Raw genomic sequence first — 56,164 nt, 5'->3', positions numbered from 1 at the left:
TTAATATATTTGAACTTTAGTTTGACATTCAAACCTTCTTGCAGCTGAACCACCTCCGCTCCCTGTTTTGATCATATATGGTCTGGCAATACTACCTTTTCTTACCCGTTTGTGAGTAATTATGGCTGGACATTCACACCTACTTGCAGCCGAACATAACCTCTCTCGCTTTTGATGATGTATGGACCGGCATTTTTACCTTTTCTAACACATTTTTCAGCAATTATGGTCGGAGATTCACACCTACTCACAGCCGAACAACTCCGCTCCCGCATTTGATGATGTATAGTCGGGCATTCTCACCCTTTCTCATCAGCTTTTTGCAAATTATGATCTGACATTCACACCTACTTGCAGTCGAACAGCTCTGCTCCCGCTTTTGATTATGTTTGGTTGGATATTCGAACCTTTTCTTAACTTCTTTTTACATATTTTGGTTGGACGTTCACACCTTCTTGTAGCTGAACACTTCCACTCCTGCTTTTCATGATGTATGGTTGGGCATTCACACCTTCTTTTTGCCCATTTTTCAGGAATTATGGGTGGACATTCACACCTTGCAGCTGAACACCTCCTATCCCACTTATGATCATGTGCGGTTTGATTTTCGAAAAGTTTCTTTCATGTTTTCTAGCAATTATTGATGGACATGTAGACCTTCTTGCAGCTGAACACCTCCGCTCCCGCTTTTGATCATACATTGTCAGGCATTCGCACTTTGTCTTACCCACTTTTTACAAACTTTAGTCGAACAGTCACACCTTTTTGCAGCCGAACACCATCTCTACCGCTTTTGATGATGTATGGTCCAGCATTCTTACTTTTTCTAACACATTCTTCAGCAATTATGGTCGGACATTCACACCTACTCAGAGCCGAACACCTCCGCTCCCGCATTTGATGGTCTATAGTCGGGCATTCTACAGCGGAAAAGACTCATTCTTATGTTTGGTTAGATATTCGAACCTTTTCTTAACTGCTTTTTACAAACTTTGGTCGGACGTTCACAATATCTTGCAGCCGAACACCTCCGCTTCCGCTTTTGATGGTGTATATTCGGGCATACGAACCTTTTCTTACCCGCTTTTTACAAACCAAGGTCGGACTTTCACACCTTCTCTTAGCTGAACAACTCCGCTCCCTCTTTTGATTGTGTACAGTCGGGTAATTTAACCTTTTCTTACCCGCTTTTTACCATCTATGGTCGGACATTCACACCGTCTTACAGCGGAACACCTCAGCTCCCTCTTTTGATGATGTATGGTTAGGCATTCGCACCTTTTCTTACCCATTTTTCAGTAATTATGGGTAGACATTCACACCTTCTTGCAGCTGAACACCTCCTCTCCTGCTTATGATCATGTGCAGTTTGATATTCGAAAATTTTCTTTCATGTTTTCTAGCAATTATTGATGGACATTCAGACCGTCTTGAAGCTGAACACCTCCGCTCCCACTTTTGATGGTGTATAGTCGGGCTTTCGAGCCTTTTCTTCCCCGGTTTTTACAAATTATGGTTGGACATTCAAGACCTTCTTGCAGCCGAAAACCTCCACTCCCTCTTTTGATCATACATTGTCGGGCATTCGCACCTTTTCTTACCCGCTTTTTACAAACCATGGTCGGACTTTCACACCTTCTTGTAGCCGAACAACTCCGCTCCCGCTATTGATTGTGTACAGTCGGGTATTTTAACCTTTTCTTACCCGCTTTTTACCAACTATGGTTGGACGTTCACACCGTCTTACAGCGGAACACCTCCGCTCCCTCTTTTGATGGTGTATGTTCGGGCACTCGAACCTTTTCTTACCCGCTTTTTACAAACTATGGTCAGACATTCAAACCTTCTTGTAGCGGAACACATCCACTCCTGCTTTTGATGATGGGTATTCAAACCTACTTGTTGCCCGCTTTTCATTAATTATGGGTGGACATACACACCTTGTCGCAGCCAAACACCTCCGCTCCCTGTTTTGATCATGTATGATTGGACATTCGCACCTTTTCTCACCCGCTTTTTTACTATGGTCGGCCATTCACAGCTTCCTCTCCACCATACTTGTATGGTGGGATATTCACACCCACTTGCATCCGAAGACCTCCGCCCCCACTTTTGTTGATATTTAGTCGGCCATTCGCAGCTTACCCGCTTTTGGCAAACTATGGCCTTCTTGCAGCCAAACACCTCTGATCTCGTTTTTGATGATGTAAGGTTGGGCATTCAGACCTTGCTTCACCTGCTTTTCACCAAATATAGTCGAACAGTCACACCTTCTTGCAGCCGAACACTTCTGCTCCACCTTTTAGTGTTCTATGGGGTATTCACACCTTTTTTTTCACCGCATTTTATTGATTATGGTTGGAAATTCTCACCCACTCTCATCCGAAGACCTCTCCTCCTGCTTTTGTTAATATATAGTCGGGCATTCAAACCTTTTCTTACCCGCTTTTTACAAATTATGGTCGAACATTCACACCTACTTGCAGCCGAACACCTCCGCTCCCGCTTTTGATGGTGTATAGTCGGGCTTTCGAGCCTTTTCTTCCCCGGTTTTTACAAATTATGGTTGTACATTCAGACCTTGCAGCCGAAAACCTCCGCTCCCTCATTTGATCATACATTGTCAGGGATTCGCACCTTGTCTTACCCGCTTTTTATAAACTTTAGTCAGACATTCACACCTTGAAGCTGAACCACCTCCGCTCCCTGTTTTGATAATGTATGGTCTGGCAATACTACCTTTTCTTACCGGTTTGTGAGTAATTATGGCTGGACATTCACACCTACTTGCAGCCGAACACCACTTTTCCAGCTTTTGATGATGTATGGTCCGGCATTCTAGTCTTTTCTAACACATTTTTCAGCAATTATGGTTTGACATTCACACCTACTCACAGCCGAACACTTCCGCTCCCGCATTTGATGGTGTATAGTCGGGTATTCTCACCCTTTCTCATCAGCTTTTTGCAAATTATGATCTGACATTCACACCTACTTGCAGTCGAACAGCTCTGCTCCCGCTTTTGATTATGTTTGGTTGGATATTCGAAACTTTTCTTCACTGCTTTTTACAAACTTTGGTTGGACGTTCACACCTTCTTGCAGCCGAACACCTCAGCTTCCGCTTTTGATGGTATATATTCGGGCATTCGAACCTTTTCTTACCCGCTTTTTACAAACCATGGTCGGACTTTCACACCTTCTTGTAGCCGAACAACTCCGCTCCCGCTATTGATTGTGTACAGTCGGGTATTTTAACCTTTTCTTACCCGCTTTTTACCAACTATGGTTGGACATTCACACCGTCTTACAGCGGAACACCTCCGCTCCCTCTTTTGATGGTGTATGTTCGGGCACTCGAACCTTTTCTTACCCGCTTTTTACAAACTATGGTCAGACATTCAAACCTTCTTGTAGCGGAACACATCCACTCCTGCTTTTGATGATGGGTATTCAAACCTACTTGTTGCCCGCTTTTCATTAATTATGGGTGGACATACACACCTTGTCGCAGCCAAACACCTCCGCTCCCTGTTTTGATCATGTATGATTGGACATTCGCACCTTTTCTCACCCGCTTTTTACTATGGTCGGCCATTCACAGCTTCCTCTCCACCATATTTGTATGGTGGGATATTCACACCCACTTGCATCCGAAGACCTCCGCCCCCACTTTTGTTGATATTTAGTCGGTCATTCGCAGCTTACCCGCTTTTTGCAAACTATGGCCTTCTTGCAGCCAAACACCTCTGATCTCGTTTTTGATGATGTAAGGTTGGGCATTCAGACCTTGCTTCACCTGCTTTTCACCAAATATAGTCGAACAGTCACACCTTCTTGCAGCCGAACACTTCTGCTCCACCTTTTAGTGTTCTATGGGGTATTCACACCTTTTTTTTCACCGCATTTTATTGATTATGGTTGGAAATTCTCACCCACTCTTATCCGAAGACCTCTCCTCCTGCTTTTGTTAATACATAGTCGGGCATTCAAACCTTTTCTTACCCGCTTTTTACAAATTATGGTCGAACATTCACACCTACTTGCAGCCGAACACCTCCGCTCCCGCTTTTGATGGTGTATAGTCGGGCTTTCGAGCCTTTTCTTCCCCGGTTTTTACAAATTATGGTTGTACATTCAGACCTTGCAGCCGAAAACCTCTGCTCCCTCATTTGATCATACATTGTCAGGCATTCGCACCTTGTCTTACCCGCTTTTTATAAACTTTAGTCAGACATTCACACCTTGCAGCTGAACCACCTCCGCTCCCTGTTTTGATAATGTATGGTCTGGCAATACTACCTTTTCTTACCGGTTTGTGAGTAATTATGGCTGGACATTCACACCTACTTGCAGCCGAACACCACTTTTCCAGCTTTTGATGATGTATGGTCCGGTATTCTAGTCTTTTCTAACACATTTTTCAGCAATTATGGTTTGACATTCACACCTACTCACAGCCGAACACTTCCGCTCCCGCATTTGATGGTGTATATTCGGGCATTCTCACCCTTTCTCATCAGCTTTTTGCAAATTATGATCTGACATTCACACCTACTTGCAGTCGAACAGCTCTGCTCCCGCTTTTGATTATGTTTGGTTGGATATTCGAAACTTTTCTTCACTGCTTTTTACAAACTTTGGTTGGACGTTCACACCTTCTTGCAGCCGAACACCTCCGCTTCCGCTTTTGATGGTATATATTCGGGCATTCGAACCTTTTCTTACCCGCTTTTTACAAACCATGGTCGGACTTTCACACCTTCTTGTAGCCGAACAACTCCGCTCCCGCTATTGATTGTGTACAGTCGGGTATTTTAACCTTTTCTTACCCGCTTTTTACCAACTATTGTTGGACATTCACACCGTCTTACAGCGGAACACCTCAACTCCCTCTTTTGATGGTGTATGTTCGGGCATTCGAACCTTTTCTTACCCGCATTTTACGAACTATGGTCGGACATTCAAAACTTCTTTTAGCCGAACACATCCACTCCTGCTTTTGATGATGTATGGTTGAGCATTCGCACCTTTTCTTACCCATTTTTTACAAACTATGGTCGGACATTCACACCTTCTTGCAGCTGAACACCTCCTCTCCCGCTTATGATGATGTGTGCTTTGATATTCGAAAATTTTCTTTCATGTTTTCTAGCAATTATTGATGGACATTCAGACCTTCTTGCAGCTGAACACCTCCGCTCCCGCTTTTGATGATGTATAGTCGGGCTTTCGAGCCTTTTCTTCCCCGGTTTTTACAAAATTATTGTTGGACATTCAGACCTTCTTGCAGCCGAAAACCTCCGCTCCCTCTTTTGATCATACATTGTCGGGCATTCGCACCTTCTCTTACCCGCTTTTTACAAACCAGGGTCGGACTTTCACACCTTTTAGTAGCCGAACAACTCCGCTCCCGCTATTGATTGTGTACAGTCGGGTATTTTCACCTTTTCTTACCCGCTTTTTACCAACTATGGTCAGACATTCATACCTTCTTACAGTGGAACACCTCCGCTCCCTCTTTTGATGGTGTATGTTCGGGCATTCGAACCTTTTCTTACCCGCTTTTTACAAACTATGGTCGGACATTAAAACCTTCTTGTAGCCGAACACATCCACTCCTGCTTTTGATGATGTATGGTTGGGCATTCGTACCTTTTCTTACCCATTTTGCAGTAATTATGGGTGGACATTCACACCTTTTTGCATTTTAACACCTCCTCTCCCGCTTATGATCATGTGCGGTTTGATATTCGAAAATTCTCTTCCATGTTTTCTAGCAATTATTGATGGACATTCAGACCTTCTTGCAGCTGAACACCTCCGCTCCAGCTGTTGATGGTGTATAGTCGGGCTTTCGAGCCTTTTCTTCCCCGATTTTTACAAATTATGGATGGACATTCAGACCTTCTTTCAGCTGAAAACCTCCGCTCCCTCTTTTGATTATACATTGTCGGGCATTCGCACCTTTTCTTACCTGCTTTTTCAATTCATGGTCGGACTTTGACACCTTTTAGTAGCGGAACAACTCTGCTCCCGCTATTGATTGTGTACAATAGGGTATTTTAACCTTTTCTTACCCGCTTTTTGCCAATTACTGTTAGACATTCCCACCTTCTTACAGCGGAACACCTCCGCTCCCTCCTTTGATGGTGTAGGGTCAGACATTCAAACCTTCTTGTAGCCGAACACATCCACTCCTGCTTTTGATGATGGGTATTCAAACCTACTTGTTGCCCGCTTTTCATTAATTATGGGTGGACAAACACACCTTGTCGCAGCCAAACACCTCCGCTCCCTGTTAGGATCATGTATGGTTGGGCATTCGTACCTTTTCTTACCCATTTTGCAGTAATTATGGGTGGACATTCACACCTTCTTGCATTTGAACACCTCCTCTCCCGCTTATGATCATGTGCGGTTTGATATTCGAAAATTCTCTTCCATGTTTTCTAGCAATTATTGATGGACATTCAGACCTTCTTGCAGCTGAACACCTCCGCTCCAGCTGTTGATGGTGTATAGTCGGGCTTTCGAGCCTTTTCTTCCCAGATTTTTACAAAATATGGATGGACATTCAGACCTTGTTTCAGCCGAAAACCTCCGCTCCCTCTTTTGATCATACATTGTCGGGCATTCGCACCTTTTCTTACCCGCTTTTTACAAACCATGGTCGGACTTTCACACCTTTTAGTAGTGGAACAACTCTGCTCCCGCTATTGATTGTGTACAATCGGGTATTTTAACCTTTTCTTACCTGCTTTTTGCCAACTATGGTCGGACATTCACACCTTCTTACAGCGGAACACCTCCGCTCCCTCCTTTGATGGTGTATGTTCGGGCATTCGAACCTTTTCTTACCCGCTTTTTACAAACTATGGTCAGACATTCACACCTTCTTGCAGCCGAACACTTCCGCTCTACCTTTTAGTGTTCTATGGGATATTCACACCTTTTTTTTCACCGCATTTTATAGATTATGGTTGTAAATTCTCACCCACTCTTATCCGAAGACCTCTCCTCCTGCTTTGGTTAATATATAGTCGGGCATTCGAACCTTTTCTTAACTGCTTTTTACAAACTTTGGTCGGACGTTCACAATATCTTGCAGCCGAACACCTCCGCTTCCGCTTTTGATGGTGTATATTCGGGCATACGAACCTTTTCTTACCCGCTTTTTACAAACCAAGGTCGGACTTTCACACCTTCTCTTAGCTGAACAACTCCGCTCCCTCTTTTGATTGTGTACAGTCGGGTAATTTAACCTTTTCTTACCCGCTTTTTACCATCTATGGTCGGACATTCACACCGTCTTACAGCGGAACACCTCTGCTCCCTCTTTTGATGATGTATGGTTAGGCATTCGCACCTTTTCTTACCCATTTTTCAGTAATTATGGGTAGACATTCACACCTTCTTGCAGCTGAACACCTCCTCTCCTGCTTATGATCATGTGCAGTTTGATATTCGAAAATTTTCTTTCATGTTTTCTAGCAATTATTGATGGACATTCAGACCGTCTTGAAGCTGAACACCTCCGCTCCCACTTTTGATGGTGTATAGTCGGGCTTTCGAGCCTTTTCTTCCCCGGTTTTTACAAATTATGGTTGGACATTCAGACCTTCTTGCAGCCGAAAACCTCCACTCCCTCTTTTGATCATACATTGTCGGGCATTCGCACCTTTTCTTACCCGCTTTTTACAAACCATGGTCGGACTTTCACACCTTCTTGTAGCCGAACAACTCTGCTCCCGCTATTGATTGTGTACAGTCGGGTATTTTAACCTTTTCTTACCCGCTTTTTACCAACTATGGTTGGACATTCACACCGTCTTACAGCGGAACACCTCCGCTCCCTCTTTTGATGGTGTATGTTCGGGCACTCGAACCTTTTCTTACCCGCTTTTTACAAACTATGGTCAGACATTCAAACCTTCTTGTAGCGGAACACATCCACTCCTGCTCTTGATGATGGGTATTCAAACCTACTTGTTGCCCGCTTTTCATTAATTATGGGTGGACATACACACCTTTTCGCAGCCAAACACCTCCGCTCCCTGTTTTGATCATGTATGATTGGACATTCGCACCTTTTCTCACCCGCTTTTTACTATGGTCGGCCATTCACAGCTTCCTCTCCACCATACTTGTATGGTGGGATATTCACACCCACTTGCATCCGAAGACCTCCGCCCCCACTTTTGTTGATATTTAGTCGGTCATTCGCAGCTTACCCGCTTTTGGCAAACTATGGCCTTCTTGCAGCCAAACACCTCTGATCTCGTTTTTGATGATGTAAGGTTGGGCATTCAGACCTTGCTTCACCTGCTTTTCACCAAATATAGTCGAACAGTCACACCTTCTTGCAGCCGAACACTTCTGCTCCACCTTTTAGTGTTCTATGGGGTATTCACACCTTTTTTTTCACCGCATTTTATTGATTATGTTTGGAAATTCTCACCCACTCTTATCCGAAGACCTCTCCTCCTGCTTTTGTTAATATATAGTCGGGCATTCAAACCTTTTCTTACCCGCTTTTTACAAATTATGGTCGAACATTCACACCTACTTGCAGCCGAACACCTCCGCTCCCGCTTTTGATGGTGTATAGTCGGGCTTTCGAGCCTTTTCTTCCCCGGTTTTTACAAATTATGGTTGTACATTCAGACCTTGCAGCCGAAAACCTCCGCTCCCTCATTTGATCATACATTGTCAGGCATTCGCACCTTGTCTTACCCGCTTTTTATAAACTTTAGTCAGACATTCACACCTTGCAGCTGAACCACCTCCGCTCCCTGTTTTGATAATTTATGGTCTGGCAATAATACCTTTTCTTACCGGTTTGTGAGTAATTATGGCTGGACATTCACACCTACTTGCAGCCGAACACCACTTTTCCAGCTTTTGATGATGTATGGTCCGGCATTCTAGTCTTTTCTAACACATTTTTCAGCAATTATGGTTTGACATTCACACCTACTCACAGCCGAACACTTCCGCTCCCGCATTTGATGGTGTATAGTCGGGTATTCTCACCCTTTCTCATCAGCTTTTTGCAAATTATGATCTGACATTCACACCTACTTGCAGTCGAACAGCTCTGCTCCCGCTTTTGATTATGTTTGGTTGGATATTCGAAACTTTTCTTCACTGCTTTTTACAAACTTTGGTTGGACGTTCACACCTTCTTGCAGCCGAACACCTCCGCTTCCGTTTTTGATGGTATATATTCGGGCATTCGAACCTTTTCTTACCCGCTTTTTACAAACCATGGTCGGACTTTCACACCTTCTTGTAGCCGAACAACTCCGCTCCCGCTATTGATTGTGTACAGTCGGGTATTTTAACCTTTTCTTACCCGCTTTTTACCAACTATTGTTGGACATTCACACCATCTTACAGCGGAACACCTCCGCTCCCTCTTTTGATGGTGTATGTTCGGGCATTCGAACCTTTTCTTACCCGCTTTTTACAAACTATGGTCAGACATTCACACCTTCTTGTAGCCGAACACATCCACTCCTGCTTTTGATGATGTATGGTTGAGCATTCGCACCTTTTCTTACCCATTTTTTACAAACTATGGTCGGACATTCACACCTTCTTGCAGCTGAACACCTCCTCTCCCGCTTATGATGATGTGTGCTTTGATATTCGAAAATTTTCTTTCATGTTTTCTAGCAATTATTGATGGACATTCAGACCTTCTTGCAGCTGAACACCTCCGCTCCCGCTTTTGATGATGTATAGTCGGGCTTTCGAGCCTTTTCTTCCCCGGTTTTTACAAAATTATTGTTGGACATTCAGACCTTCTTGCAGCCGAAAACCTCCGCTCCCTCTTTTGATCATACATTGTCGGGCATTCGCACCTTCTCTTACCCGCTTTTTACAAACCAGGGTCGGACTTTCACACCTTTTAGTAGCCGAACAACTCCGCTCCCGCTATTGATTGTGTACAGTCGGGTATTTTCACCTTTTCTTACCCGCTTTTTACCAACTATGGTCAGACATTCATACCTTCTTACAGTGGAACACCTCCGCTCCCTCTTTTGATGGTGTATGTTCGGGCATTCGAACCTTTTCTTACCCGCTTTTTACAAACTATGGTCGGACATTAAAACCTTCTTGTAGCCGAACACATCCACTCCTGCTTTTGATGATGTATGGTTGGGCATTCGTACCTTTTCTTACCCATTTTGCAGTAATTATGGGTGGACATTCACACCTTTTTGCATTTTAACACCTCCTCTCCCGCTTATGATGATGTGCGGTTTGATATTCGAAAATTCTCTTCCATGTTTTCTAGCAATTATTGATGGACATTCAGACCTTCTTGCAGCTGAACACGTCCGCTCCAGCTGTTGATGGTGTATAGTCGGGCTTTCGAGCCTTTTCTTCCCCGATTTTTACAAATTATGGATGGACATTCAGACCTTCTTTCAGCTGAAAACCTCCGCTCCCTCTTTTGATCATACATTGTCGGGCATTCGCACCTTTTCTTACCTGCTTTTTCAATTCATGGTCGGACTTTGACACCTTTTAGTAGCGGAACAACTCTGCTCCCGCTATTGATTGTGTACAATAGGGTATTTTAACCTTTTCTTACCCGCTTTTTGCCAATTACTGTTGGACATTCCCACCTTCTTACAGCGGAACACCTCCGCTCCCTCCTTTGATGGTGTATGTTCGGGCATTCGAACCTTTTCTTACCCGCTTTTTACAAACTATGGTCAGACATTCAAACCTTCTTGTAGCCGAACACATCCACTCCTGCTTTTGATGATGGGTATTCAAACCTACTTGTTGCCCGCTTTTCATTAATTATGGGTGGACAAACACACCTTGTCGCAGCCAAACACCTCCGTTCCCTGTTAGGATCATGTATGGTTGGGCATTCGTACCTTTTCTTACCCATTTTGCAGTAATTATGGGTGGACATTCACACCTTCTTGCATTTGAACACCTCCTCTCCCGCTTATGATCATGTGCGGTTTGATATTCGAAAATTCTCTTCCATGTTTTCTAGCAATTATTGATGGACATTCAGACCTTCTTGCAGCTGAACACCTCCGCTCCAGCTGTTGATGGTGTATAGTCGGGCTTTCGAGCCTTTTCTTCCCAGATTTTTACAAAATATGGATGGACATTCAGACCTTGTTTCAGCCGAAAACCTCCGCTCCCTCTTTTGATCATACATTGTCGGGCATTCGCACCTTTTCTTACCCGCTTTTTACAAACCATGGTCGGACTTTCACACCTTTTAGTAGCGGAACAACTCTGCTCCCGCTATTGATTGTGTACAATCGGGTATTTTAACCTTTTCTTACCTGCTTTTTGCCAACTATGGTCGGACATTCACACCTTCTTACAGCAGAACACCTCCGCTCCCTCCTTTGATGGTGTATGTTCGGGCATTCGAACCTTTTCTTACCCGCTTTTTACAAACTATGGTCAGACATTCACACCTTCTTGCAGCCGAACACTTCCGCTCTACCTTTTAGTGTTCTATGGGGTATTCACACCTTTTTTTTCACCGCATTTTATAGATTATGGTTGTAAATTCTCACCCACTCTTATCCGAAGACCTCTCCTCCTGCTTTGGTTAATATATAGTCGGGCATTCGAACCTTTTCTTACCCGCTTTTTACAAATTATGGTCGAACATTCACACCTACTTGCAGCCGAACACCTCCGCTCCCGCTTTTGATGGTGTATAGTCGGGCTTTCGAGCCTTTTCTTCCCCGGTTTTTACAAATTATGGTTGGACATTCAGACCTTGCAGCCGAAAACCTCCGCTCCCTCTTTTGATCATACATTGTCAGGCATTCGCACCTACTTGCAGCCGAATACTTCCGCTCCACCTTTTAGTGATGTATGGTTGGCATTTGCACCTTTTCTTACCCTTTCTTACCCTACTGATTGCTTAAGATTAAGTTGTTTTTTCTCAAACTACAACATTTTTTTAATTGTTGAAACTTGATTTGAAGTGGATAAATAAGGAGGACAAACAATTTGAGTCAGGCTGATAGAAGGAATTAATTTTATAGCAAAATCTGTATTTCGTCATATGTCGAGAGATGCTTATTGCTGAAGAAGTACAAAGTACAACGTTGTTTATCGTTGAAACTTGATTAGACATGAATAAATATGAAGGACAAAGCAGTCTTAACTTGGTTAGAGTTAAGGTTTTATAGGAGAATCCGAATTCGTGCATAACTCGTAAAATAGAGCTTATTTTCGGATTCCTGAAGAATGAGTCTGGTTCTTTCTCATAATACAAAGTTTGTTGTTTATTGTTGAAACTTCATCAGAAGTGAAGAAATAAATGAATGCCTATCAACAAATGTGGGATCTAAACTCTAGTGCTTCCTCTAAAATAATTTCCTTTCTCAATTCAGAAATGTGTGTGTGTAAGTTACAACACCTGTGACACCAAAACGGCTTTCTTTTCTCTCTTTTCTCTACACTCTGCACTGTGAGAACACACACCAAATCAGAAAGGCTTTTTTCTCTCTTTTCTACATTATGGACTGTGGGGACACAAAACCGCTCTCTCTTTTTTTTTTTGATTGTGTGCCAGGGCGTTGTCTCACGTATTAGATTATGCTTACGATACGAATGGGTTTATCAGTCACATCAGAATCCATACATACTGATCCTCCCGTAATAAAATGGTCGGATCTTATCAAACACACTTTGTTTCTTGTGACAATCAAGTCAGCGAAACAGCGTATACACGTCAACACACTGAATCAAGTTTGCCACAAGAACTCATAAGTTTGGCAGTATTGCTCTGCCGTCAGCAATCATGCACCCATTTTATTTTCGTGAGACATGTGCAGGCACCTGTTCATCTACTGTTCTATCACTATGAATTAGTTTATCTATTATCAATAAGGATACTTCTAAAACTACTATCAAAGTATGTCCAGACTTCTTATGTTGTCAGTTGCTATATATGAATAAGTGGGTAGCTACTGACAAGCATTAAGCATGTCACACAGCCCAAACATATAACATTTCAGGACACACCACACAGTTAACAACCACCGTGAAGTGTCAAAGCCCAAACATGTAACATTCAACAGGACACTTACACAACACATTCAAATCAAACAGTCAGACAACATACAAGAACATATACCCCAGCCGGCATTGCTCCCTGCCTATTTTCCTACAGCTCACTATGTGTGCGCACACCTTTATTCACAAACTCTTCAACTTATACTCTTTTACCGAAGCTGCTACAGCTCGATTGGCCGAATACCGAATAATCCTAATTCGGTGAATTTGACATCTGCCTTACATGTAACAGATTAGCGGTTTAGCAGTTTTAATTTAGTTTGAGTGAAGGAATTCATTTTATAGCAAAATCCGAAATCGTGAAGAACTCATGAAAGTAAGCTTATTCTCGGATTCCTGAAACTTTAGATTTGCTATTTCTTTTACTGCAAAGTACAACGTTGGTTTTTTTGTTTAAATCTTTCAAGACATGGTAAATATGAAGGACAAAGCAGTTTTAATCCCAAGAGTCTGCTGAGAAAAGAGAGTGAATGCGAAGTAGACTTTAACACGGCTCTGGGAGCGAGCCGAGTGCGGGCTAACCGGGAGAATTGCTTGAAAGAAACGCGACACCGAATGAGCGGTCAGAACAAAGCCTCAATACGGTTTTCCCGTGGTGTTTTTGTTGCTGCCTTGTCTTTTGCACAGAGTAAAAGACAAGGCAGCCATCGAATAGGGCCCGATTGTTCCTACTTGGTCAGCCGAGGAGCAAGGGGGGGGGGGAGCAAGCGTTTCAACCAAGCAAAGCTCACCATGGGGAAGGTGGCTATGCCAACTAGCCTGATGCCCTGCTCCCGCAGTGACGGATAATCATACTCTGGTTTCTCTTCATAACGTACAAGTCTTTCACCTTTTACTAAAGACTTCTGTGGAGAGCAGCACTAATGAGTTGTTTCTATTTTTGGCAGGCTTTACCTTTGCGGGTGAAGCCCTTTCTGTCTGTGCAAAAGAAATCTTGTTACTGTGCAGAGTGACTTCTCTGAGTAGAGTCGCCTTACTTGTTGCGACTGTGCCGATGTTCGAAGCTGGAGTGCAAAGTTGTTGCTTGAATGGTGCTTGCTGGAGCGTGCGGGAGTGCAAAGTTATACCATTTAAAATGGCTGAAGAGTGCTCAGTGCAGCGGGTGGGCGGAGGTGCAAAGTGACACTCTGAACCAGTGGACAGTTGTCGCTTCTCGACCTTTTGGCTAAGATCAAGTGTAGTATCTGTTCTTATCAGTTTAATATCTGATATGTCCTCTATACGAGGACTACATATTAAATGGATTTTTAGCAATAGGAGTTGAAAAAGTAGCTTGCTCCGTTCACTCCAAGCATTGACCCCGTACTGCAGTGCCGCTGGGAACGGTGCGCTCTTCTCTACTCTTGTGAAAAAGCAAACGAAAAAGCTCCTCGGCTGACCAAGTAGGAACAATCGGGCCCTATTCGATGGCTGCCTTGTCTTTTACTCTGTGCAAAAGACAAGGCAGCAACAAAAACACCACGGGAAAACCGTATTGAGGCTTTGTTCTGACCGCTCATTCGGTGTCGCGTTTCTTTCAAGCAATTCTCCCGGTTAGCCCGCACTCGGCTCGCTCCCAGAGCCGTGTTAAAGTCTACTTCGCATTCACTCTCTTTTCTCAGCAGACTTTTGGGATTTTATCAATAAAATGAATTCCTTCACTCAAACTATGTTAAAACTGCTTTGTCCTTCATATTTACCATGTCTTGAAAGATTTAAACAAAAAAACCAACGTTGTACTTTGCAGTAAAAGAAATAGCAAAAAGTTTCAGGAATCCGAGAATAAGCTTACTTTCATGAGTTCTTCACGATTTCGGATTTTGCTATAAAATGAATTCCTTCACTCAAACTAAATTAAAACTGCTAAATCGCTAATCTGTTACATGTAAGGCAGATGTCAAATTCACAGAATTAGGATTATTCGGTATTCGGCCAATCGAGCTCTAGCAGCTTCGGTAAAAGAGTATAAGTTGAAGAGTTTGTGAATAAAGGTGTGCGCACACATGGTGAGCTGTAGGAAAATAGGCAGGGAGCAATGCCGACTGGGGTATATGTTCTTGTATGTTGTCTGACTGTTTGATTTGAATGTGTTGTGTAAGTGTCCTGTTGAATGTTACATGTTTGGGCTTTGACACGCTTCACTGTGGTTGTTAACTGTGTGGTGTGTCCTGAAATGTTATATGTTTGGGCTGTGTGACATGCTTAATGCTTCTCAGTAGCTACCCACTTATTCATATATAGCAACTGACAACGTAAGAAGTCCGGACATACTTTGATAGAGTAGTTGTAGAAGTATCCTTATTGATAATAGATAAACTAATTCATAGTGATAGAACAGTAGATGAACAGGTGCCTGCACATGTCTCACGAAAATAAAATTGATGTATGATTGCTGACGGCAGAGCAATACTGCCAAACTTATGAGTTCTTGTGGCAAACTTGATTCAGTGTCTTGACGTGTATACGCTGTTTCGCTGACTTGATTGTCACAAGAAACAAAGTGTGTTTGATAAGATCCGACCATTTTATTACGGGAGGATCAGTATGTATGGATTCTGATGTGACTGATAAAACCCATTCGTATCTTAAGCACAATCTAATACGTGAGACAACGCCCTGGCACACGATAAAAAAAAAAAGAGAGAGCGGTTTTGTGTCCCCACAGTCCATAATGTAGAAAAGAGAGAAAAAAGCCTTTCTGATTTGGTGTGTGTGCTCACAGTGCAGAGTGTAGAGAAAAGAAAGCCGTTTTGGTGTCACGGGTGTTGTGACTTACACACACACATTTCTAAATTGAGAAAGGAAATTATTTTAGAGGAAGCACTAGAGTTTAGATCCAACATTTGTTGATAGGCATTCATTTATTTCTTCACTTTTGATAAAAATGATAAGACTGACCTAAAGAATTGGAGGCCCATCACACTTTTAAATTTTGACTGTAAACTTTTTAGCAAGGTTTTAACGACACGGATGTCCTCTGTTTTAGAGGAGGTAATTCACCCAGACCAGGCTTGTGCCATCTCAGAGAGACAACTCACCGACAGCCTCGTACTGATTCGAGACATCATTGATTACGCTAGAGACAGAAACACCCGGCTTGTCATCTTAAATTTAGACTTTGAAAAAGCTTTTGATCGGGTCTCGCATCAATATCTCTTTCAGGTGTTGCAGCAATCGAATAGGGCCCGATTGTTCCTACTTGGTGAGATTTGCTTGGTTGAGACGCTTGCTCCCCCCCCTTGCTCCTCGGCTGACCAAGTAGGAACAATCGGGCCCTATTCGATGGCTGCCTTGTCTTTTACTCTGTGCAAAAGACAAGGCAGCCACAAACACCACGGGAACACCGTATTGAGGCTTTGTTCTGACCACTCATTCGGTGTCGCGTTTCTTTCAAGCAATTCTCCCGGTTAGCCCACACTCGGCTCGCTTCCAGAGCTGTGTTAAAGTCTACTTCGCATTCACTCTCTTTTCTCAGCAGATTAAAAGAAAGTTTCATCTTGGGCTCCCTGAAACTTCCATCCTGCACCGCTGTTTGCTTTTTCACAAGAGCAGAGAAGAGCGCACCGTTCCCAGCGGCACTGCAGTACTGGGTCGATGCTTGGAGTGAACGGAGCAAGCTTCTTTTTCAACTCCTATTCTTAAAAATCCATTTAATATGTAGTCCTCGTATAGAGGACACATTAAACTGATAAGAACAGATACTACACTTGATCTTAGCCAAAAGGCCGAGAAGCGATAACTGTCCACTGTTTCAGGTCCGAGGGCCCTTGCTGGCACAATGCGCACTTGTAGCAGTGTTCTTTTTATGGCCATAGGTGGCCAGAGTGTCACGTTGCACCTCCGCCCACCCGCTGCACTGAGCACTCTTCAGCCCTTTTAAATGGTATAACTTTGCACTCCCGCATGCTCCAGCAAGCACCATTCAAGCAACAACTTTGCACTCCAGCTTCGAACATCGGCACAATCGCAACAAGTAAGGCGACTCTACTCAGAGAAGTCACTCTGCACAGTAACAAGATTTCTTTTGCACAGACAGAAAGGTCTTCACCCGCAAAGGTAAAGCCTGCCAAAAATAGAAACAACTCATTAGTGCTGCTCTCCACGAAAGTCTTTAGTAAAAGGCGAAAGACTTGTATGTTATGAAGAGAAACCAGAGTACGATTATCCGTCACTGCGGGAGCAGGGCATCAGGCTAGTTGCCATAGCCACCTTCCCCATGGTGAGCGTTGCTTGGTTGAAACGCTTGCCCCTGTGCAATCGACAAGGCAGCAACAAAAACACCACGGGAACACCGTATTGAGGCTTTGTTCTGACCGCTCATTCGGTGTCGCGTTTCTTTCCAGCAATTCTCCCGGTTAGCCCACACTCGGCTCGCTCCCAGAGCCGTGTTAAAGTCTACTTCGCATTCACTCTCTTTTCTCAGCAGACTCTTGGGATTTCATCTATAAAATGAATTCCTTCACTCAAACTATGTTAAAACTGCTTTGTTCTTCATATTTACCATGTTTAGAAAGATTTAAACAAAAAAAAAACAACGTTGTACTTTGCAGTAAAAGAAAGAGCAAATCTAAAGTTTCAGGAATCCGAGAATAAGCTTACTTTCATGAGTTCTTCACGATTTCGGATTTTGCTATAAAATGAATTCCTTCACTCAAACTAAATTAAAACTGCTAAACCGCTAATCTGTTACATGTAAGGCAGATGTCAAATTCACCGAAATAGGATCTAAGGGTATTCGGCCAATCGAGCTGTAGCAGCTTTGGTAAAAGAGTATAAGTTGAAGAGTTTGTGAATAAAGGTGTGCGCACACATAGTGAGCTGTAGGAAAATAGGCAGGGAGCAATGCCGGCTGGGGTATATGTTCTTGTATGTTGTCTGACTGTTTGATTTGAATGTGTTGTGTAAGTGTCCTGTTGAATGTTACATGTTTGGGCTTTGACACTTCACGGTGGTTGTTAACTGTGTGGTGTGTCCTGAAATGTTATATGTTTGGGCTGTGTGACATGCTTAATGCTTCTCAGTAGCTACCCACTTATTCATATATAGCAACTGACAACATAAGAAGTCTGGACATACTTTGATAGTAGTTGTAGAAGTATCCTTAGTGATAATAGATAAACTAATTCATAGTGATAGAACAGTAGATGAACAGGTGCCTGCACATGTCTCACGAAAATAAAATTGATGTATGATTGCTGACGGCAGAGCAATACTGCCAAACTTATGAGTTCTTGTGGCAAACTTGATTCAGTGTGTTGACGTGTATACGCTGTTTCGCTGACTTGATTGTCACAAGAAACAAAGTGTGTTTGATAAGATCCGACCATTTTATTACGGGAGGATCAGTATGTATGGATTCTGATGTGACTGATAAACCCATTCGTATCGTAAGCATAATCTAATACGTGAGACAACGCCCTGGCACACAATCAAAAAAAAAAAGAGAGAGCGGTTTTGTGTCCCCACAGTCCATAATGTAGAAAAGAGAGAAAAAAGCCTTTCTGATTTGGTGTGTGTTCTCACAGTGCAGAGTGTAGAGAAAAGAGAGAAAAGAAAGCCGTTTTGGTGTCACGGGTGTTGTAACTTACACACACACATTTCTGAATTGAGAAAGGAAATTATTTTAGAGGAAGCACTAGAGTTTAGATCCCACATTTGTTGATAGGCATTCATTTATTTCTTCACTTCTGATGAAGTTTCAACAATAAACAACAAACTTTGTATTATGAGAAAGAACCAGACTCATTCTTCAGGAATCCGAAAATAAGCTCTATTTTACGAGTTATGCACGAATTCGGATTCTCCTATAAAACCTTAACTCTAACCAAGTTAAGACTGCTTTGTCCTTCATATTTATTCATGTCTAATCAAGTTTCAACGATAAACAACGTTGTACTTTGTACTTCTTCAGCAATAAGCATCTCTCGACATATGACGAAATACAGATTTTGCTATAAAATTAATTCCTTCTATCAGCCTGACTCAAAACTGTTTGTCCTCCTTATTTATCCACTTCAAATCAAGTTTCAACAATTAAAAAAATGTTGTAGTTTGAGAAAAAACAACTTAAAATTAAGCAATCAGTAGGGTAAGAAAGGGTAAGAAAAGGTGCAAATGCCAACCATACATCACTAAAAGGTGGAGCGGAAGTATTCGGCTGCAAGTAGGTGCGAATGCCTGACAATGTATGATCAAAAGAGGGAGCGGAGGTTTTCGGCTGCAAGGTCTGAATGTCCAACCATAATTTGTAAAAACCGGGGAAGAAAAGGCTCGAAAGCCCGACTATACACCATCAAAAGCGGGAGCGGAGGTGTTCGGCTGCAAGTAGGTGTGAATGTTCGACCATAATTTGTAAAAAGCGGGTAAGAAAAGGTTCGAATGCTCGACTATATATTAACCAAAGCAGGAGGAGAGGTCTTCGGATAAGAGTGGGTGAGAATTTACAACCATAATCTATAAAATGCGGTGAAAAAAAAGGTGTGAATACCCCATAGAACACTAAAAGGTAGAGCGGAAGTGTTCAGCTGCAAGAAGGTGTGAATGTCTGACCATAGTTTGTAAAAAGCGGGTAAGAAAAGGTTCGAATGCCCGAACATACACCATCAAAGGAGGGAGCGGAGGTGTTCCGCTGTAAGAAGGTGTGAATGTCCGACCATAGTTGGCAAAAAGCAGGTAAGAAAAGGTTAAAATACCCGATTGTACACAATCAATAGCGGGAGCAGAGTTGTTCCGCTACTAAAAGGTGTGAAAGTCCGACCATGAATTGTAAAAAGCGGGTAAGAAAAGGTGCGAATGCCCGACAATGTATGATCAAAAGAGGGAGCGGAGGTTTTCGGCTGAAACAAGGTCTGAATGTCCATCCATATTTTGTAAAAATCTGGGAAGAAAAGGCTCGAAAGCCCGACTATACACCATCAACAGCTGGAGCGGAGGTGTTCAGCTGCAAGAAGGTCTGAATGTCCATCAATAATTGCTAGAAAACATGGAAGAGAATTTTCGAAAATCAAACCGCACATGATCATAAGCGGGAGACGAGGTGTTCAAATGCAAGAAGGTGTGAATGTCCACCCATAATTACTGCAAAATGGGTAAGAAAAGGTACGAATGCCCAACCATACATGATCCTAACAGGGAGCGGAGGTGTTTGGCTGCGACAAGGTGTGTATGTCCACCCATAATTAATGAAAAGCGGGCAACAAGTAGGTTTGAATACCCATCATCAAAAGCAGGAGTGGATGTGTTCGGCTACAAGAAGGTTTGAATGTCTGACCATAGTTTGTAAAAAGCGGGTAAGAAAAGGTTCGAATGCCCGAACATACACCATCAAAGGAGGGAGCGGAGGTGTTCCGCTGTAAGAAGGTGTGAATGTCCAACCATAATTGGCAAAAAGCAGGTAAGAAAAGGTTAAAATACCCTATTGTACACAATCAATAGCGGGAGCAGAGTTGTTCCGCTACTAAAAGGTGTGAAAGTCCGACCATGAATTGTAAAAAGCGGGTAAGAAAAGGTGCGAATGCCCGACAATGTATGATCAAAAGAGGGAGCGGAGGTTTTCGGCTGAAAGAAGGTCTGAATGTCCATCCATAATTTGTAAAAATCGGGGAAGAAAAGGCTCGAAAGCCCGACTATACACCATCAACAGCTGGAGCGGAGGTGTTCAGCTGCAAGACGGTCTGAATGTCCATCAATAATTGCTAGAAAACATGAAAGAAAATTTTCAAATATCAAACTGCACATGATCATAAGCAGGAGAGGAGGTGTTCAGCTGCAAGAAGGTGTGAATGTCTACCCATAATTACTGAAAAATGGGTAAGAGAAGGTGCGAATGCCTAACCATACATCATCAAAAGAGGGAGCGGAGGTGTTCCGCTGTAAGACGGTGTGAATGTCCGACCATAGATGGTAAAAAGCGGGTAAGAAAAGGTTAAATTACCCGACTGTACACAATCAAAAGAGGGAGCGGAGTTGTTCAGCTAAGAGAAGGTGTGAAAGTCCGACCTTGGTTTGTAAAAAGCGGGTAAGAAAAGGTTCGTATGCCCGAATATACACCATCAAAAGCGGAAGCGGATGTGTTCGGCTGCAAGATATTGTGAACGTCCGACCAAAGTTTGTAAAAAGCAGTTAAGAAAAGGTTCGAATATCTAACCAAACATAAGAATGAGTCTTTTCCGCTGTAGAATGCCCGACTATAGACCATCAAATGCGGGAGCGGAGGTGTTCGGCTCTGAGTAGGTGTGAATGTCCGACCATAATTGCTGAAGAATGTGTTAGAAAAGGTAAGAATGCTGGACCATACATCATCAAAAGCGGTAGTGGTGGTGTTCGGCTGCAAAAAGGTGTGACTGTTCGACTAAAGTTTGCAAAAAGTGGGTAAGACAAGGTGCGAATGCCTGACAATGTATGATCAAAAGCGGGAGCGGAGGTGTTCAGCTGCAAGAAGGTCTACATGTCCATCAATAATTGCTAGAAAACATGAAAGAAACTTTTCGAAAATCAAACCGCACATGATCATAAGTGGGATAGGAGGTGTTCAGCTGCAAGGTGTGAATGTCCACCCATAATTCCTGAAAAATGGGCAAAAAAAAGGTGTGAATGCCCAACCATACATCATCAAAAGCAGGAGTGGAAGTGTTCGGCTACAAGAAGGTGTGAACGTCCAAACAAAATATGTAAAAAGAAGTTAAGAAAAGGTTCGAATATCCAACCAAACATAATCAAAAGCGGGAGCAGAGCTGTTCGACTGCAAGTAGGTGTGAATGTCAGATCATAATTTGCAAAAAGCTGATGAGAAAGGGTGAGAATGCCCGACTATACATCATCAAATGCGGGAGCGGAGTTGTTCGGCTGTGAGTAGGTGTGAATCTCCGACCATAATTGCTGAAAAATGTGTTAGAAAAGGTAAAAATGCCGGTCCATACATCATCAAAAGCGAGAGAGGTTGTGTTCGGCTGCAAGTAGGTGTGAATGTCCAGCCATAATTACTCACAAACGGGTAAGAAAAGGTAGTATTGCCAGACCATATATGATCAAAACAGGGAGCGGAGGTGGTTCAGCTGCAAGAAGGTTTGAATGTCAAACTAAAGTTCAAATATATGAACAAAAGCGGGAGGAGAGGTCTTCGGATGAAAGTGGTTGAAAATTTCCAACCATAATGTATAAAATGCGGTGAAAAAAAAGGTTTGATAGAACACTAAAAGGTGGAGCGGAAGTGTTCGGCTGCAAGAAGGTGTGAATGTCCGACTATATTTGGTGAAAAGCAGGTGAAGCAAGGTCTGAATGCCCAACCTTACATCATCAAAAGCGAGATCAGAGTTGTTTGGCTGCAAGAAGGCCATAGTTTGCCAAAAGCGGGTAAGGTGCGAATGTCCGACTAAATATTAACAAAATTTGGGGCGGAGGTTTTCGGATGCAAGTGGGTGTGAATATCCCACCATACAAGTATGGTGGAGAGGAAGCTGTGAATAGCCGACCATAGTTTGGAAAAAGCGGGTAAGAAAAGGTTTGAATGCCCGAACATACACCATCAAAAGAGGGAGCGGAGGTGTTCCGCTGTACGAAGGTGTGAATGTCCGACCATACTTGGTAAAAAGCGGGTAAGAAAAGGTTAAAATACCCTACTGTACACAATCAATAGCGGGAGCGGATGTGTTCGGCTACAAGAAGGTGTGACAGTCCGACCATGGTTTGTAAAAAGCGGGTAAGAAAAGGTGCGAATGTCCGACAATGTATGATCAAAAGAGAGAGCGGAGGTTTTCGGATACACGAAGGTTTGAATGTCCTACCATAGTTTGTAAATAGCGGGTAAGAAAAGGTTCGAATGCCCGACTATACACTATAAAAAGCGGGAGCGGAGTTGTTCCGCTGTAAGACGGTGTTAATGTCCGACCATAGTTGGTAAAAAGCGGGTAAGAAAAGGTTAAAATACCCGACTGTACACAATCAATAGCGGGAGCGGAGTTGTTCGGCTACAAGAAGGTGTGAAAGTCCGACCATGGTTTGTAAAAAGCAGTTAAGAAAAGGTTCGAATATCCAACCAAACATAATCAAAAGCGGGAGCAGAGCTGTTCGACTGCAAGTAGGTGTGAATGTCCAGCCATAATTACTCAAAAACGGGGGAAGAAAAGGTAGTATTGCCAGACCATACATGATCAAAACAGGGAGCGGAGGTTCAGCTGCAAGGTGTGAATGTCTGACTATAGTTTGTAAAAAGCGGGTAAGACAAGGTGCGAATGCCCAACAATGTATGATCAAAAGAGAGAGCGGAGGTGTTCGGCTGCAAGGTCTGAATGTCCAACCATAATTTGTAAAAACCGGGTAAGAAAAGGCTCGAAAGCCCGACTATACATCATCAAAAGCGGGAGCGGAGGTGTTCAGCTGCAAGAAGGTGTGAATGTTCGACTAAAGTTTGTAAAAAGCTGGTAAGACAAGGAGCGATGTCCCGACATTGTATGATCAAAAGCGGGAGCGGAGGTGTCCAGCTGTGAGTAGGTGTGAATGTCCGACCATAATTGCTGAAAAATGTGTTAGAAAAGGTAAGAATACTGGACCATACATCATCAAAAGCAGGAGAGGTGGTGTTCGGCTGCAAGAAGGTGTGAAAGTCCGACAATGGTTTGTAAAAAGCGGGTAAAAAAAGGTTCGAATGCCCGAATATACATCATCAAAAGCGGAAGCGGAGGTGTTCGGATGCAAGAAGGTGTGAACGTCCGACCAAAGTTTGTAAAAAGCAGTGAAAAGCGACAAAAAGCATTTTGTGAGTTCTGCATGATTTGGGATTTTGCTTATTAAATGCATTACTTCACTCAAACTATGTTAAAACTGATTTGTCCTTCATATTTACCATGTTTAGAAATATTTAAACAAAAAAACAACGTTGTACTTTGCAGTAAAAGAAAGAGCAAATCTAAAGTTTCAGGAATCCGAGTATAAGCCTGCTTTCATGAGTTCTGCACGATTTCGGATTTTGCTATAAAATGAATTGCTTTGCTCAAAACATTGGACTTTGCAGTAGAAGAAGTTGAAATCCATCTACACATTGATAAATATGAAGGACAAAGCAGTTCCCACTTGCCCATAAGAAAATAAGCTTATTCTCGGATTCCTGATCCTTCAGTGTTGCTCTTTCTTCTACTGCAAAATACAATGTTGTTCTTTGTTGAAGTCGATCCAGACATTGATAAATATGAAGGAAAAAGCAGTTTTAACTTGGTTTGAGTGAATGATTTCATTTTATACATAAAATCCGAAATCGTGCAGAACTCATGAAAATAAGCTTATTCTCGGATTCCTAAAACTTTTGATTGGCTCTTTCTTTTACTGCAAAGTACAACGTTGTTTTTTTGTTTAAATCTATCGAGACATTGATAAATATGAAGGTAAAAGCCGTTTTAACATAGTTTGAGTGAAGGAATTGATTTTATAGAAAAAATCCCAAATCATGCAGAACTCCTCAAAAGGGGCGTATGGCTTAATCACAAGTGTGGTTCTTTCTCATTCAGGGTAGTATGAGGAAGTTTATGCTTGAAATATATGTAGAAATGGGTACATATGAAGGACAAAGCAGTGTTAACTTAGTTTGAGTGAAGGAATTCATTTTATACATAAAATCCCAAATCATGCAGAACGTATGAAAAGAAGCTTATTCTCGGATTCCTGATCCTTCAGTTTTGCTCTTTCTTCTACTGCAAAATACAATGTTGTTCTTTGTTGAAGTCAATCTAGACATTGATAAATATGAAGGAAAAAGCAGTTTTAACTTGGTTTGAGTGAATGAATTCATTTTATACATAAAATCCGAAATCGTGCAGAACTCATGAAAATAAGCTTATTCTCGGATTCCTAAAACTTTTGATTTGCTCTTTCTTTTATTGCAAAGTACAACGTTGTTTTTTTGTTTAAATCTATCGAGACATTGATAAATATGAAGGTAAAAGCCGTTTTAACATAGTTTGAGTGAAGGAATTAATTTTATAGATAAAATCCCAAATCATGCAGAACTCCTCAAAAGGGAGGTATGGCTTAATCACAAGTGTGGCTCTTTCTCATTCAGGTTAATATGAGGAAGTTTATGCTTGAAATATATGTAGAAATGGGTACATATGAAGGACAAAGCAGTGTTAACTTAGTTTGCGTGAAGAAATTCATTTTATACATAAAATCCGAAATCGTGCAGAACTCATGAAAATAAGCTTATTCTCGGATTCCTAAAACTTTTGATTTGCACTTTCTTTTACTGCAAAGTACAACGTTGTTTTTTGTTGAAATCTATCTAGACATTGATAAATACCAGCCGAAACTCTGCTGCCGCTTTTGATAATTTATGGTTGGGCATTCTTACCTTTTCTTACCCGCTTTTTACAAATTATGATCTTACATTCACACCTACTTGCAGTCAAACACCTTCTCATCCACTTATGATCATGTGCGGTTGGGCTTTCGCACCTTTTCTTACCCATTTTTCAGTAATTATGGGTGGACATTCAGACCTTCTTGCAGCCGAAAACCTCCGCTCCTCTTTTGATCATACATTGTCGGGCATTCACACCTTGTCTTACCCGCTTTTTACAAACTTTAGTCGGACATTCAAACCTTCTTGCAGCTGAACCACCTCCACTCCCTGTTTTGATCATATATGGTCTGGCAATAGTACCTTTTCTTACCCGTTTGTGAGTAATTATGGCTGGACATTCACACCTTCTTGCAGCCAAACACAACCTCTCCCGCTTTTGATGATATATGGTCCGGCATTCTTACCTTTTCTAACACATTTTTCAGCAATTATGGTCGGACATTCACACCTACTCACAGACGAACACCTCCGCTCCCACATTTGATAGTGTATAGTCGGGCATTCTCACCCTTTCTCATCAGCTTTTTGCAAATTATGATCTGATATTCACACCTACTTGCAGTCGAACAGCTCTGCTCCCGCTTTTGATTATGTTTGGTTGGATATTCGAACATTTTCTTAATGCTTTTTACAAACTTTGGTCGGACGTTCACACCGTCTTGCAGCCGAACACCTCCGCTTCCGCTTTTGATGGTGTATAGTCGGGCATTCGAGCCTTTTCTTACCCACCTATTACTTACTATGGTTGGACATTCAAACCTTGTAGCCGAACACATCCGCTCCTGCTTTTGATGATGTGTGATTTGGCATTCGCACCTTTTCTTACCCATTTTTCAGTAATTATTGGTCGGACATTCAGACCTTCTTGCACCTGAACACCTCTGCTCCCGCTTTTGATGGTGTATAGTCGGGCTTTCGAGCCTTTTCTTCCCCGATTTTTACAAATTACGGTTGGACATTCAGACCTTGCAGCCGAAAACCTCCGCTCCCTCTTTTGATCATACATTGTCGGGCATTCGCCCCTTGTCTTACATGGTTTTTACAAACTTTAGTCAGACATTCACACCTTGCAGCTGAACCACCTCCATTCCCTGTTTTGATCATGTGTGGTCTGGAAATACTACCTTTTCTTCCCCCGTTTGTGAGTAATCATGGCTGGACATTCACACCTACTTGCAGCCGAAAAACCACCTCTCCCGCTTTTGATGATGTATTGTCCGGCATTCTAGTCTTTTCTATCACATTTTTCAGCAATTATGATCTGACATTCACACCTACTTGCAGTCGAACAGCTCTGCTCCCGCTTTTGATTATGTTCGGTTGGATATTCAAACCTTTTCTTAACTGCTTTTTACAAACTTTGGTCGGACGTTCACACCTTCTTGCAGCCGAACACCCCCGCTTCCGCTTTTGATGGTATATATTCAGGTATTCGAACCTTCTCTTACCCGCTTTTTACAAACCATGGTTGGACTTTCATACCTTCTTGTAGCTGAACAACTCCACTCCTGCTTTTGATGATTTATGGTTGGACATTCGCATCTTTTCCTACCCATTTTTCAGTAATTATGGGTGGATATTCACATCTTCTTGCAGCTGAACACCTCCTCTCCCGCTAATGATCATGTAAGGTTTGATATTCGAAAATTTTCTTTCATGTTTTAAAGCAATTATTAATGGACATTCACACCTACTTGCAGCCGAACACCACCTCTCCCGCTTTTGATGATGTATGGACCGGCATTCTTACCTTTTCTAACACATTTTTCAGCAATTATGGTCGGAGATTCACACCTACTCACAGCCGAACAACTCCGCTCCCGCATTTGATGATGTATAGTCGGGCATTCTCACCCTTTCTCATCAGCTTTTTGCAAATTATGATCTGACATTCACACCTACTTGCAGTCGAACAGCTCTGCTCCCGCTTTTGATTATGTTTGGTTGGATATTCGAACCTTTTCTTAACTTCTTTTTACATATTTTGTTTGGACGTTCACACCTTCTTGTAGCCGAACACTTCCACTCCTGCTTTTGATGATGTATGGTTGGGCATTCACACCTTTTTTTTGCCCATTTTTCAGGAATTATGGGTGGACATTCACACCTTGCAGCTGAACACCTCCTATCCCACTTATGATCATGTGCGGTTTGATTTTCGAAAAGTTTCTTTCATGTTTTCTAGCAATTATTGATGGACATATAGACCTTCTTGCAGCTGAACACCTCCGCTCCCGCTTTTGATCATACATTGTCAGGCATTCGCACCTTGTCTTACCCACTTTTTGCAAACTTTAGTCGAACAGTCACACCTTTTTGCAGCCGAACACCACCACTACCGCTTTTGATGATGTATGGTCCAGCATTCTTACCTTTTCTAACACATTCTTCAGCAATTATGGTCGGACATTCACACCTACTCAGAGCCGAACACCTCCGCTCCCGCATTTGATGGTCTATAGTCGGGCATTCTACAGCGGAAAAGACTCATTCTTATGTTTGGTTAGATATTCGAACCTTTTCTTAACTGCTTTTTACAAACTTTGGTCGGACGTTCACAATATCTTGCAGCCGAACACCTCCGCTTCCGCTTTTGATGGTGTATATTCGGGCATACGAACCTTTTCTTACCCGCTTTTTACAAACCAAGGTCGGACTTTCACACCTTCTCTTAGCTGAACAACTCCGCTCCCTCTTTTGATTGTGTACAGTCGGGTAATTTAACCTTTTCTTACCCGCTTTTTACCATCTATGGTCGGACATTCACACCGTCTTACAGCGGAACACCTCCGCTCCCTCTTTTGATTGTGTATGGTTAGGCATTCGCACCTTCTCTTACCCATTTTTCAGTAATTATGGGTAGACAATCACACCTTCTTGCAGCTGAACACCTCCTCTCCTGCTTATGATCATGTGCAGTTTGATATTTGAAAATTTTTTTTCATGTTTTCTAACAATTATTGATGGACATTCAGACCGTCTTGCAGCTGAACACCTCCGCTCCAGCTGTTGATGGTGTATAGTCGGGCTTTCGAGCCTTTTCTTCCCCGATTTTTACAAATTATGGATGGACATTCAGACCTTCTTCTCAGCCGAAAACCTCCGCTCCCTCCTTTGATCATACATTGTCGGGCATTCGCACCTTTTCTTACCCGCTTTTTACAATTCATGGTCGGACTTTCACACCTTTTAGTAGCGGAACAACTCTGCTCCCGCTATTGATTGTGTACAATAGGGGATTTTAACCTTTTCTTACCTGCTTTTTGCCAATTATGGTTGGACATTCACACCTTCTTACAGCGGAACACCTCCGCTCCCTCCTTTGATGGTGTATGTTCGGGCATTCGAACCTTTTCTTACCCGCTTTTTACAAACTATGGTCAGACATTCAAACCTTCTTGTAGCCGAACACATCCACTCCTGCTTTTGATGATGGGTATTCAAACCTACTTGTTGCCCGCTTTTCATTAATTATGGGTGGACATACACACCTTGTCGCAGCCAAACACCTCCGCTCCCTGTTAGGATCATGTATGGTTGGGCATTCGTACCTTTTCTTACCCATTTTGCAGTAATTATGGGTGGACATTCACACCTTCTTGCATTTGAACACCTCCTCTCCCGCTTATGATCATGTGCGGTTTGATTTTCGAAATTTCTCTTCCATGTTTTCTAGCAATTATTGATGGACATTCAGACCTTCTTGCAGCTGAACACCTCCGCTCCAGCTGTTGATGGTGTATAGTCGGGCTTTCGAGCCTTTTCTTCCCAGATTTTTACAAAATATGGATGGACATTCAGACCTTGTTTCAGCCGAAAACCTCCGCTCCCTCCTTTGATCATACATTGTCGGGCATTCGCACCTTTTCTTACCCGCTTTTTACAAACCATGGTCGGACTTTCACACCTTTTAGTAGCGGAACAACTCTGCTCCCGCTATTGATTGTGTACAATCGGGTATTTTAACCTTTTCTTACCTGCTTTTTGCCAACTATGGTCGGACATTCACACCTTCTTACAGCGGAACACCTCCGCTCCCTCCTTTGATGGTGTATGTTCGGGCATTCGAACCTTTTCTTACCCGCTTTTTACAAACTATGGTCAGACATTCACACCTTCTTGCAGCCGAACACTTCCGCTCTACCTTTTAGTGTTCTATGGGGTATTCACACCTTTTTTTTCACCGCATTTTATAGATTATGGTTGTAAATTCTCACCCACTCTTATCCGAAGACCTCTCCTCCTGCTTTGGTTAATATATAGTCGGGCATTCGAACCTTTTCTTACCCGCTTTTTACAAATTATGGTCGAACATTCACACCTACTTGCAGCCGAACACCTCCGCTCCCGCTTTTGATGGTGTATAGTCGGGCTTTCGAGCCTTTTCTTCCCCGGTTTTTACAAATTATGGTTGGACATTCAGACCTTGCAGCCGAAAACCTCCGCTCCCTCTTTTGATCATACATTGTCAGGCATTCGCACCTACTTGCAGCCGAATACTTCCGCTCCACCTTTTAGTGATGTATGGTTGGCATTTGCACCTTTTCTTACCCTTTCTTACCCTACTGATTGCTCCTGTCCTGTGTTGGCTCCCTTTTAAAAAGTACAGAACTTAGAACAGGTCTAGTCCCTGGCTTTCGGCAGAACTGTCTTCTTTACTTTTTTTTTTTTTCCCCTTATCGTGTTCAGCATTATGGCAGCAGAATTGTAGTCTGAATACCTTTGATGCCAAACAGATTTGGTTTACCAAGGGAAGTTTTATAAATGTAAAGCTCCCCTTGATGCCCATTTATTTATTTCTGTTTACAATATATGACATGTAATAGAACTGAACCGGACCGGGGGACAAGGAAAGAAGAAGAGGAAAGAAGAGAAAAACAGAACATACATCGCATACAACACAGCTGTGGATATAGATGACCTGAGACGACATGATAATACATCAACTGCTTAGCGACCATGCTACTGGACTAATGAATGTGGTTGTGTGTGTGTGAGAACATGCAACACCCATGGCACAGGACCTACATGATAACCGTGCTTAGTTATGAGTGTATCAGCGTACAGGGCCACAATCCACAGCCCCCCCAAGCAATCAGAAGCAGGCAGAGAGGGCCACAAGACCCAGGCCACCAGCAGCCCCCACAGAGCACAGAACCCAGGAAGCCCACCGCAGGGGCAACCACGCATCCACCCAGAAGACTGCAGAGGAAGCCCCCGGAAAGAGCCCCCATAAGCATAGGGCAGAGGCCCTCCGGGAGCCAGGGGCAACAGCCCACCGACGTCGCCAGGCCCCAGCCGCCCAGACATGGGCCGTGCACTGGATCCGGGCCCCAGGAGCCCGAGCGCCCCCAAACCCCCCGACAGAGGCCCCACCCAATACCCAGGAGGGCCAAGCGCCCCAGACAGCCACACAGTGGGTCAGCGCCTGCCCCAGCACCCCTGGCCAAGTGCCCTGGGAGTCAAGACGTGCCCACAGGTGGGTGAAGTCGCGAGCAGCGGAGAGAGGCCACGCCGCCCCCCCCATCGGGAGAAGCACAGGCAGGCCAGGCGACAGCAAGTCCAAGATCCAGGCCCAATCATTACCACACACACTTTCATGTCCCATACATCCACACGTCCTCCCTCCCTCGACTCCGCTGGGGTGTAGTGCAGCGGGCACACCAGGGGGCCAGCAGCCCCCCAGCCACCACAGACCCCAAACCAGCAGAACAATTAATTAATCCTCCTGGCCCCTCCCGCCCCGAGCAGCAACCAGGAAACAGGGGTGTGCGAAGAAGACCCCTCCCCTCACCCTTCTGGCTCTTCAATATTTTCTAATAGTGAGCAATTAAAATTGAGGGGCAGCCAAACTTGTAGAACTGGGAGCGTGGCCCTCTGGGCAGCCTACATACCCAAAGAGCCCCGCCCACCAGATGCCACTCAGTGTAACCACCCCCCAAGACCTAATGTGTGTGTGTGAGTGTGTTTGATAAGTAGTAATGTCTAAGGTGTAATTAAAACAGGGGTGGGAACTGCAGAGTGCAACTACTGCAGAGTCCACTACACCCCACCGAACACACACGCCCCCAAAACCCTTCATGTGTGAGTGTGTGCTGTGTACAGGAGCCAGAAGGGAGAATGGGGATATACACTGGGGGCAGCCAGGGACTGGCTGCAATAGGCATCCCCGCTACCAGGGAGCCAACACAGGACAGGAGGGCCTGATGTCCACCAGGCTCGGGGCCTGCAGCGACCATATTCTGGGAGCTACTGTACCCCCAGAAGGTACCCATCCCGCCCCACCCCACTCAACCCAACCCCACTCCGGAGGACCTCTACAAAAAACAAACAAACAACAACAAAAAACAAACAAACAAACCACCCGGTCACACCAGTCGCAGCAGCCCGGGCCTGAGACCCACCATCACCCAGGCCCCCCCAGAGCCCCCCTCAACAGGTGCGCTCTTGTGAAAAAGCAAACAGCGGCAGCAACAAAAACACAACGGGAACACCGTATTGAGGCTTTGTTCTGACCGCTCATTTGGTATGGCGTTTCTTTCAAGCAATTCTCCCGGTTAGCCGACACTCGGCTCGCTCCCATAGCCGGGTTAAAGTCTACATCGCATTCACTCTCTTTTCTCAGCAGACTAAAAGAAAGTTTCATCTTGGGCTCCCTGAAACTTGCATCCTGCACCGCTGTTTGCTTTTTCACAAGAGTAGAGAAGAGCGCACCGTTCCCAGCGGCACTGCAGTACGGGGTCAATGCTTGGAGTGAACGGAGCAAGCTACTTTTTCAACTCCTATTGCTAAAAATCCATTTAATATGTAGTCCTCGTATAGAGGACATATCAGATATTAAACTGATAAGAACAGATACTACACTTGATCTTAGCCAAAAGGCCGAGAAGCGACAACTGTCCACTGGTTCACGTCCGAGGGCCCTTCCTGGCACAATGCGCACTTGTCCGCTAACACCCCTGTTCTTTTTATGGCCATAGGTGGCCAGAGTGTCACTTTGCACCTCCGCCCACCCGCTGCACTGAGCACTCTTCAGCCCTTTTAAATGGTATAACTTTGCACTCCCGCACGCTCCAGCAAGCACCATTCAAGCAACAACTTTGCACTCCAGCTTCGAACATCGGCACAGTCGCAACAAGTAAGGCGACTCTACTCAGAGAAGTCACTCTGCACAGTAACAAGATTTCTTTTGCACAGACAGAAAGGGCTTCACCCGCAAAGGTAAAGCCTGCCAAAAATAGAAACAACTCATTAGTGCTGCTCTCCACAGAAGTCTTTAGTAAAAGGTGAAAGACTTGTACGTTATGAAGAGAAACCAGAGTACGATTATCCGTCACTGCGGGAGCAGGGCATCAGGCTAGTTGGCATAGCCACCTTCCCCATGGTGAGCTTTGCTTGGTTGAAACGCTTGCTCCCCCCCCCTCCCCCTTGCTCCTCGGCTGACCAAGTAGGAACAATCGGGCCCTATTCGATGGCTGCCTTGTCTTTTACTCTGTGCAAAAGACAAGGCAGCAACAAAAACACCACGGGAAAACCGTATTGAGGCTTTGTTCTGACCGCTCATTCGGTGTCGCGTTTCTTTCAAGCAATTCTCCCGGTTAGCCCGCACTCGGCTCGCTCCCAGAGCCGTGTTAAAGTCTACTTCGCATTCACTCTCTTTTCTCAGCAGACTCTTGGGATTTTATCAATAAAATGAATTCCTTCACTCAAACTATGTTAAAACTGCTTTGTCCTTCATATTTACCATGTCTTGAAAGATTTAAACAAAAAACCAACGTTGTACTTTGCAGTAAAAGAAATAGCAAATCTAAAGTTTCAGGAATCCGAGAATAAGCTTACTTTCATGAGTTCTTCACGATTTCGGATTTTGCTATAAAATGAATTCCTTCACTCAAACTAAATTAAAACTGCTAAACCGCTAATCTGTTACATGTAAGGCAGATGTCAAATTCACCGAATTAGGATTATTCGGTATTCGGCCAATCGAGCTGTAGCAGCTTCGGTAAAAGAGTATAAGTTGAAGAGTTTGTGAATAAAGGTGTGCGCACACATAGTGAGCTGTAGGAAAATAGGCAGGGAGCAATGCCGGCTGGGGTATATGTTCTTGTATGTTGTCTGACTGTTTGATTTGAATGTGTTGTGTAAGTGTCCTGTTGAATGTTACATGTTTGGGCTTTGACACTTCACGGTGGTTGTTAACTGTGTGGTGTGTCCTGAAATGTTATATGTTTGGGCTGTGTGACATGCTTAATGCTTGTCAGTAGCTACCCACTTATTCATATATAGCAACTGACAACATAAGAAGTCTGGACATACTTTGATAGTAGTTGTAGAAGTATCCTTATTGATAATAGATAAACTAATTCATAGTGATAGAACAGTAGATGAACAGGTGCCTGCACATGTCTCACGAAAATAAAATGGGTGTATGATTGCTGACGGCAGAGCAATACTGCCAAACTTATGAGTTCTTGTGGCAAACTTGATTCAGTGTCTTGACGTGTATACGCTGTTTCGCTGACTTGATTGTCACAAGAAACAAAGTGTGTTTGATAAGATCCGACCATTTTATTACGGGAGGATCAGTATGTATGGATTCTGATGTGACTGATAAACCCATTCGTATCGTAAGCATAATCTAATACGTGAGACAACGCCCTGGCACACAATCAAAAAAAAAAAGAGAGAGCGGTTTTGTGTCCCCACAGTCCATAATGTAGAAAAGAGAGAAAAAAGCCTTTCTGATTTGGTGTGTGTTCTCACAGTGCAGAGTGTAGAGAAAAGAGAGAAAAGAAAGCCGTTTTGGTGTCACGGGTGTTGTAACTTACACACACACATTTCTGAATTGAGAAAGGAAATTATTTTAGAGGAAGCACTAGAGTTTAGATCCCACATTTGTTGATAGGCATTCATTTATTTCTTCACTTCTGATGAAGTTTCAACAATAAACAACAAACTTTGTATTATGAGAAAGAACCAGACTCATTCTTCAGGAATCCGAAAATAAGCTCTATTTTACGAGTTATGCACGAATTCGGATTCTCCTATAAAACCTTAACTCTAACCAAGTTAAGACTGCTTTGTCCTTCATATTTATTCATGTCTAATCAAGTTTCAACGATAAACAACGTTGTACTTTGTACTTCTTCAGCAATAAGCATCTCTCGACATATGACGAAATACAGATTTTGCTATAAAATTAATTCCTTCTATCAGCCTGACTCAAAACTGTTTGTCCTCCTTATTTATCCACTTCAAATCAAGTTTCAACAATTAAAAAAATGTTGTAGTTTGAGAAAAAACAACTTAATCTTAAGCAATCAGTAGGGTAAGAAAGGGTAAGAAAAGGTGCAAATGCCAACCATACATCACTAAAAGGTGGAGCGGAAGTATTCGGCTGCAAGTAGGTGCGAATGCCTGACAATGTATGATCAAAAGAGGGAGCGGAGGTTTTCGGCTGCAAGGTCTGAATGTCCGACCATAATTTGTAAAAACCGGGGAAGAAAAGGCTCGAAAGCCCGACTATACACCATCAAAAGCGGGAGCGGAGGTGTTCGGCTGCAAGTAGGTGTGAATGTTCGACCATAATTTGTAAAAAGCGGGTAAGAAAAGGTTCGAATGCCCGACTATATATTAACCAAAGCAGGAGGAGAGGTCTTCGGATAAGAGTGGGTGAGAATTTACAACCATAATCTATAAAATGCGGTGAAAAAAAAGGTGTGAATACCCCATAGAACACTAAAAGGTAGAGCGGAAGTGTTCGGCTGCAAGAAGGTGTGAATGTCTGACCATAGTTTGTAAAAAGCGGGTAAGAAAAGGTTCGAATGCCCGAACATGCACCATCAAAGGAGGGAGCGGAGGTGTTCCGCTGTAAGAAGGTGTGAATGTCCGACCATAGTTGGCAAAAAGCAGGTAAGAAAAGGTTAAAATACCCGATTGTACACAATCAATAGCGGGAGCAGAGTTGTTCCGCTACTATAAGGTGTGAAAGTCCGACCATGGTTTGTAAAAAGCGGGTAAGAAAAGGTGCGAATGCCCGACAATGTATGATCAAAAGAGGGAGCGGAGGTTTTCGGCTGAAACAAGGTCTGAATGTCCATCCATATTTTGTAAAAATCTGGGAAGAAAAGGCTCGAAAGCCCGACTATACACCATCAACAGCTGGAGCGGAGGTGTTCAGCTGCAAGAAGGTCTGAATGTCCATCAATAATTGCTAGAAAACATGGAAGAGAATTTTCGAATATCAAACCGCACATGATCATAAGCGGGAGAGGAGGTGTTCAAATGCAAGAAGGGGTGAACGTCCACCCATAATTACTGCAAAATCGGTAATAAAAGGTAAGAATGCCCAACCATACATGATCCTAACAGGGAGCGGAGGTGTTTGGCTGCGACAAGGTGTGTTTCTCCACCCATAATTAACGAAAAGCGGGCAACAAGTAGGTTTGAATACCCATCATCAAAAGCAGGAGTGGATGTGTTCGGCTACAAGAAGGTTTGAATGTCTGACCATAGTTTGTAAAAAGCGGGTAAGAAAAGGTTCGAGTGCCCGAACATACACCATCAAAAGAGGGAGCGGAGGTGTTCCGCTGTAAGACGGTGTGAATGTCCAACCATAGTTGGTAAAAAGCGGGTAAGAAAAGGTTAAAATACCCGACTGTACACAATCAATAGCGGGAGCGGAGTTGTTCGGCTACAAGAAGGTGTGAAAGTCCGACCATGGTTTGTAAAAAGCGGGTAAGAAAAGGTGCGAATGCCCGACAATGTATGATCAAAAGAGGGAGTGGAGGTTTTCGGCTGCAAGAAGGTCTGAATGTCCAACCATAATTTATAAAAACCGGGGAAGAAAAGGCTCGAAAGCCCGACTATACACCATCAAAAGTGGGAGCGGAGGTGTTCAGCTTCAAGACGGTCTGAATGTCCATCAATATTTGCTAGAAAACATGAAAGAAAATTTTCGAATATCAAACTGCACATGATCATAAGCAGGAGAGGAGGTGTTCAGCTGCAAGAAGGTGTGAATGTCTACCCATAATTACTGAAAAATGGGTAAGAAAAGGTGCGAATGCCTAACCATACATCATCAAAAGAGGGAGCGGAGGTGTTCCGCTGTAAGACGGTGTGAATGTCCGACCATAGATGGTAAAAAGCGGGTAAGAAAAGGTTAAATTACCCGACTGTACACAATCAAAAGAGGGAGCGGAGTTGTTCAGCTAAGAGAAGGTGTGAAAGTCCGACCTTGGTTTGTAAAAAGCGGGTAAGAAAAGGTTCGTATGCCCGAATATACACCATCAAAAGCGGAAGCGGAGGTGTTCGGCTGCAAGATATTGTGAACGTCCGACCAAAGTTTGTAAAAAGCAGTTAAGAAAAGGTTCGAATATCTAACCAAACATAAGAATGAGTCTTTTCCGCTGTAGAATGCCCGACTTTAGACCATCAAATGCGGGAGCGGAGGTGTTCGGCTCTGAGTAGGTGTGAATGTCCGACCATAATTGCTGAAGAATGTGTTAGAAAAGGTAAGAATGCTGGACCATACATCATCAAAAGCGGTAGAGATGGTGTTCGGCTGCAAAAAGGTGTGACTGTTCGACTAAAGTTTGTAAAAAGTGGGTAAGACAAAGTGCGAATGCCTGACAATGTATGATCAAAAGCGGGAGCGGAGGTGTTCAGCTGCAAGAAGGTCTACATGTCCATCAATAATTGCTAGAAAACATGAAAGAAACTTTTCGAAAATCAAACCGCACATGATCATAAGTGGGATAGGAGGTGTTCAGCTGCAAGGTGTGAATGTCCACCCATAATTCCTGAAAAATGGGCAAAAAAAAGGTGTGAATGCCCAACCATACATCATCAAAAGCAGGAGTGGAAGTGTTCAGCTACAAGAAGGTGTGAACGTCCAACCAAAATATGTAAAAAGAAGTTAAGAAAAGGTTCGAATATCCAACCAAACATAATCAAAAGCGGGAGCAGAGCTGTTCGACTGCAAGTAGGTGTGAATGTCAGATCATAATTTGCAAAAAGCTGATGAGAAAGGGTGAGAATGCCCGACTATACATCATCAAATGCGGGAGCGGAGTTGTTCGGCTGTGAGTAGGTGTGAATCTCCGACCATAATTGCTGAAAAATGTGTTAGAAAAGGTAAAAATGCCGGTCCATACATCATCAAAAGCGAGAGAGGTTTTGTTCGGCTGCAAGTAGGTTTGAATGTCCAGCCATAATTACTCACAAACGGGTAAGAAAAGGTAGTATTGCCAGACCATATATGATCAAAACAGGGAGCGGAGGTGGTTCAGCTGCAAGAAGGTTTGAATGTCAAACTAAAGTTCAAATATATTAACAAAAGCGGGAGGAGAGGTCTTCGGATGAAATTGGTTGAAAATTTCCAACCTTAATGTATAAAATGCGGTGAAAAAAAAGGTGTGATAGAACACTAAAAGGTGGAGCGGAAGTGTTCGGCTGCAAGAAGGTGTGAATGTCCGACTATATTTGGTGAAAAGCAGGTGAAGCAAGGTCTGAATGCCCAACCTTACATCATCAAAAGCAAGATCAGAGTTGTTTGGCTGCAAGAAGGCCATAGTTTGCCAAAAGCGGGTTAGGTGCGAATGTCCGACTAAATATCAACAAAATTTGGGGCGGAGGTTTTCGGATGCAAGTGGGTGGGAATATCCCACCATACAAGTATGGTGGAGAGGAAGCTGTGAATAGCCGACCATAGTTTGGAAAAAGCGGGTAAGAAAAGGTTTGAATGCCCGAACATACACCATCAAAAGAGGGAGCGGAGGTGTTCCGCTGTACGAAGGTGTGAATGTCCGACCATACTTGGTAAAAAGCGGGTAAGAAAAGGTTAAAATGCCCGACTGTACACAATCAATAGCGGGAGCGGATGTGTTCGGCTACAAGAAGGTGTGACAGTCCGACCATGGTTTGTAAAAAGCGGGTAAGAAAAGGTGCGAATGTCCGAAAATGTATGATCAAAAGAGAGAGCGGAGGTTTTCGGATACACGAAGGTTTGAATGTCCTACCATAGTTTGTAAATAGCGGGTAAGAAAAGGTTCGAATGCCCGACTATACACCATAAAAAGCGGGAGCGGAGGTGTTCCGCTGTAAGACGGTGTGAATGTCCGACCATAGTTGGTAAAAAGCGGGTAAGAAAAGGTTAAAATACCCGACTGTACACAATCAATAGCGGGAGCGGAAGTGTTCGGCTACAAGAAGGTGTGATAAATATGAAGGACAAAGCAGTTCCCACTTGCCCATAAGAAAATAAGCTTATTCTCGGATTCCTGATCCTTCAGTGTTGCTCTTTCTTCTACTGCAAAATACAGTGTTGTTCTTTGTTGAAGTCGATCTAGACATTGATAAATATGAAGGAAAAAGCAGTTTTAACTTGGTTTGAGTGAATGAATTCATTTTATACATAAAATCCGAAATCGTGCAGAACTCATGAAAATAAGCTTATTCTCGGATTCCTAAAACTTTTGATTGGCTCTTTCTTTTACTGCAAAGTACAACGTTGTTTTTTTGTTTAAATCTATCGAGACATTGATAAATATGAAGGTAAAAGCCGTTTTAACATAGTTTGAGTGAAGGAATTGATTTTATAGAAAAAATCCCAAATCATGCAGAACTCCTCAAAAGGGGCGTATGGCTTAATCACAAGTGTGGTTCTTTCTCATTCAGGGTAGTATGAGGAAGTTTATGCTTGAAATATATGTAGAAATGGGTACATATGAAGGACAAAGCAGTGTTAACTTAGTTTGAGAGAAGGAATTCATTTTATACATAAAATCCCAAATCATGCAGAACGTATGAAAAGAAGCTTATTCTCGGATTCCTGATCCTTCAGTTTTGCTCTTTCTTCTACTGCAAAATACAATGTTGTTCTTTGTTGAAGTCGATCTAGACATTGATAAATATGAAGGAAAAAGCAGTTTTAACTTGGTTTGAGTGAATGAATTCATTTTATACATAAAATCCGAAATCGTGCAGAACTCATGAAAATAAGCTTATTCTCGGATTCCTAAAACTTTTGATTTGCTCTTTCTTTTATTGCAAAGTACAACGTTGTTTTTTTGCTTAAATCTATTGAGACATTGATAAATATGAAGGTAAAAGCCGTTTTAACATAGTTTGAGTGAAGGAATTAATTTTATAGATAAAATCCCAAATCATGCAGAACTCCTCAAAAGGGAGGTATGGCTTAATCACAAGTGTGGCTCTTTCTCATTCAGGGTAGTATGAGGAAGTTTATGCTTGAAATATATATAGAAATGGGTACATATGAAGGACAAAGCAGTGTTAACTTAGTTTGAGAGAAGGAATTCATTTTATACATAAAATCCCAAATCATGCAGAACGTATGAAAAGAAGCTTATTCTCGGATTCCTGATCCTTCAGTTTTGCTCTTTCTTCTACTGCAAAATACAATGTTGTTCTTTGTTGAAGTCGATCTAGACATTGATAAATATGAAGGAAAAAGCAGTTTTAACTTGGTTTGAGTGAATGAATTCATTTTATACATAAAATCCGAAATCGTGCAGAACTCATGAAAATAAGCTTATTCTCGGATTCCTAAAACTTTTGATTTGCTCTTTCTTTTATTGCAAAGTACAACGTTGTTTTTTTGCTTAAATCTATTGAGACATTGATAAATATGAAGGTAAAAGCCGTTTTAACATAGTTTGAGTGAAGGAATTAATTTTATAGATAAAATCCCAAATCATGCAGAACTCCTCAAAAGGGAGGTATGGCTTAATCACAAGTGTGGCTCTTTCTCATTCAGGGTAGTATGAGGAAGTTTATGCTTGAAATATATGTAGAAATGGGTACATATGAAGGACAAAGCAGTGTTAACTTAGTTTGCGTGAAGAAATTCATTTTATACATAAAATCCGAAATCGTGCAGAACTCATGAAAATAAGCTTATTCTCGGATTCCTAAAACTTTTGATTTGCACTTTCTTTTACTGCAAAGTACAACGTTGTTTTTTGTTGAAATCTATCTAGACATTGATAAATACCAGCCGAAACTCTGCTGCCGCTTTTGATAATTTATGGTTGGGCATTCTTACCTTTTCTTACCCGCTTTTTACAAATTATGATCTTAGATTCACACCTACTTGCACTACTTACTACCTTCTCATCCACTTATGATCATGTGCGGTTGGGCTTTCGCACCTTTTCTTACCCATTTTTCAGTAATTATGGGTGGACATTCAGACCTTCTTGCAGCCGAAAACCTCCGCTCCTCTTTTGATCATACATTGTCGGGCATTCACACCTTGTCTTACCCGCTTTTTACAAACTTTAGTCGGACATTCAAACCTTGCAGCTGAACCACCTCCGCTCCCTGTTTTGATCATATATGGTCTGGCAATAGTACCTTTTCTTACCCATTTGTGAGTAATTATGGCTGGACATTCACACCTTCTTGCAGCCGAACACAACCTCTCCCGCTTTTGATGATATATGGTCCGGCATTCTTACCTTTTCTAACACATTTTTCAGCAATTATGGTCGGACATTCACACCTACTCACAGACGAACACCTCCGCTCCCACATTTGATAGTGTATAGTCGGGCATTCTCACTCTTTCTCATCAGCTTTTTGCAAATTATGATCTGATATTCACACCTACTTGCAGTCGAACAGCTCTGCTCCCGCTTTTGATTATGTTTGGTAGGATATTCGAACATTTTCTTAATGCTTTTTACAAACTTTGGTCGGACGTTCACACCGTCTTGCAGCCGAACACCTCCGCTTCCGCTTTTGATGGTGTATAGTCGGGCATTCGAGCCTTTTCTTACCCACCTATTACTTACTATGGTTGGACATTCAAACCTTCTTGTAGCCGAACACATCCGCTCCTGCTTTTGATGATGTATGATTTGGCATTCGCACCTTTTCTTACCCATTTTTCAGTAATTATTGGTCGGACATTCAGACCTTCTTGCACCTGAACACCTCTGCTCCCGCTTTTGATGGTGTATAGTTGGGCTTTCGAGCCTTTTCTTCCCCGATTTTTACAAATTACGGTTGGACATTCAGACCTTGCAGCCGAAAACCTCCGCTCCCTCTTTTGATCATACATTGTCGGGCATTCGCCCCTTGTCTTACACGGTTTTTACAAACTTTAGTCAGACATTCACACCTTGCAGCTGAACCACCTCCACTCCCTGTTTTGATCATGTGTGGTCTGGAAATACTAACTTTTCTTCCCCCGTTTGTGAGTAATTATGGCTGGACATTCACATCTACTTGCAGCCGAAAAACAATCTCTCCCGCTTTTGATGATGTATTGTCCGGCATTCTAGTCTTTTCTATCACATTTTTCAGCAATTATGATCTGACATTCACACTTACTTGCAGTCGAACAGCTCTGCTCCCGCTTTTGATTATGTTCGGTTGGGTATTCAAACCTTTTCTTAACTGCTTTTTACAAACTTTGGTCGGACGTTCACACCTTCTTGCAGCCGAACACCCCCGCTTCCGCTTTTGATGGTATATATTCGGGTATTCGAACCTTCTCTTACCCGCTTTTTGCAAACCATGGTTGGACTTTCATACCTTCTTGTAGCTGAACAACTCCACTCCTGCTTTTGATAATTTATGGTTGGACATTCGCATCTTTTCCTACCCATTTTTCAGTAATCATGGGTGGATATTCACATCTTCTTGCAGCTGAACACCTCCTCTCCCGCTAATGATCATGTAAGGTTTGATATTCGAAAATTTTCTTTCATGTTTTAAAGCAATTATTAATGGACATTCACACCTACTTGCAGCCGAACACCACCTCTCCCGCTTTTGATGATGTATGGACCGGCATTCTTACCTTTTCTAACACATTTTTCAGCAATTATGGTTGGAGAATCACACCTACTCACAGCCGAACAACTCCGCTACCGCATTTGATGGTGTATAGTCGGGATTTCTCACCCTTTTTCATCAGCTTTTTGCAAATTATTCTCTGACATTCACACCTACTTGCAGTCGAACAGCTCTGCTCCCGCTTTTGATTATGTTTGGTTAGATATTCGAACCTTTTCTTAACTGCTTTTTTACAAACTTTGGTCGGACGTTCACACCTTCTTGCAGCCGAACACCTACGCTTCCGGTTTTGATAGTGTATATTCGGGCATACGAACCTTTTCTTACCCGCTTTTTACAAACCATGGTCGGACTTTCACACCTTCTCTTAGCTGAACAACTCCGCTCCCTCTTTTGATTGTGTACAGTCGGGTATTTTAACCTTTTCTTACCCGCTTTTTACCAACTATGATCGGACATTCACACCGTCTTACAGCGGAACACCTCCGCTCCCTCTTTTGATGGTGTATGTTCGGGCATTCGAACCTTTTCTTACCCGCTTTTTACAAACCAGGGTCGGACTTTCACACCTTTTAGTAGCCGAACAACTCCGCTCCCGCTATTGATTGTGTACAGTCGGGTATTTTAACCTTTTCTTACCCGCTTTTTACCAACTATTGTCGGACATTCACACTGTCTTACAGCGGAACACCTCTCCCGCTTATGATCATGTACGGTTTGATATTCGAAAATTTACTTTCTTGTTTCAAAGCAATTATTGATGGACATTCAAACCTTCTTTTTGATGGTGTATAGTCGGGCTTTCGAGCCTTTTCTTCCTGGTTTTTACAAACCATGATCGGACTTTCACACCTTCTTGTAGCCGAACACATCCGCTCCCGCTATTGATTGTGTATAGTCGGGCATTCGAACCTTTTCTTACCCACTTTTTACAAACTATGGTGGGACATTCAAACCTTCTTGTATCCGAAAACCTCCGCTCTCTCTTTTGATCATACATTGTCGGACATTCGCACCTTTTCTTACCCGCTTTTTACAAACCATGGTCGGACTTTCACACCTTCTTGTAGCCGAACACATCCGCTCCCGCTATTGATTGTGTACAGTCGGGTATTTTAACCTTTTCTTACCCGCTTTTTACCAACTATGGTCGGACATTCACACCTTCGTACAGCGGAACACCTCCGCTCCCTCTTTTGATGGTGTATGTTCGGGTATTCAAACCTTTTCTTACCCGCTTTTTCCAAACTATGGTCGGCTATTCACAGCTTCCTCTCCACCATACTTGTATGGTTGGATATTCACACCCACTTGCATCCGAAGACCTCTGCCCCAAATTTTGTTGATATTTAGTCGGACATTCGCACCTTACCCGCTTTTGGCAAACTATTGCCTTCTTGCAGCCAAACACCTCTGATCTCGCTTTTGATGATGTAAGGTTGGGCATTCAGACCTTGCTTCACCTGCTTTTCACCAAATATAGTCGGACATTCACACCTTCTTGCAGCCGAACACTTCCGCTCCACCTTTTAGTGTTCTATCACACCTTTTTTTCACCGCATTTTATACATTATGGTCGGAAATTTTCAACCACTCTCATCCGAAGACCTCTCCTCCCGCTTTCTTTAATATATTTGAACTTTAGTCGGAGACATTCAAACCTTCTTGCAGCTGAACCACCTCCGCTCCCTGTTTTGATCATATATGGTCTGGCAATACTACCTTTTCTTACCCGTTTGTGAGTAATTATGGCTGGACATTCACACCTACTTGCAGCCGAACACAACCTCTCTCGCTTTTGATGATGTATGGACCGGCATTTTTACCTTTTCTAACACATTTTTCAGCAATTATGGTCGGAGATTCACACCTACTCACAGCCGAACAACTCCGCTCCCGCATTTGATGATGTATAGTCGGGCATTCTCACCCTTTCTCATCAGCTTTTTGCAAATTATGATCTGACATTCACACCTACTTGCAGTCGAAAAGCTCTGCTCCCGCTTTTGATTATGTTTGGTTGGATATTCGAACCTTTTCTTAACTGCTTTTTACATATTTTGGTTGGACGTTCACACCTTCTTGTAGCCGAACACTTCCACTCCTGCTTTTGATGATGTATGGTTGGGCATTCACACCTTTTTTTTGCCCATTTTTCAGGAATTATGGGTGGACATTCACACCTTGCAGCTGAACACCTCCTATCCCACTTATGATCATGTGCGGTTTGATTTTCGAAAAGTTTCTTTCATGTTTTCTAGCAATTATTGATGGACATGTAGACCTTCTTGCAGCTGAACACCTCCGCTCCCGCTTTTGATCATACATTGTCAGGCATTCGCACCTTGTCTTACCCACTTTTTACAAACTTTAGTCGAACAGTCACACCTACTTGCAGCCGAACACAACCTCTCTCGCTTTTGATGATGTATGGACCGGCATTCTTACCTTTTCTAACACATTTTTCAGCAATTATGGTCGGAGATTCACACCTACTCACAGCCGAACAACTCCGCTCCCGCATTTGATGGTGTATAGTCGGGCATTCTCACCCTTTCTCATCAGCTTTTTGCAAATTATGATCTGACATTCACACCTACTTGCAGTCGAACAGCTCTGCTCCCGCTTTTGATTATGTTTGGTTGGATATTCGAACCTTTTCTTAACTGCTTTTTACAAACTTTGGTTGGACGTTCACACCTTCTTGTAGCCGAACACATGCACTCCTGCTTTTGATGATGTATGGTTGGGCATTCGCACCTTTTTTTTACCCATTTTTCAAGTATTATGGGTGGACATTCACACCTTCTTGCAGCTGAACACCTCCTCTCCCACTTATGATCATGTGTGGTTTGATTTTCGAAAATTTTCTTTCATGTTTTCTAGCAATTATTGATGGACATTTAGACCTTCTTGCAGCTGAACACCACCTCTCCCGATTTTGATGATGTATGGACCGGCATTTTTACCTTTTCTAACACATTTTTCAGCAATTATGGTCGGAGATTCACACCTACTCACAGCCGAACAACTCCGCTCCCGCATTTGATGATGTTTGGTTAGATATTCGAACCTTTTCTTAACTGCTTTTTACAAACTTTGGTCGGACGTTCACACCTTCTTGCAGCCGAACACCTACGCTTCCGGTTTTGATAGTGTATATTCGGGCATACGAACCTTTTCTTACCCGCTTTTTACAAACCAAGGTCGGACTTTCACACCTTCTCTTAGCTGAACAACTCCGCTCCCTCTTTTGATTGTGTACAGTCGGGTAATTTAACCTTTTCTTACCCGCTTTTTACCATCTATGGTCGGACATTCACACCGTCTTACAGCGGAACACCTCCGCTCCCTCTTTTGATGATGTATGGTTAGGCATTCGCACCTTTTCTTACCCATTTTTCAGTAATTATGGGTAGACATTCACACCTTCTTGCAGCTGAACACCTCCTCTCCCGCTTATGATCATGTGCAGTTTGATATTCGAAAATTTTCTTTCATGTTTTCAAGCAATTATTGATGGACATTCAGACCGTCTTGCAGCTGAACACCTCCGCTCCCACTTTTGATGGTGTATAGTCGGGCTTTCGAGCCTTTTCTTCCCCGGTTTTTACAAATTATGGTTGGACATTCAGACCTTCTTGCAGCCGAAAACCTCCACTCCCTCTTTTGATCATACATTGTCGGGCATTCGCACCTTTTCTTACCCGCTTTTTACAAACCATGGTCGGACTTTCACACCTTTTAGTAGCCGAACAACTCCGCTCCCGCTATTGATTGTGTTCAGACCAGGCATTCAGACCTTGCTTCACCTGCTTTTCACCAAATATAGTCGGACATTCACACCCACTTGCATCCGAAGACCTCCGCCCCAAATTTTGTTGATATTTAGTCGGACATTCGCACCTTACCCGCTTTTGGCAAACTATGGCCTTCTTGCAGCCAAACACCTCTGATCTCGCTTTTGATGATGTAAGGTTGGGCATTCAGACCTTGCTTCACCTGCTTTTCACCAAATATAGTCGGACATTCACACCTTCTTGCAGCCGAACACTTCCGCTCCACCTTTTAGTGTTCTATCACACCTTTTTTTTCACCGCATTTTATACATTATGGTTGGAAATTTTCAACCACTCTCATCCGAAGACCTCTCCTCCCGCTTTTGTTAATATATTTGAACTTTAGTTGGACATTCAAACCTTCTTGCAGCTGAACCACCTCCGCTCCCTGTTTTGATCATATATGGTCTGATAATACTACCTTTTCTTACCCGTTTGTGAGTAATTATGGCTGGACATTCACACCTACTTGCAGCCGAACACAACCTCTCTCGCTTTTGATGATGTATGGACCGGCATTCTTACCTTTTCTAACACATTTTTCAGCAATTATGGTCGGAGATTCACACCTACTCACAGCCGAACAACTCCGCTCCCGCATTTGATGGTGTATAGTCGGGCATTCTCACCCTTTCTCATCAGCTTTTTGCAAATTATGATCTGACATTCAGACCTACTTGCAGTCGAACAGCTCTGCTCCCGCTTTTGATTATGTATGGTTGGATATTCGAACCTTTTCTTAACTGCTTTTTACAAACTTTGGTTGGACGTTCACACCTTCTTGTAGCCGAACACATGCACTCCTGCTTTTGATGATGTATGGTTTGGCATTCGCACCTTTTTTTTACCCATTTTTCAGGTATTATGGGTGGACATTCACACCTTCTTGCAGCTGAACACCTCCTCTCCCACTTATGATCATGTGTGGTTTGATTTTCGAAAATTTTCTTTCATGTTTTCTAGCAATTATTGATGGACATTTAGACCTTCTTGCAGCTGAACACCACCTCTCCCGATTTTGATTATGTATGGACCGGCATTTTTACCTTTTCTAACACATTTTTCAGCAATTATGGTTGGAGATTCACACCTACTCACAGCCGAACAACTCCGCTACCGCATTTGATGGTGTATAGTCGGGCATTCTCACCCTTTCTCATCAGCTTTTTGCAAATTATGATCTGACATTCACACCTACTTCCAGTCGAACAGCTCTGCTCCCGCTTTTGATTATGTTTGGTTAGATATTCGAACCTTTTCTTAACTGCTTTTTACAAACTTTGGTCGGACGTTCACAATATCTTGCAGCCGAACACATCCGCTTCCGCTTTTGATGGTGTATATTCGGGCATACGAACCTTTTCTTACCCGCTTTTTACAAACCAAGGTCGGACTTTCACACCTTCTCTTAGCTGAACAACTCCGCTCCCTCTTTTGATTGTGTACAGTCGGGTAATTTAACCTTTTCTTACCCGCTTTTTACCATCTATGGTCGGACATTCACACCGTCTTACAGCGGAACACCTCCGCTCCCTCTTTTGATGATGTATGGTTAGGCATTCGCACCTTTTCTTACCCATTTTTCAGTAATTATGGGTAGACATTCACACCTTCTTGCAGCTGAACACCTCCGCTCCCACTTTTGATGGTGTATAGTCGGGCTTTCGAGCCTTTTCTTCCCCGGTTTTTACAAATTATGGTTGGACATTCAGACCTTCTTGCAGCCGAAAACCTCCACTCCCTCTTTTGATCATACATTGTCGGGCATTCGCACCTTTTCTTACCCACTTTTTACAAACCATGGTCGGACTTTCACACCTTTTAGTAGCCGAACAACTCCGCTCCCGCTATTGATTGTGTACAGTCGGGTATTTTAACCTTTTCTTACCCGCTTTTTACCAACTATGGTTGGACATTCACACCTTCTTACAGCAGAACACCTCCGCTCCCTTTTTTGATTATGTATGGTTTGACATTCGCACCTTCTCTCACCCGCCTTTTACTATGGTCGGCCATTCACAGCTTCCTCTCCACCATACTTGTATGGTGGGATATTCACACCCACTTGCATCCGAAGACCTCCGCCCCCACTTTTGTTGATATTTAGTCGGTCATTCGCAGCTTACCCGCTTTTGGCAAACTATGGCCTTCTTGCAGCCAAACACCTCTGATCTCGCTTTTGATGATGTAAGGTTGGGCATTCAGACCTTGCTTCACCTGCTTTTCACCAAATATAGTCGGACATTCACACCTTCTTGCAGCCGAACACTTCCGCTTTTAGTGTTCTATGAGGCATTCACATATTTTTTTTCACCGTATTTTATAGATTATGGTTGGAAATTCTCACCCACTCTCATCCGAAGACCTCTCCTCCCGCTTTTGTTAATATATAGTCGGGCATTCTAACCTTTTCTTACCCGCGTTTTACAAATTATGGTCGAACATTCACACCTACTTGCAGCTGAATACTTCCGCTCCACCTTTTAGGTATGTATGGTTGGCATTTGCACCTCTTTTTATACTGATTGCTGAAGATTAAGTTGTTCTTTCTCAAACTACAAATTTTTTTTAATTGTTGAAACTTGATTTGAAGTGGATAAATAAGGAGGACAAACAGTTTTAAGTCAGGCTGATAGAAGGAATTAATTTTATAGCAAAATCTGTATTTCGTCATATGTCGAGAGGTGCTTATTGCTGAAGAAGTTCTTTCTCATTCTACAAAGTACAACGTTGTTTATCGTTGAAACTTGATTAGACATGAATAAATATGAAGGACAAAGCAGTCTTAACTTGGTTTGAGTTAATGAATTCGTTTTATAGGAGAATCCGAATTCGTGCATAACTCATAAAATAGAGCTTATTTTCGGATTCCTGAAGAATGAGTCTGGTTCTTTCTCATAATACAAAGTTTGTTGTTTATTGTTGAAACTTCATCAGAAGTGAAGAAATAAATGAATGCCTATCAACAAATGTGGGATCTAATCTCTAGTGCTTCCTCTAAAATAATTTCCTTTCTCAATTTAGAAATGTGTGTGTGTAAGTCACAACACCTGTGACACCAAAACGGCTTTCTTTTCTCTACACTCTGCACTATGAGCACACACACCAAATCAGAAAGGGTTTTTTCTCTCTTTTCTACATTATGGACTGTGGGGACACAAAACCGCTCTCTCTCTTTTTTTTTTTTTATCGTGTGCCAGGGCGTTGTCTCACGTATTAGATTATGCTTAAGATACGAATGGGTTTATCAGTCACATCAGAATCCATACATACTGATCCTCCCGTAATAAAATGGTCGGATCTTATCAAACACACTTTGTTTCTTGTGACAATCAAGTCAGCGAAACAGCGTATACACGTCAAGACACTGAATCAAGTTTGCCACAAGAACTCATAAGTTTGGCAGTATTGCTCTGCCGTCAGCAATCATACACCCATTTTATTTTCGTGAGACATGTGCAAGCACCTGTTCATCTACTGTTCTATCACTATGAATTAGTGATCTATTATCAATAAGGATACTTCTACAACTACTATCAAAGTATGTCCGGACTTCTTATGTTGTCAGTTGCTATATATGAATAAGTGGGTAGCTACTGACAAGCATTAAGCATGTCACACAGCCCAAACATATAACATTTCAGGACACACCACACAGTTAACAACCACAGTGAAGCGTGTCAAAGCCCAAACATGTAACATTCAACAGGACACTTACACAACACATTCAAATCAAACAGTCAGACAACATACAAGAACATATACCCCAGCCGGCATTGCTCCCTGCCTATTTTCGTACAGCACACTATGTGTGCGCACACCTTTATTCACAAACTCTTCAACTTATACTCTTTTACCGAAGCTGCTACAGCTCGATTGGCCGAATACCCTTTGATCCTATTTCGGTGAATTTGACATCTGCCTTACATATAACAGATTAGCGGTTTAGCAGTTTTAATTTAGTTTGAGTGAAGGAATTCATTTTATAGCAAAATCCGAAATCGTGAAGAACTCATGAAAGTAAGCTTATTCTCGGATTCCTGAAACTTTAGATTTGCTCTTTCTTTTACTGCAAAGTACAACGTTGTTTTTTTTGTTTAAATCTTTCTAGACATGGTAAATATTAAGGACAAAGCAGTTTTCACATAGTTTGAGTGAAGGAATTCATTTTATAGATAAAATCCCAAGAGTCTGCTGAGAAAAGAGAGTGAATGCGAAGTAGACTTTAACACGGCTATGGGAGCGAGCCGAGTGTGGGCTAACCGGGAGAATTGCTTGAAAAAAACGCGACACCGAATGAGCGATCAGAACAAAGCCTCAATACGGGATTCTCGTGGTGTTTTTGTTGCTGCCTTGTCTTTTGCACAGAGTAAAAGACAAGGCAGCCATCGAATAGGGCCCGATTGTTCCTAGTTGGTCAGGCGAGGAGCAAGGGGGGGGGGAGCAAGCGTCTCAACCAAGCAAAGCTCACCATGGGGAAGGTGGCTATGCCAACTAGCCTGTTGCCCTGCTCCCGCAGTGACGGATAATCGTACTCTGGTTTCTCTTCATAACGTACAAGTCTTTCGCCTTTTACTAAAGATTTCTGTGGAGAGCAGCACTAATGAGTTGTTTCTATTTTTGGCAGGCTTTACCTTTGCGGGTAAAGCCCTTTCTGTCTGTGCAAAAGAAATCTTCTTACTGTGCAGAGTGACTTCTCTGAGTAGAGTCGCCTTACTTGTTGCGACTGTGCCGATGTTCGAAGCTGGAGTGCAAAGTTGTTGCTTGAATGGTGCTTGCTGGAGCGTGCGGGAGTGCAAAGTTATACCATTTAAAAGGGCTGAAGAGTGCTCAGTGCAGCGGGTGGGCGACACTCTGGCCACCTTGAAAACCGAGGTTACATCCACTACCAGGGGCAGCCCAAGTTCTGCCGCAAGTGTGGTGAGCATGGGCACCTGGTTGAGGCTTGTACCAAGGTGTTATGTGGGAAGAGCAGAGAAATTGGGCAAACTTTTGGAGAGTGTCCAAATGGCAGGAAATGTAATCTCTGTGGAGAATTAAATCACCTCTTCAGAGATTGCCCTAAATCTTTTGCCAACAAATTAAAGACGGTAAAGCCACAGTCAAGCCAACAAAGAGAAGGACCAAAGGTGGCAGTTGGTGAACAAAGTGAAGAGGTTGACCCAATAAATTCAAACTTCCCGCCAAAAGCTTGGATTGGAAGTGAGGAGCAAAAAGGGGAGGGGCCTGTAGAGGCCTCACCACTCAGTGTTGAAGTCTGTGAGAATTCACAGGCAGAGGGTGGAGCTACGCTAAATGAGGAGGAAGAGCAGACAGGTGAGTCTAGTGAAGATACTCACCTCCCCGAAGGTCAACAGCCGAAGAGGACGGCATCTGAGCCTCTGATTCCCCAGTGGTATCAGAGAAGAGGGGAAGAGTTAGGTCCCTTTCAGACAGTTCTTCAGTGGAAGAACCTAGAGTCTTCCCCTCCGACTCACCAAATGAGGTTTCCTTTTTAACTTCAGCTCTGCAATCAACCCCCAGGGACTCAAAGTTAAATGCAACATTGCGTCAGAGGCCAACACCGAGAGTCCGAAAAGGAAATATAGATCACCCTACTCACTTTTCACCTAAAGAAATGAAGGAAGAGCTAGTTTCCCAAGAAATAACCTGTGTGTAATTTGTTTTGATAACTTAGAAAAACGAAAATGACATATCTACTTTCCTTTATGCTTTTAATGGTTCTCACCTTCTCAACACTAAATGTGAGAAGTGTGAAATCAAAGACAAGAGCCCAGAGTATTTTATCCTTCTTAGACTCCATAAAATCAGATGTGTTTTTAATACAAGAATGTGGACTACCTTTTTTAAAAAACCATAGACAATGGGAGGAAATGTGGCCCCATTTATCGATATGGAGTGGCTCAAATCAAAATAAAAATGATGGTGTGGCCATTGTAATTAAAAATCCGCATGTTCTGGTGAAAGGTAGCACAATGGTGAGAGACGGACGGGCACTTTTAGCACACTTGAATTTTATGGGTCAAGACTTTAACCTCTTAAATATTTATGGTTTCAATGGAAAAAATGAAAGGTATGACCTTTTAGAAGATATACAGCTTTACATGCTAGGGCAAGTACCTTTAGTTGTAGGAGGGGATTTTAACTGTATCTTGAGCAGGAAAGATAGAAAAAGAGCAGGGGTAGATTTTAAAGTGGATAAGACTTCGATTTTACTTCAGGGCATATGCAGGGATTTTAAGCTTACTGACTGTTTTAAAACCATGCATCCCAGAGAGGAGGGCTTCACCTGGTTTAGTCATGATGGCACCAGAGCCTCTCGCATTGATTATTTCTTTACTAGAGATTGCCCACCCACTGATGTTAGATTAACCCCTGTTTTCTTTTCAGACCACCTTATGCTCTCCTGCACCCTTTCACCCCCTTCTGGTGTGACGGTAGGAAGTGGTCTGTGGAAACTCAACTGTTCCCTGTTGGAGGATGAAATCATAGTCAGTCAGTACAGGGAATGTTATAAAGAGTGGCAGACCCTTCAAGACCTCTACGAAACACATGCACAATGGTGGGAAATGGTGAAGGAAACGACCCAGACTTTTTTTAAACAGCAAGGTAAACGTAAAAAAAGGAAAGAGAATAGATGTATGATGGGACTACATAAACGCTTACAGCGCTACTTTAAACTAAATCAGTGTGGCATAGACTTTAAAGAAGAAATCAAAGATGTCAAAAAGGAAATGTCAGTTTTAGCAGAAATAAAGAGTAAAGGAATTTTTGTAAGAAGCAGGGAGCAGGAAATTGAGGAAGGTGAAAAAGAAAGAAAGTTATAAATAAAAAGGAGTGTATTCAAAATCTAAAAAGAGAAGATGGGTTTTTAACAAAATCCACACAAGAGATGATTGAAACTGTACATACCTTTTATAGTAACATGTACAAAGAGAAACCAGTGCACTTGGAAACATCGGCAGAAATCTTAAAATTCGTTGACAAAACCGTAAAAGAGAATGCACACTTGACACAGAATTTTACTGCTTTAGAGTTAAAAAAATGCCTAACAGGTTTTAAGAGAAGTCGAGCTCCGGGTTTAGACGGGCTTCCTGCAGAATTCTATCTGACCTATTGGGACCTTTTATCATCAGACATTTTAGATGTTTTTAAAGATTTTGAAAAACTCGACCGACTGCCTGACAGTTTTAGAGTGGGAATAGTGACTCTACTTTATAAAAAAAATGATAAGACTGACCTAAAGAATTGGAGGCCCATCACACTTTTAAACTTTGACTGTAAACTTTTTAGCAAGGTTTTAGCGACATGTATGTCCTCTGTTTTAGAGGAGGTAATTCACCCAGACCAAGCTTGTGCCATCTCAGGGAGACAACTCACCGACAGCCTCGTACTGATTCGAGACATCATTGATTACGCTAGAGACAGAAACACCCGGCTTGTCATCTTAAATTTAGACTTTGAAAAAGCATTTGATCGGGTCTCGCATCAATATCTCTTTCAGGTGTTGCAGCCATCGAAAAGGGCCCGATTGTTCCTACTTGGTGAGCTTTGCTTGGTTGAGACGCTTGCCCCCCCCCCCCCTGCTCCTCGGCTGACCAAGTAGAAACAATCTATTCGATGGCTGCCTTGTCTTTTACTCTGTGCAAAAGACAAGGCAGCCACAAACACCACGGGAACACCGTATTGAGGCTTTGTTCTGACCACTCATTCGGTGTCGCGTTTCTTTCAAGCAATTCTCCCGGTTAGCCCGCACTCGGCTCGCTCCCAGAGCCGTGTTAAAGTCCACTTCGCATTCACTCTCTTTTCTCAGCAGATTAAAAGAAAGTTTCATCTTGGGCTCCCTGAAACTTCCATCCTGCACCGCTGTTTGCTTTTTCACAAGAGCAGAGGAGAGCGCACCGTTCCCAGCGGCACTGCAGTACCGGGTCGAGGCTTGGAGTGAACGGAGCAAGCTTCTTTTTCAACTCCTATTCTTAAAAATCCATTTAATATGTTGTCCTCGTATAGAGGACATATTAAACTGATAAGAACAGATACTACACTTGAGCTTAGCCAAAAGGCCGAGAAGCGATAACTGTCCACTGTTTCAGGTCCGAGGGCCCTTGCTGGCACAATGCGCACTTGTAGCAGTGTTCTTTTTATGGCCATAGGTGGCCAGAGTGTCACGTTGCACCTCCGCCCACCCGCTGCACTGAGCACTCTTCAGCCCTTTTAAATGGTATAACTTTGCACTCCCGCATGCTCCAGCAAGCACCATTCAAGCAACAACTTTGCACTCCAGCTTCGAACATCGGCACAGTCGCAACAAGTAAGGCGACTCTACTCAGAGAAGTCACTCTGCAAAGTAGCAAGATTTCTTTTGCACAGACAGAAAGGGCTTCACCCGCAAAGGTAAAGCCTACCAATAATAGAAACAACTCATTAGTGCTGCTCTCCACGGAAGTCTTTAGTAAAAGGCGAAAGACTTGTATGTTATGAAGAGAAACCAGAGTACGATTATCCGTCACTGCGGGAGCAGGGCATCAGGCTAGTTGGTATAGCCACCTTCCCCATGGTGAGCTTTGCTTGGTTGAGACGCTTGCCCCCCCCCCCCTTGCTCCTCGGCTGACCAAGTAGGAACAATCGGGCCCTATTCGATGGCTGCCTTGTCTTTTACTCTATGCAAAAGACAAGGCAGCAACAAAAACACCACGAGAATCCCGTATTGAGGCTTTGTTCTGACCGCTCATTCGGTGTCGCGTTTCTTTCAAGCAATTCTCCCGGTTAGCCGACACTCGGCTCGCTCCCATAGCCGTGTTAAAGTCTACTTCGCATTCACTCTCTTTTCTATGCAGACTCTTGGGATTTTATCTATAAAATGAATTCCTTCACTCAAACTATGTTAAAACTGCTTGTCGTTCATATTTACCATGTCTAGAAAGATTTAAACAAAAAAAACAACGTTGTACTTTGCAGTAAAAGAAAGAGCAAATCTAAAGTTTCAGGAATCCGAGAATAAGCTTACTTTCATGAGTGCTTCACGAATTTCGGATTTTGCTATAAAATGAATTCCTTCACTCAAACTAAATTAAAACTGCTAAACCGCTAATCTGTTACATGTAAGGCAGATGTCAAATTCACCGAAATAGGATCTAAGGGTATTCGGCCAATCGAGCTGTAGCAGCTTTGGTAAAAGAGTATAAGTTGAAGAGTTTGTGAATAAAGGTGTGCGCACACATAGTGAGCTGTAGGAAAATAGGCAGGGAGCAATGCCGGCTGGGGTATATGTTCTTGTATGTTGTCTGACTGTTTGATTTGAATGTGTTGTGTAAGTGTCCTGTTGAATGTTTGGGCTTTGACACTTCACTGTGGTTGTTAACTGTGTGGTGTGTCCTGAAATGTTATATGTTTGGGCTGTGTGACATGCTTAATGCTTGTCAGTAGCTACCCACTTATTCATATATAGCAACTGACAACATAAGAAGTCTGGACATACTTTGATAGTAGTTGTAGAAGTATCCTTATTGATAATAGATAAACTAATTCATAGTGATAGAACAGTAGATGAACAGGTGCCTGCACATGTCTCACGAAAATAAAATGGGTGTATGATTGCTGACGGCAGAGCAATACTGCCAAACTTATGAGTTCTTGTGGCAAACTTGATTCAGTGTCTTGACGTGTATACGCTGTTTCGCTGACTTGATTGTCACAAGAAACAAAGTGTGTTTGATAAGATCCGACCATTTTATTACGGGAGGATCAGAATGTATGGATTTTGATGTGACTGATAAACCGATTCGTATCTTAAGCATAATCTAATACGTGAGACAACGCCCTGGCACACAATCAAAAAAAAAAAGAGAGAGCGGTTTTGTGTCCCCACAGTCCATAATGTAGAAAAGAGAGAAAAAAGCCTTTCTGATTTGGTGTGTGTGCTCATAGTGCAGAGTGTAGAGAAAAGAGAGAAAAGAAAGCCGTTTTGGTGTCACGGGTGTTGTGACTTACACACACACATTTCTGAATTGAGAAAAGAAATTATTTTAGAGGAAGCAGTAGAGTTTAGATCCCACATTTGTTGATAGGCATTCATTTATTTCTT

The 56,164-nt window shown here is 42.8% G+C and overlaps 9 non-coding genes across 9 annotated transcripts; 3 read left to right on the top strand and 6 right to left on the bottom strand.

Annotated features, from left to right (window-relative positions):
• The first annotated feature begins 13,874 nt into the window (after window positions 1–13,874).
• Window positions 13,875–13,988, top strand: LOC140317297 (U5 spliceosomal RNA). Its single transcript, XR_011917623.1, has one exon. It is a non-coding gene; the product is annotated as a U5 spliceosomal RNA (small nuclear RNA).
• Window positions 13,989–14,228: 240 nt separating this feature from the next.
• Window positions 14,229–14,419, top strand: LOC140317026 (U2 spliceosomal RNA). Its single transcript, XR_011917379.1, has one exon. It is a non-coding gene; the product is annotated as a U2 spliceosomal RNA (small nuclear RNA).
• Window positions 14,420–16,615: 2,196 nt separating this feature from the next.
• Window positions 16,616–16,799, bottom strand: LOC140317075 (U2 spliceosomal RNA). The gene has a single exon (XR_011917423.1). It is a non-coding gene; the product is annotated as a U2 spliceosomal RNA (small nuclear RNA).
• A 308-nt stretch (window positions 16,800–17,107) lies between these two features.
• On the bottom strand, window positions 17,108–17,221 carry LOC140317306 (U5 spliceosomal RNA). The gene has a single exon (XR_011917631.1). It is a non-coding gene; the product is annotated as a U5 spliceosomal RNA (small nuclear RNA).
• Window positions 17,222–32,114: 14,893 nt separating this feature from the next.
• Window positions 32,115–32,305, bottom strand: LOC140317164 (U2 spliceosomal RNA). The gene has a single exon (XR_011917503.1). It is a non-coding gene; the product is annotated as a U2 spliceosomal RNA (small nuclear RNA).
• A 316-nt stretch (window positions 32,306–32,621) lies between these two features.
• LOC140317386 (U5 spliceosomal RNA) lies at window positions 32,622–32,735 on the bottom strand. Its single transcript, XR_011917705.1, has one exon. It is a non-coding gene; the product is annotated as a U5 spliceosomal RNA (small nuclear RNA).
• Window positions 32,736–50,611: 17,876 nt separating this feature from the next.
• On the top strand, window positions 50,612–50,726 carry LOC140317282 (U5 spliceosomal RNA). The gene has a single exon (XR_011917609.1). It is a non-coding gene; the product is annotated as a U5 spliceosomal RNA (small nuclear RNA).
• Window positions 50,727–53,971: 3,245 nt separating this feature from the next.
• Window positions 53,972–54,155, bottom strand: LOC140317159 (U2 spliceosomal RNA). The gene has a single exon (XR_011917501.1). It is a non-coding gene; the product is annotated as a U2 spliceosomal RNA (small nuclear RNA).
• A 306-nt stretch (window positions 54,156–54,461) lies between these two features.
• Window positions 54,462–54,577, bottom strand: LOC140317232 (U5 spliceosomal RNA). The gene has a single exon (XR_011917564.1). It is a non-coding gene; the product is annotated as a U5 spliceosomal RNA (small nuclear RNA).
• Window positions 54,578–56,164: the final 1,587 nt, after the last annotated feature.

This window comes from Leuresthes tenuis, unplaced genomic scaffold (genome assembly GCF_036924035.1).
Source record: "Leuresthes tenuis unplaced genomic scaffold, fLeuTen1.0.hap1 SCAF_10, whole genome shotgun sequence".
Taxonomy (NCBI): domain Eukaryota; kingdom Metazoa; phylum Chordata; class Actinopteri; order Atheriniformes; family Atherinopsidae; genus Leuresthes; species Leuresthes tenuis.
The sequence above is the reverse complement of the archived record's forward strand: the minus strand, read 5'-3'. Positions and strand labels throughout refer to the sequence as shown.